This window comes from Gossypium raimondii, chromosome 5, assembly GCF_025698545.1.
Source record: "Gossypium raimondii isolate GPD5lz chromosome 5, ASM2569854v1, whole genome shotgun sequence".
NCBI classification, from domain to species: domain Eukaryota; kingdom Viridiplantae; phylum Streptophyta; class Magnoliopsida; order Malvales; family Malvaceae; genus Gossypium; species Gossypium raimondii.
Window position 1 is genome coordinate 7,487,956 of NC_068569.1, and position 51,408 is coordinate 7,539,363.

At 33.9% G+C, this 51,408-nt stretch overlaps 4 protein-coding genes and 1 pseudogene across 6 annotated transcripts; 1 reads left to right on the forward strand and 4 right to left on the reverse strand.

Moving 5' to 3' along the window:
• Window positions 1-262: 262 nt before the first annotated feature.
• Window positions 263-2,819, reverse strand: LOC105767839 (laccase-17). Its single transcript, XM_012587414.2, has 6 exons — window positions 2,622-2,819; window positions 2,386-2,537; window positions 2,028-2,272; window positions 1,812-1,940; window positions 746-1,717; window positions 263-652 (listed from the first exon to the last, which is right to left on the reverse strand). The coding sequence occupies exons 1-6, from the start codon at window positions 2,802-2,804 to the stop codon at window positions 522-524; spliced, it is 1,812 nt and encodes a 603-aa protein (XP_012442868.1). The 5' UTR covers window positions 2,805-2,819; the 3' UTR covers window positions 263-521.
• A 6,488-nt stretch (window positions 2,820-9,307) lies between these two features.
• Window positions 9,308-15,689, forward strand: LOC105767837 (kinesin-like protein KIN-5D). Its single transcript, XM_012587408.2, has 23 exons — window positions 9,308-9,510; window positions 9,931-10,151; window positions 10,238-10,367; window positions 10,476-10,631; window positions 10,746-11,222; window positions 11,348-11,445; window positions 11,532-11,688; window positions 11,870-11,939; window positions 12,042-12,118; window positions 12,222-12,275; window positions 12,354-12,434; window positions 12,528-12,639; window positions 12,892-12,978; window positions 13,063-13,238; window positions 13,322-13,483; window positions 13,566-13,673; window positions 13,760-13,918; window positions 14,004-14,087; window positions 14,176-14,381; window positions 14,496-14,597; window positions 14,831-14,940; window positions 15,026-15,177; window positions 15,268-15,689. The coding sequence occupies exons 2-23, from the start codon at window positions 9,979-9,981 to the stop codon at window positions 15,490-15,492; spliced, it is 3,156 nt and encodes a 1,051-aa protein (XP_012442862.1). The 5' UTR covers window positions 9,308-9,510; window positions 9,931-9,978; the 3' UTR covers window positions 15,493-15,689.
• Window positions 15,690-16,230: 541 nt separating this feature from the next.
• LOC105767835 (uncharacterized) lies at window positions 16,231-21,547 on the reverse strand. Of its 3 annotated transcripts, none has more exons than XM_012587407.2 (4): window positions 21,119-21,547; window positions 20,013-21,008; window positions 16,850-19,910; window positions 16,231-16,566 (listed from the first exon to the last, which is right to left on the reverse strand). In XM_012587407.2, the coding sequence occupies exons 2-4, from the start codon at window positions 20,899-20,901 to the stop codon at window positions 16,536-16,538; spliced, it is 3,981 nt and encodes a 1,326-aa protein (XP_012442861.1). In that variant the 5' UTR covers window positions 20,902-21,008; window positions 21,119-21,547; the 3' UTR covers window positions 16,231-16,535. The 3 variants fall into 3 exon arrangements, with proteins under 3 accessions (XP_012442861.1, XP_012442859.1, XP_052487467.1); XM_012587405.2 differs by having other exon boundaries at window positions 19,998-21,008; XM_052631507.1 differs by having other exon boundaries at window positions 16,850-21,008.
• A 1,460-nt stretch (window positions 21,548-23,007) lies between these two features.
• On the reverse strand, window positions 23,008-24,418 carry LOC128041346 (WUSCHEL-related homeobox 3-like; annotated as a pseudogene).
• A 1,218-nt stretch (window positions 24,419-25,636) lies between these two features.
• Window positions 25,637-27,324, reverse strand: LOC105767580 (WUSCHEL-related homeobox 3). Its single transcript, XM_012587147.2, is given in 4 exon segments — window positions 25,637-26,036; window positions 26,038-26,083; window positions 26,086-26,266; window positions 26,909-27,324. Coding segments are annotated over 4 exon segments (711 nt in total). The 5' UTR covers window positions 27,269-27,324; the 3' UTR covers window positions 25,637-25,912.
• Window positions 27,325-51,408: the final 24,084 nt, after the last annotated feature.

A 51,408-nucleotide genomic window follows, 5' to 3' on the forward strand; every position in this document is an offset into this window, starting at 1 on the left:
TTTAACGCAATCAATATGAGAGATAACTAGGAAACGTGTAACAATGTATTGGCAATTTCTATAATAAAGTGAATTTTTTTTATTAGACTAGATCATATATATTTATCAAGATTTATGAAAGATTATTATAGCTAACTAGCTGTGTTGGTATAATTCAGGTTGAGCTGATCAATCAGGGCAATGTTAATGTCATGAAAAATAAAAGCAATAAATATACTATGACGTAGTTGCAAATCGTATAGAGATGCTTCAGAGGCTAAAATTGAATGAACAAAAGGATGCCAATATATTATTGAGACCTCTTTTATTGACATTTGCAAATGTCGTTACAAAATAAATTCCTCACTTAGATCTTAACTCCACACGAAACAAGAAAACAACTTTGGACCACTGATAGGCCAATGTCAGAAGCCAAAAAGAAAGGGTCAATAAATCAAAATAGTTGGGAAAAGAACGGAAAAGAAAAAGATTTGAGGGGTATGTTTTTGGTCAAACTGGACCCGAGAAATGAGTCATATTGATCAACATTTAGGAAGATCTGCTGGTGGAGGCAGCAATTTCTGATTAGGAAGTTCACCATCCAAGACAATCCAAGCCATCCTCAAGCCCCAGCTGGTGTGCACTTCTAGATGGCAATGCATGAACCATACCCCTGCAAGCATGTGGTTCTTGTTGTCATTGGTCATTATCATCAAATCTAAGCAAGAATTTGGTGCATCTAATTTATGTTCAACATGTCACTTACCTGGATTGTCTGCTAGAAAACGAATGGCAACCCAACCTCCTGATGGCACACCAACAGTGTTCCTTTCAATAGGGTCAATCAGGTTGAACTTTGCAGGGTCCTTATTTGGATCAAAGTTACCAAAACCCCGACCGACAACGAAGAAATTGAAGCCATGTAGATGAAGAGGGTGGCTTTCCGCTCCAAGGATGCTCGTGTCCTGCATAACTAGCTCCACAGAAGTGTTAAAAGGAAGCACTACTACCTTTGTTCCGTTGCTTACCATAGTATTGTTAGGTGGTGTGCCTGTATAGTTAAATGGAATTATAGGACTGCTAGGAAAATCAGGGACGTAAACCCCGTTTGATTGGCCGAAGAAATGAGCCTGGAGTAGTGCTGTAGTTGGCATTGCAAATGATACGTTATTGACTGAAGCTGCAAACTTGGTTCCATTAGGTCCTTGGCAGGTTTGGTTATGCTGGCATGGGCTGGTTCCAAGACCAACTGTGAAGAAAAAATGCTTATCAACCTTTTGGGGCACGTTGGCAGGATATTCTGCACTGGCCAGGCTACGGAGTTTATTCACGAAATTTGTAGCAAAGGAAGTGTTATTTAAAGCAGGTAGATTTGGTTTAAACAAGGGGAGCATTTTAATTGAGAGGCTTGAATGAAGGCTATTGGGCAGTGACTCGTATTCTAAGATGCCGGCAACAGTCGAATTATCAAATGTTCCTTGGCCTGTCACATATGGTCTAGCAGTCATGAAGAATGTGGCATTTGGATATCTTGGTTTAGTCTTAAGGATCACATTTGTGGTTTGACCAGGGGCAATGAGAAGTGTTTCAGTCTCAAATGGTTTAACATAAATGGCATCAACATCTACAACAGTTAGTGTGTGATTTGCTATGCTGAAGAAGAGCTCATCGTTGAGTGCCGCATTGATTAAACGCAGAAGGTAAGTCTTGCCAGGTTTCACCTTAAGCTTGAATGTATCTATCAAAATTATTAGCCCCCGCGTAAATCCCATAGCTCTGTAATTTATGTGGGTGTATATTTAGTTTAACACAAAGTTTTAGCTATTTTGTACCTTTGGCAGAGCAGTTATAAAGTGGTCCAGGAAGACCGTTGATGGTATAAGCATCAGAGACATTCGGGCCTCCACCAGTCTGGAGTGCCTGGCTAATTACAGCCTCAGGGTCTGTATTGAACCACTCTCCTACAATTTATCATAAAGGGGTTTGATTTGAGTTCGCAAAAATAAATGTAGAATCTTAATTGATCAGTTCATTGATGATTTCATTACCGAAAATGATGGGAACTTCCTTGTACGGCTTAGCAAAAGGGTAAGGAACACCACGCTTGGGAAGAATGATAATGGGACCATAAAGAGTGGCTCTTAACCACGATATATGGGCGTGCCAGAAGAGAGTCCCTCTTTGGCCCACAATTGTGAAGTTGTAAACGTAGCTTTGACCAGTTTGTATGGGACATTGAGTCACATATGCTGGCCCATCTGCCCACCCACTTCGAAGCTGTCGAATGCCATGCCTGTTTAACACCACCACGACATGCAGTTTAGACCTTCCCTCATTAACCATACGAGATCATTTATTTAACTTGTAATATCTGCAGAATATCATTTTCAAAGTAAACTTCAATACCAGTGAATAGAAATATTGTTAGGCACATGGTTAACCACTTTTATTAGAAGCTGATCACCCTCCCTTGCTACAATGCGTGGCCCTGGAAATTGTCGATTCACTGAAACAATGCTCCTTGTACGGCACAAACGTGTCACATTATACAACTTGATCTACAAAATGGTCAAGGTTCACCAAATTTAGAAGTCCTAAGCAAACATATATCTGATTGATAATCATACCAAATTAAAACATACATCAAACTTGTAGTGCCTGGTGATCCCAAGGACGGGGTCAGCAAGTAGACAGAGTGTGAAAAATGAGAAGAAAACCAGAAATGGTGGTGATGAAATAAGAGGAACTGCCATTTCTTTTTCTTGGTCTGATTTCTCTTCCTTTTCGGGTGAACTTTGAACTACTCCTTGAGTATATGTATTCATTGAAGCATACAATAAAGTATATATATAATAAATGAAAAGGTTGTTTGGTGTGTACTTTTGTTGATTAGGTGATGGAAACTCTCTCTCTGTTTAAATTGAAAAAAAAAAAAAAAAAACCCCCGTAGCTTCAATGTAGACTTCAGTATGATCCGGAATCAGTTGTTAGAACAACTTTAGAGTGGTGTCAAAGATAAGTCAAATCTTTATATTTTAACAAAGAATTCTATACTACATGAATGTTCTGCTATTTCCCATAATGTACGTGATTTTGAGCAATTTTCTATGTTAGTAGTAAAAACCCACATTGTCTTCATGGGTGAAACTTGGAACCAATGAAGAAATTCTGTAACATTATTAGTAGCCCCAAACATGACACTGACATTTACCTACCATCTATCAGTAGTAAAAAGAGGCTAATCAAGGCAAACTTTTCAGAATGAAAAAAAGTGTGAATTTCAATATTTGGACAAACCGATTATGTCAATGTTGAGATTCGAATCTAAACTCGGGTCAAGTTTTGGATTCACCACAATGGGTTTTTAACCTGAAGAGTTTATACGGTTATAAATGATGGATTGAAAACCTAAATCGTGGATTGACATTATCCAGAAGCCTCAACCGTTATGCTTTGTGGCAAAGCAAATTTCAGAGTTTACATCAAGCAGTCATTTCAGAGTTAGATGCCATGCTATTCTTTTTCCATTTTAATTAAGAACAGGTCATGGAGGAATAAGGAGAGAACCCCCATTGAAGCAACTGTTGTACAAGCAAAAACAGACTTAAATCTACGGAAGTTAAGCTTCTGTTTAAAGGGATATATATATATAAACTGGACTGGAGATTAGCTTGATTAAAACATATGGAATATGATATCGTACTGTTATATTGTATCAATTACTGAATTGGACTTTTACATGCCAACCACTCTCTCTTTCTCCCCCCAAAAAAGCAAAGATCATGCAAGCTTTCAAGTATGTCTTTTACAGTTTTATGGCTTAAAAAGAAAGCAGTTGAAAGTCTTTTTCTTTTTCTCTCCAGCATTAATTGTTTATTAAGGATTATCATGGCATATTAGTATTTTTACGTAGAGACATTCATGTCAAACATTCTTGAGTATTATTGCCTAAAATTTTGCATTTATTTCATATTAGAAACTTGTCGTGCTCTTGCAGTTTAAAGCAGTCTCATATGAAAATTTTCTCCTCTTTAACAGAGGAGTAAGATCAGGAAGAAGGAAAAAAGAAGGATTATTAAGTATAAAAGAAGATTTCAAAGCTGCAACTTCCATATGGATTATTTTGAACAGATTTTTAAGCTTAGTTTGTCATGAAGTCTGTTGATGATTTTTGGGGTGATTGATGGTTGCCCGATGGAAAGAAGGGGCTTCCTCTGGCACGCTCCAGTCTCCTCTACTTAATTCTAACATGAAATTTGAAGGCTTGCAAACATAGGGTAATAGTCTGATGGGCCTATTGGATCTAGTTTCATATTGGACCTTAACACAGTCCAAAGAGGCAACATGTTTTTCTGCTTCTCATAAAGGACAAATATTTTCAAAATCTTTTTATTACCCTTATATTATGATATTGGTACGGCCCAATACAAACTTAAGTAAACTGTCATTGCCACGAGAGCCAGCCCTTTTGGGTAAATGGCCCATCAAGTCCACCCATAATGGAACATATCTGTATGAAGTGTCAGAGTATTGCAGTCAATAAAAAGTGGTGTGTTGTTGGAACTTGGCTTGCTCTGGTTTGAGCTTTGGATCCCTTTGGCTTACGAAACTTGATTGGCTCCTGCTCTTTTCGTCTTCCAGCTTCAGAGTTTTGTGTTTTTCACTTTTCAGACCAATGCTTGAGTCTCTTTTTTGGTGCTATTTTGATATGGCCAATCATTGTTATTAGCAAGCATACCGTGTTTGGCTGTTTGCATCCTCTTCTTCTGCAATCTCTCTCCCTTTGAGGGGAAAAAAAAAACAAATTCTGTTTTTACGTTAAAAAAAATGTTAGCATTTGCTTCTCATTGCGTCCTATTTGACTGATTTTTAGAATCAAGGGAACTGAAAAAACATGTGAAATTGTACCGCTGCGACTAAGTTTCATGGATACTGAACAAATGTGCTAGAAAATATTATTCTAAAATATAGTGATATAATTCTCTAAAGGTTTTTCTTTTATGTATGCATACAAATATAACACTAACATATGCTCAGGCATGTATTCTATAGAGGAAGCGGATGTGCTGATACTCTAATTAGGTTAAGAAATATTTTCATACTTCACTTTCCTTGGATGTTTTATTTTCTATCTACCCTAGTTTTAATGCATTTTAGTTGTGTTTGTAATTTTCCTCCTAACTTTTTGTTACCACTGTTGCGTGATGATGCCAGTGGTGAATGGTTGTGATTCGCATTGTCTCCTGAATTTTAATATTATGTTCCTATCCCTACCAAAATAGACATTAATATCATAGAAAAATTGTCTCGGCTTCGGAAATATCCATCGCCAGGGCCTAGTTCTCGACCACCACTACTCTCCAAAGCTAGCCAACAATCGACATCCTAGAATTGGAATTAGTTTACACAATATGTGTCTTATGATATCTCCATTTTCTCCTCCATTTACCAAACAAACAACTGATGTTCCGATGCACCAGCAACTTTCAACATGGGGCTGCCATCATTTACTTCGCTGGACTGTCTAAAAAGCTATGGACACTGATGATTTCTTATATCAATACTCATCGCTCACCATGGGGACCATTTCTCATTTCCCTTCCAAGCAATTACAATTACAAATTATGCTTAATCGAGATAAGTTGTAAACCCATAATAATAACACTATCACCTAACCTTACTCATCTTTTGTTTGACATTTTTCTCACTGTTTGGCCATGCTTTGTGAGGTAAGCAAACATGTTCCTTCCATGTTTATAATATTTCTTTTCTTTCACATAAATACTTTTATCATGTTAAACTAATGTTTTCGGAAAAATTGAGAAAAAAGAGAGTATAAATAGTATATTTATAAGCGCAGTTGGTTTGAGCTAATCTGACCCATGAAATCCAGCTTAATGGATCCAGTTCAACCATTTACACGTGCTGCCCAATTATGTAGCATAGGACCGTGAACTCTCAAGCCTCAGCTGAAAACTATGTATGTTACTTAATTACTACTTCGTGTTTACTTGGTAATGGTCCCACTTACTCAACTCTCTTACTGCTTAGAAATCTTCGCTCTGTCGCTTCAACGACAAGTACTTGGCCGACTCAAAGATTCCATTTCGAGAAACTACACATCAAATATTGTACACTAAAATCTGCATCGTAGTAGGGCTAAATATCTCGAATTGCAAACTTGTTATATATGCATTAACCTGCTGGGATAAGTTTTCTCATATTATTTCTACTTGGATTCCATTGGTATTTGGTTTGTCTTTCAGCTGCTTCCTCTTTAACCAATAAAAATCTCAAGGCACCCATCAAAACCCCAAACATGGGATTGCATCTCACCAAACTTACAGCTTTTATCAATTAAATTTATGTAAAATACTCGTATGAATTTGGATAATTTAAACAGCAGCAATCATCCATCAAATTACTTTTGCTAAAGGATAATATATTGTTCACGGTGGAAAATACTGGGTTTGAAATGCATATCTTAGAGAGAAATAAAGAGGGAAAAAGGTTGGTTAAGAAGAAGCAGTGAAGTAAAGCATAAGAAGCAAATAAATACATACAGAGAGCATGTTCCAAGTAACTAAACAGTTGTTCTACCTTACAGAATGACAGGTAACATCTATTGCATGCTGCTGCATTTCTCTACTTTTGAAGAGAAGAAGGGATAAATTAAGCTTTGCCATATTCCTTATACCCCATAGCCATGTGAGATACAGTTATCCTGTCCAAAGTTTGGAGCAGTTAAATGACAGATCGTAAGCTAATTATGGAGGCACCATCACAAGAAATCTTGTAACTTATTGAAACAAAATTTGTACTTAATTGTGTCGTTAGCGAGCTTTTAATATGTAAATGGACAATCCTCTGAAGATTAGGTGAAGGTAACTTACATGTTAATATGGAATTAATCCTTGCACGTGCATGGATCTGATTTCGATAAAGGAGTCAAAGAATTATGTTGTATTAGTTCGGATATAATATTACACATCACGCAAAAACGAACACGATATAATACACCAAAAATAATAATAATATATACCAAATGCCAAGTCTATAATGCCTTCAAGTTCACTGCAGCAAAGCAACTAGCTAATCAGCATTAGATCAGTGTTCTACTAACTCTATATTCTTTATTATTTATAATTTAAGATTTTCACTTCTAATTTTTATTTTACTTTTTATTACCGTGATAATTTCCACTTGAATATAATACAATGTGTGTGTATATATATATTCTTCTAATTAAGAAGGCATTAGAATTTATATTATTGAGTGGAGAAAGTATGTAGAAGGAAGCAATAGGCATGTGCCTCCTCACATCACTCTTTATCATGTGGGGGCGTCTTTGCCACCACATTCAAACCCCACTTTGCTTTCCTTTTTCCATTATTATCACCATTTTTTTTTTTCTTTTTAGTTTATCCCAAATTCCAAACCATTTTTCGAGATTTTCCCAAATCCCAAATTAGAACCTCCTGATTTAGCAAGAAAAATTATTCTCCTATTTAAATCTTGTAGGTTGCTAATTAATTAAGTTAATTATGCTTGTTTGAAGTTAAATAGTTTGCTAGAGACACTTAATTTGCATTCTAACCGTTGATCCTTTTAGGGTAAGTGTCTTAATCTTTTTAAATTGGTGTTTGGTTCACTTATTCTTTCAATTCTTAGATTTTTCCTTCATTTTCTCAAAAAAAGAAGCTAAGAACATGTTGCTAACTTGTTTAATACTACAAAACAAATACTTCGTCTAGGCAAAGGCAAGCAATCCTTGAAAAAAACACAAACAAAGAAATACGATTATGAGTAAAGTACATTCAAAAATTATTAGTAATATTACATTTTAATTATTTAGCTTTAAAATTTTATAAAATACTCATTGAACTATTTGAATTTTTTTATTTAAACTAATAAACTATTTGAAAGTTTTTATTTTAAGCTATTGGGTGGTTAAGTTTTCTTTTTTAAAGTCCGATTAGTCAGCTCAAAGTGACGATTCAACAATCGGTTTTCGATTGGTTTGATTTTGGTTCGCAATTTTATGACGTTTAAAGTTAGTTCATGAAAAAAACTAAACAATAAAAAATAAGAGAAATGAGGGTTTTCGATTGGTGCAGATAATAGCAATGACAATTTTACTTGACCAATAATTTAAATAAAATTTTTTAAATAATTTAATGATAATTTTATAATTTTTTAAAATTTAATGATGAAATAGATGTAATTTTTTTTTTCTTTTAATGGTTTAAAAACAAGCAAACAAACAAACCATCAATTTTAAACCAAAACGACTTTAATAAATAAATAATACACTCACCCTCCATGGCAGTTATTGATTGGTGCTTTCGTCTCATGCATGAAGAAGGCGTAACGAGTGAAATTTAGGTAAGAAATCTTATATTTCCTTTTGAAATGCTAACAAAAGTAGTTACCTAATTATCCCAAGAAAGGGAAACAACACAAACAAAAGGAAATAGTGATTTTATTTTATTCATAAAAACATAACCATCTTTTTTTCTATAAAACCTAAAGTTTTTCATATTCCTCCTTAAATAGGAAGAAAATTACAAGTGATTTATAATTACAAGTACATCTAAATAATTATTATAAAACATAATTTGATGATTGGAATATATTCAAATATTGGATCTAAATATGGTGAAACTTAAACTACAAAAAATATATATACAGAGAACCTATGATTTATTCATTTCTAAATTTCATTACCACAATAAATCGATGTTAAACATTTTCCCAAGTTGCTAAACTTTTAAGAGATTGTGATTTAAAATAAAATAATAAAAGTGGTTATAAATGGACATATTTCAATTTCAAAAGTTTTGGAAAAAAATAAAGCATATTAATTGATTTGGTTTTGGCATTTTCAACAAATGTTTCTTACATAGCCCACCATATTCACATGAAAAATTTTACTTATATTTTTTCAAAAATCAAAATTTCTTCCATTCAAAATAAAAAAGATTTAATACAAGACAAAATTAGGTATTAAAATTCAAAATTTGCCCCACTATAAAATCATGATTAATTAAACTGACAAAAAGCTTGTAATGGGTCCATCGGTTCTTAGCGGCTCCCAGGCCCCAATAGCAATCAATATCTTCAAAGCAAAACTTTAATTAATTGCATACTTAACTAACTTCCTCTCAGATTTAGAAAAGTGGTAATCTCGTAATATATGGAAAAGTGGGAGCCAATTTCCCGAAGCTCCGATTTCCGTTTTTCTTTTTTCGAAAATTTTCAAAATGCCTTTATTATTCCCTTTTCGCTTTTGTTTTTCCATTTATAACGGTCGGAAATTATCCTTTTAACGCCGTTAACCTCAACATTTCTCCGAACTTACCAGTCAAACCATACTAACGCCGTCAAAAAGCTCCAGGCTTGAGGCTCCCTCTCTTCATTCTCAAGCTCTTTCATGCTTATTTTAAAAAGACGAATAAAACAAATCTTTTTCTCTATCTAAATTCGTTGCCATTTGATTGTCCATTCAACTCGCCGGCATTTCTAAACATTGTAAGTGTTCACTGAAGAATTTTCGTCGCCGATTCTCCTGTTCTTTTTATGAAAGGAAAAAACTCCAAATCTGTTAGTTCCGATCCGAATCTATACATAAATTTCAATCACATTTTGTTGATTTTCCTTCTTCTTCTTTTTTAATCTGGATAAGGTAATTGTTTCTTCTTTCAATTCTAATGTAAAACATTAACATTTTTGTTGCTCTTTTTATTAATAATTTTTTTCTTTCTATATTTATCAAAGTGATGATCTTATATAGCTGAATAATTGATTCATCAGTGTCAACTCAATGAGTTTCAGCTTTTCTTCGATCACAGTGTACTGAAAGGTTTTCAGATTCATTAAAAGAAATGTAATAAATGCATTTATATCTTGAAGTAATACTACGTCATTTTCACTGAATCCGAGTTGGCTCAGTGTAGTTACAAAGTGCTTTGAATCGCACAATCGTTAAAGCTCTCAGCAATGGAATCTTCACAGCATCAAAGGAGAGGAGGAGGATTTGTGTCGCTATCTCCATCACAAACGCCACGTTCAAACGATAAACCGGTGCGAGATCTGCGATCGGGTGATTCCAATTCAAGCTCCAAACATGATAAGGATAAGGGCGTTAATGTTCAGGTCATTTTACGTTGCAGGTCAGTTTTTCCCCATGATTTTTAATTAGTTCTTTAATTTAAATAAAATTAATGATATCAATACAATTTTGATTTTTTTTCCATAGGCCGTTGAGTGCAGAAGAAACGAGAATACATACACCAGTGGTGATATCGTGTAATGAAAGTAGACGAGAAGTTTGTGCTGTACAGAATATTGCTAATAAGCAAATTGACAGGACCTTTCTTTTTGACAAGGTTCCATTTCTTCTTCTTTTTTTCTTTTTTTGTTTGTTTTATTTGAAAGGTAGAGAAGAATTTGATATCGAGTGACGATTTATAATGTTGGAGGATTGTTTCTTTTAGGTCTTTGGTCCATCGTCTCAGCAAAAGGAGTTATTTGAATTGGCTGTCTCTCCAATTGTGAACGAAGTTCTCGAGGGTTATAATTGCACTATCTTTGCATATGGTCAGACGGGAACTGGAAAGACGTACACAATGGAAGGAGGGGCAAGGAAAAAGGTTCACTTTTTGTGTTCTATTTTAATCCTAATTTTCCTAATTCATATATGAATTTCATTTTTTTTGGCTAGCTTTCAATTCTACAATTCTAAGTGAAACTTCTGATTTATGCAGAACGGGGAATTTCCAAGTGACGCTGGTGTTATTCCCAGAGCTGTTAAACAAATTTTTGATATATTAGAAGCTCAAAGTGCTGAATATAGTATGAAAGTTACATTTCTAGAGCTTTACAATGAGGAAATAACAGATCTTTTGGCACCAGAGGAAACTACAAAATTCGTTGATGATAAATCTAAGAAACCCATTGCCCTTATGGAAGATGGAAAAGGGGGAGTTTTTGTCAGAGGCTTGGAAGAAGAACTAGTAACTACTGCTAATGAAATTTACAAAATCTTGGAAAAAGGTTCTGCTAAACGGCGTACGGCTGAGACTCTACTTAACAAACAAAGTAGTCGATCTCATTCTATATTTTCTATTACAATCCACATAAAGGAGTGCACTCCAGAGGGGGAAGAGATGATTAAATGTGGAAAACTAAATCTTGTTGACCTTGCTGGTTCTGAGAATATTTCACGATCTGGGGCGCGAGAGGTATTGCAGCACCACCCTTATTGTATATAATTTTCTTTCTTTTCAGAGATTGTAATTTGATATTAACTGTGTTAGAATATTTAGAGCTTTCAAGTGTCGATCTCAAAAAAGTTTAACTCTTACAGGGCAGAGCAAGGGAAGCTGGAGAGATTAATAAAAGCTTGCTCACTCTTGGTCGTGTTATCAATGCTCTCGTTGAGCACTCAGGTCATGTTCCATATAGGTATGAATTATCAATAGGTAAAAATTTCTCATATGCAGTTGCACGTGTTTTAGATAAGATCTATAAAATAAATTTGCAAATGGCAGAGATAGCAAACTAACAAGACTGCTGAGGGATTCATTGGGAGGGAAAACCAAAACATGTATAATTGCCACAGTCTCACCATCCATCCATTGTCTGGAAGAAACACTCAGCACTCTAGATTATGCTCATCGTGCCAAGAATATCAAGAACAAACCAGAGGTCAGTGTCCTAGTCACCAGGATCACCTTTTGAGCTTTTTGTTCCTAAATTTTTTCGCATTATAAAGCTGAATTTGTCCCATTTCTCTTTTCTAGCAAGTTATTGATTTTAAAAAAAAAAGCAAGTTATTTTTTTTCCTACTGGTAACATGCTGAAATTAATTGAATTGTTATTATTACAGATTAACCAGAAGATGATGAAATCTGCTTTAATAAAAGATCTATATTCTGAAATTGATCGGCTAAGGCAAGGTAGTTGACTGCTCCTAAATTTTTTGTCAAGAATACTTAATTTCCCCATCCATTGGTTCTTATATGTGATGAATTTTTGCTGCCCTTTTTATGCTTAATCAGAGGTGTATGCTGCAAGAGAAAAAAATGGGATTTATATTCCACGAGATCGCTATCTCCATGACGAAGCAGAAAAGAAGGTTGGATTTCTGACAATACGATTGAGTGGTAGAATTGTTTGTCCCGATTTCATGGTGCATTAGATTTATTAGCATTACTAACAAATGTTAACTTTTACCTTAGGCTATGGCTGAAAAAATAGAGCGCATGGAACTTGTGTCAGAATCTAAGGAGAAGGTACATTTCATCAAAATCATTTCTTTTATTTCTGACTATGGTTTAGAGGTCAAAGCTTATTTCTCTACTTTTGTGCAGCAAATTACTGAGCTTCAGGAACTCTACAATTCACAGCAGATGTTGACTGCAGATTTAAGTGAGAAACTTGGAAAGACAGAGGTATTACAGTTTTGCATGATCAACTTACAAATGTCATACTAGCTCTTTTCTTCTCCCATATTGTGACAGAACTGAACTTGCCTACTTTTTCAGAAAAAACTGGAGGAAACTGAAAATGCGTTGTTTGATCTTGAAGATAAACATAGACAAGCAAATGCAACTATTAAAGAGAAGGAATTTTTAATATCTAATCTCCTTAAATCTGGTGAGTTGAAATATGACCTGCTTCTTTATTCTTGGGCACTTTATTTCTCTTTCATTTTCTTCACTCAATGGTTGTCTTTTCACAAGGTAAGGTCTTCATGAGATGTAAATGTGTTCTTTCTGATGATAAATATGTATATAATATCTTCACTCAATTGTCTTTCTCTAGTTTGAACTCATGCCAGCCTATGTGAAAGTTTCTGATACTAATATAAAGTTTCTGATACTAATATGCCAATTGCTAATTTTTCAGAGAAAGCACTTGTTGAGCGTGCTTTTGAACTCCGAGAAGAGCTTGAAAACGCTGCTTCAGACGTCTCAGATTTGTTTGCCAAGATCGGTTGGTATCTTTCAGAGCGCACATTGTTTTGGCATGGTTGTTCTATGAAGTAATGGTTTCTTTTCAAATTCTGTTTGTTTTCAGAAAGGAAGGATAAAATTGAGGATGGAAATAAAGCACTTATCCAGAAGTTCCAGTCCCAGTTGACCCAGCAGCTTGAAATTTTGCATAAGACGGTGGCAGCTTCTGTGACTCAACAAGAGCAGCAACTGAAAGACATGGAGGAAGATATGCAGTCCTTTGTATCAACAAAATCAGAGGTATGGTTCCAAACATCACCTTTGAACATATTCTATGACTTGATTGATAGTTCTCTAATGGCTTTACCTGTCTATAACTGAAGGCTATGGAAGAACTTCAAGGAAGGTTGGGGAAGTTGAAGAGCACATATGGTTCGGGAATCAAAGCTTTGGACAGTATAGCTTTAAAGCTTGATGGGAACTCCAAGTCAACTTTTGGTGATCTAAACTCTGAAGTTTCCAAGCACTCACATGACCTGGAAGACGTAATTAATCTTAAGATGGCTAGTTTTTAAGTGAACCTTCTTTTTGTACTTCTGCTTATTAAGTTATTTTCTAATGGTTCAGCTCTTCAAAGGAATTGCTTCCGAAGCTGATGCATTACTTAATGACCTTCAAAGTAGTCTTTACAAGCAAGAAGAGAAGCTAACTGCATTTGCACAACAGCAGCGTGAGGTTTGTAAATTATTGCTTCGTGTCTTAGCTAACCTGTAACTGAGAGCTGTTGAGTGTAGATTCACTTATTTCTATGCAATATACAGGCACATTCCAGGGCCGTAGATAATGCAAGGGCAATTTCTAAAATAGCAGTGAATTTCTTTGCGACTTTAGACATGCATGCATCCAAGCTGACCAAAATCGTGGAAGAAGCACAAGCCGTAAATGACAACAAGCTGTCGGAATTTGAAAAGCAGTTTGAGGTTGGTTATTGTTCTTAGTTCGATATTATATGCATTTTACTAAAGCCTGTTGCAGTTAAATTTAATACATTGTATTATATTGTAGGAATGTGCTGCTTATGAAGAGAAGCAGTTGCTACAAAAGGTTGCAGAGCTGCTAGCAGGTTCAAGTGCTAGGAAGAAAAAACTGGTACCGACTTATATATATCATAGGAGTGTGTTGTTGATAATTGATAACCGTTTTGGGGGAATAAGTTCCTTTTTTCTATCTGCTTTAGGTCCAAATGGCGGTCCATGATCTGCGGGAAAATGCATCGAGCAAAACCAGTGACCTACAGAAAGAAATGTCTACCATGCAAGAGTCCACTTCTGTTGTCAAAACAGAATGGAATGTTCACATGGAAAGCACAGGATCCCACTATGTTGAAGATACTTCTGCTGTAGAATGTGGAAAGAAAGACATGGAAGATGTTCTTCAAAACTGGTACCGGTTGTTTTTGTGATGATGACATATTAGATACATTTTTCCCTGGCATCAGATCTCAGCTTGTAATGTGTTTTTTTTTTTTACTGACCATTCTACGAAATTGCTGTGCAGTTTGAAGCAAGCAAAAATGAGTGCTCAGCAGTGGAGGAATGCTCAGGAATCCCTTCTTAGCCTAGAAAAGAGAAATGTCGATTCTGTGGATTCCATCGTTAGGTATGCTACCACCTCAAAAGTCAAAACTGTTATTGCAACTGTTTATTTTTCTTCAAAGCCCAGTATTTGACATCCATATCTCTGACATGTGTGCTGGGAAGGATCCTTTAACTATATAGGAAAACTTAGAAAGTAACATACCTCGTATCAGACTTAACTCATGTCTGAGTAACATAACCTCAAAATTTTCACATCTAGATCACTGATATTCTTCTTCCTTTTTATTCAACCAGTGGAGGGATGGAAGCCAATCGGATATTCCGTGATCAATTTTCTTCTGCTGTATCCACTGCTCTTGAAGACGTAGACACAGCAAACAACAGTTGCCTAACATCCATCGATCGTAACTATCTAGATTTGTCCAACACAAATGAAAATCAGATATTTCTAGGAATTTCCTTAAACTGATCAAACAAAAATCCTTGCAGATTCATTACAACTTGACCGTGATGCTTGTGGGAACTTGAATTCCATGATATCTCCTTGTTGTGACGATTTGAGAGGCCTGAAAAGTGGTCACTACGACAAGATTGTAGAAATTACAGAGAATGCTTCACAATGCCTCGAGGATGAATACATGGTAAAGACTCTAAAACCTCGTCCCCACTCGATTATGGTTAGAAAAATCAGACAATTCCTTACTAAAACGTTATTATCTTGTAAACCATAGGTGGACAAGCCGTCTTGTTCGACTCCAAGGAAGAGGTCATTCAACCTTGCAAGTGTTTCATCCATTGACGAACTCAGAACTCCTCCATTCGACGAGTTATTGAAGTTGTTTTGGGAAGCAAAATCTGCAAAACTAGCGAATGGAGATGTAAAACACATGCTGGCAGCATATGAAGCAGCCCAGGCCTTGAAAGACTCCAGAGTTCCACTCACTGCTATTAACTAAAAGTGAGAGATGGAAAGGAACAAACATATTTAAGAAAACAAAGGCTTAGTATAGTGTTAAGAACAAAAGGTGTGTACAGATTCAGAACCATTCCACTCTTTTTTTCTTTCTTGTATTTCATTAATTGTTTGTTTGCTTGTTGGATTCGGCAAATTATCACATATACATACTAAATCAGAGTTTCTTCTCTTCTTTTCTCTCTTTTGTCGTTTATCTGTGTTTTTCTGGACATGTATTCAAGCATGTATATGAGATATGAAAAAGTTTTTTAAAAAATGCCGTTAAAAAACTGAATATGCTCAATACTGATTCAGATAACATAGAAAATCTAGAAGAAACAAAACCAGGATTAAAGCTTTGTATGGTAGGCAGATAGAAATTCTATAGATACAAAATTGGATGATGAAAAAGGTTTCGGACATTCATCAATAACGTTAAAAATATAATATGATTTTAATATTTTATGATTATAATGTAATATTTTAGCATTATAATTTTTTATAAATTAAAAAGAAGAAGAAGAAGAAGAAGAAGACGAGGAGGATTGGAATCTGTCTTATTCTTTGTTTTTGTGAATTTTTTTTTTTTTTTTCAATTTTCTTACTTACTTTTCATCCACACACTTTCCTAGTCCATCAGATAATAAAACCCATGTGTCCTTCTTTTCAACAAAAAAGGGGAAGAAAAGGGAATTTCGGAGAAGCAGGAAAGTATATGTAAAAATAAGCACATAAAGCATGTAATAATTCTATCAAATTCTAGGGAATGCATAATATGGCATATTACAAGAACCAAATTAGCATGTTTTTATCAGCTCAGTGAATATAAGCTATATTTGAAATTACCAAAATAAGATATCAAAAAATATTTATGAAGTGCAAAAATCATGGAACATCCACCTGTATGTACTGAAGCACCGTTCTTTGGGCATATCTCAGAAGATCACTTTCTAATCTACACTTTGGACTAGAAATCACTATACATGTAAACCTTTCAACGTATGACACAAAAACCTTGAATGGGATCGGCAACCGCACCACCTTCTACCCTCTCGGTGGACTCTGACCTGCAAAACTGCCGGTGTTTCCCTTTGTCAAAAATTATACAAGTACAGGAAAAAAGACAGCACAGAAGAGAATCCCGTAACTATTATTAACAGGGTGCAGTGCAGCCCTCTAAAATGTCTACAAAATTCATAATCACAAATGTTCATATACTAAAAATAATAAAATATTCACAGAGGTGAAAATGGTGAGAACAGGAACATTGTTACCCTCTGAAGCATCATCTGGTTAAAGAGATTTATAAGTTCAAACAACTAACAAACAAAAAGTTTATGCACTTCATAAAAAACTACCTGAAATGTTGATCAAAATCTTCATTAGTGGAATTTTCTTGACATAGCAATTTGCTTTCTTGCATAGGATGACCATGTTGTTGGGTGTTACCTTGCTCAGACCCATGACTGGTGTCAGCATTATCCTCCACGTTTTGTCTATTATGGGAATCTGTCTCCATCTTTTTATCACAGCATGGAGGCTCGACATTAAGATCAGAGACCAAATCAAATCCTGATTGATCCCCAGTCCCATGAAAAGCCACAGTTACGGCTCCTTGATCAGGTTGCTCAGCAGTATCTTTTTTCTGCCTCTTCCATTTCTTAGTAGATGAAGTACCATCATCCTCAAAATCCTCTTCTTCTCTTTCTCTATGCAAATAAACCCACAATTTCCTCTCTCCATCAAACTGTACACAAGGATCACGTTCATAATGCAAACGGTCTAAGGCCCCACTAACAACCTGGTTAACTTGGGCATCAGAAACTTCTTCAACAATGTACTGAGAGTCTCTTATCAAAGTACAAACATCTGCACGGGTGCCGATACTTCCAGGCAATCTGGCAGCTGCATCTCTCACAATACAAAGAATTGTAACATGTGGTGGCCGGTCACGTTTCAGCATAAAATGATCTCGAGCCTTTGAAGTTGGTTTACCTCCACACCTTCGCAAGGGAGCAACTATAGATTTTTTGCCATCAGCAGCCGTGTAAGAGAAGGCCCTGTCAGGAATAGAATACCTAAGAAGCTCCTCCCTACGGAAATAAGCTCTCACTTCTTCAGAACTTGGACTAATGGTGCTAAGGCTCTTCTGAGCTCTTAGGTCTCTGAACCTTTCTTTCTCATCTAAATTGGCTTGCATCAATTCAAGCGGTGGTGCAGGAAGACTCCCTAATAGCTGGAGAGTCTCCTGACCATTTTTTAGCCAATTTGCAAATGAATCAACTAACTTGACAAGCATTTTCGGGGGCAGACCCCAGGCTTCGGGTGATGTTACCTCCTCAATAGTCTCATGATCATTTGAGCTATGCATAACAGGACCAACCCAAGACCAACCTTTTGTGGACTTCTCATAGGCAACAAGTGCCTTCCAGCCTTTCGCTCCCAAAGGTGCTGTTTTTGATGAGAAAATTTTCAGAACTCCCCGAACTAAATCTTGAAGCGGCTCTTGTGTCTCAAGGATACATGGATCCCCAGGATTCGCCGCCACCCGACTAACAATCTCATGAACAGTTAGAGAAAGCGCACTTGCTTGCACAGGATGGTCCAAATCATTGCTAACTGCATTTTCACAAGAAAGAACCCCATTCGCACCACCTTCCTGCTTTCCATTTTGCTCTTCTCTAGGCTTGCTAACCTCTAAGGAATCTTCTGGAAGTGGTGTAATCATTGCCAAGCGAACTGCAGAAAGAAGATGTATAATTGAGAACGAGAAACCAGCATGAACTGTGGGGGTGATCAAAGTAAATGGCTTTTTCTGTGGTTTGGTTTCTATCTCCACGTCTATGGTTCCTAATTCTGCACCATGTGGTTCAGAAGCTTCCATATCAGAAGTACCAATATCAGCCTCCAGTTTTCGTTTTCCCTTTTTCTTCAAGAAAAGGGAATCATCGATTTGCTGCTCAAGGTTAGACTGCAGGTTACCATCTTTGCCCCTTCTATCAACATGTGCCACATACTCCTTCCCCTTCCTCTTCTTTGTCCCTTTGTTGCACCCTCGTAATGAAGCTTCAGATTTTTCACAGCGATCATATGCTTCAATGCTCTGGCCTTTCTTCCTATTTCTACCCGGGTTATTTTCATCAGCTAACAAGAGTGTCACAGGTAAAGCATCCTCCTCATCAACAAGATAATCACGCAGATAATTTGTCTGAGACGTAGAATGATCATAGGCGAGTTCACCTTTCTGCCTTTTGTCAGTAGGGTAGACCCTAGATGAGGACTTGTGTAACCTGTTACCAGGTTCCCCTCGTAACTGGGCACTTTTACCCAACTTGTAAACTTGTTTCCTATCAACCTCGTCCATTACTCTAGAAGTAGAGTTAAGCAAGGGGCTTTTACTCATCTTGCCCTTCTGTTTTCCTTTAAAATAGTAGTTTTCTACTCCTGGCACATGCACATCTTCCCTAAAGCTCTTCTTGGAGAAGCGAGTGATTCCATCAACAGTCCATCCATCCTCCATAGAATTTTTCTTCAAAGATTTGGTCCTTTTAGAATCTACACCAGACTTCAATGAAGACAACTGAGAATCTTTTATGATACCAGTAGGGTATGCCAATTTGCTTCTCATTAGAGGATTGCTATCCTCGTCATTATCAAATTGCTCAGATGAGTCAGATTCTGTTTCTTCATTTCTAATAAATGCTCTATTGCCTTTGGAAACAGGGCCTCTCTTTTGCACATAGTTCCCTCTGATCTTCTCCTGCGAAGGTTTTATTCTACTGTCAGACTGCAAGAATCGATCATTCATCAGTGGTGAAGAAACTTTATAAGATTTAAAACTGACATCTGGAGAATCTCGTCCTGTTTTCCATTTCTTGCTCCTAACATTCCAATCATCAGATCTAACTGAAGAATCCACAGAGATATCTTCTCCATGGTTCTTATTTTGACAAAACATTTCAGCACATTCAGATAAGTCAACTCGACTCCCTTTCAATGGAAATGGAGGAGTTCGGCCCTTCGAAGATTTAATTTGTTTTCCAACAGCAAATTGCAGATGGTTTTCAGTATACTTGACCTTCTTGGGCAAATCATCAGATCTCCTGTTAGGTGGCTTTGAAGTATACATTTTTGCCTCTGACAATTTATTCATATTCCTGTTCCTACCATGGGCCTGCAAGTCATGCTTTGAAGACAAAGGCAAAGCCGCAGAACTATCACCAGCAAATTCTTCCAGTCTTTCATACTTTTTCCTTGCTCTCAATGAACCAGATTTTCCCATGATGCTATCACGCACAACATTTCGGTCTCTTTGAATACCTGCTCCAAACATTGGGTCTTCGGCATCATCATCTAACCTTATCCAATCCCTAGACCTGAGTACAGCCCCTGACTCATATTTCTGTCGAGGAAGAGTTCCTGGAAAACCATATGGCTCAGAGTTCATATTCAAACTAGGGCAAAAGCAGGTCCCATAATCTTTTGTAAAAGGAAAATTTGACCCACCTGTCTTAAGCATACCTTTTGGATTCTGCTTCCCATATTTTGCTGGTTCCAAAGCCATCAGCTGTCCTCGGGAAATGAATTCTAAATTCGGTTCAACCCCATAGCCCGAGTAGTGTGCCTTTTTCTGTGAAGCTTTCCTGTCCTTCACCTTTTTGCTCCACAATCCATCATCCAAATCCTCTCTTTTGGAGGATTCAGAATCCTCATCTTCTAATTTTTCATACACCAAACTCTTCTGACTTCTCATAATGTTCAAAACACGAAGCCGCTCCTCGATACCGTATCCCCTACACTTAAGCCAAGCATCCCTTATTTGACAAAGATTGGCAACCATATTATTCTGATGCTTCCTCAAATGATGGTAATGCTGTCGCTTCTGAAAGAAATTCAAACCCTCCCGATAAAGTGCGACCCTTGGCTCACATAAGCCTCCTTTCAACATATTAAACAACTTCTTTATAGGACTCCCAAAATGAAAATTATCACCCTTAAGAAGGTCATTCAAAGTCCGCATAAATGTATCCTGATCCATATCGGGCAAAAATTTAGTAAGGCTAAACCGCTCCTCATCACTTAAACACTCATTCCACACATCAAGAGACAAAATATCTTCCAATCCAGGAAGATCGTACAACTCCAAAGGAACAGAACAAGTCAAGTTCCCAACTTGGCAGAATTCAGCCCCCGTTTCTCCTAATTCCAATAAATCAAAGTCATCCGAACCTGCTCCTGAATCAGCATCATCAAATTCATCATCATCATCATCATCGCCATCACAATCAACAGCTGAGCTTTGACGTTGAAGCTCATCCTCATCACTCGACACAGTCGTCTCTCTACTACCATACGAGAACTCCGAATCAAACCGTGAAACTTTGAAGTTATTCTTCTCAATCGCCATCATAACATAAACCACCAAACGAACGAAAATTGTAATCCTCAATTCTACAAAACTTTAATTGAAATTTTTATTTTCCGCATTACGGAATAGAGCGCCAATTCATCGAAACCCTAACAGAAACAAATAAATAAAAGAAATTCACAAATATTGAAACTAAAAAACAGAATTGAAAACGAATACAATAAATAAGAATGAAACTAAATTGAAGAAGAAAAAAAACCTCGGTAGGAAGAATATCTGCTGCAAAAATTGAGAGAGTCAAGGAATTGGAGATTTGAAGGTTTGTTCTTTTATAATTTGAGAAAAATAAGGATGGGGGAAAACAGAGAATTTGGTCAAATCTGAGAAACCCTAAAGGGGGGTAAATAAAAATAGAAAGAGATGGGGCAAGGGAAGGGAGGATGAAGAAGACGGTGGTGACGTGGAAGGATGGGAGACGTCGGATGGGGATTAGAGAGGAAATGACGAAAAAGGGCAGAAGGGGCGGGGAGGTAGAGGAAGAAAGAAAGAAAGAAAGTGAGTGGAAAGGAAAGGAAAGAGGGTGTGACTCGACTGTAATCATCAACTCAGTGAGTTGAGATGAGTTCGTGCCAAAGGAAGACAGAAGATAGTGCCCCATGATTTAGGAGGTTTCCGGCCGTTGGATCTGCCCCTCCCCCCCACCCCCGCGCCCTCTTCATCTTTTTGCGCTACTATCCTCTTCGACGTCGTATTAATGCTTCTAATCCAATAAAAGTAATTGAGTAATTTTATTAGGAAAATACTGAATGAGTAATAGATTGAAAAATCAAGCAATAATAATTATTAATATCACCATTGTTGGAACAGAAAAATAATCAGTTAATATCCATTAAATAATAGTAGGTGGCTTTTTCTTTATGTTACTGAATATTGAAAAATATACTTTCAATCAAAAAATGAGGTTAAAAATTCTCATAATTACAAATGCAGCTTTAAATGTTAAACGACACTGCTGTTGAAACTTGAAATTTATAAATCTTGGCGTGAGATTTTAATGCATTGTAGGCGAGGGGTTGCTTTTTTCTTCTTTTCTTTCATGAATGCATGCAGTGTTGCTTGCTTGCTTGCCTCTTATATAGTAATAAAATTATATCGGCTGAAGTTATTTCCTGTTGTCCCTAAAAGTGGAAATATTCCATTAACTGTTTTGCTCTTTTCAAGCTTTATTGAATTGCCTCCATTTCTCTCTCTCTTCTTTTTCTTACGTCCAAATGACTAGTTATTCTTTTACGTGTTTTGGATAATAATAATATATATCTTTTCTGATTAAAATATATATTATATCTTTTAGGTTTAACATGAATTATATTTGTAAAAGTATAAAAACATTTTTTCTTATCAAACTCAGTTAAACTTAATAGGTTGAATTATTATTTTACCTGATCTTAACGTATACAATATATAGCCTATTTTGGTCTGGATACATATATAGTTTATTAAAGCTGTAAAATAATGTAGATTGTTTCAACTCCAAAAATATAATAATAATAATAATAATAATAATAATAATGTAGATTGAATGCTCAGAACAAGTGAAGAAGAAAATTTTCTGTGTTTGAAAAGTTCAAAAAAAGAAAGAGTTTTAAAATTAAATATTCACTGTATTGACTTGTCTGAAAGATCCAAGTCCACATTTTAAAAAAAGCTGCTTTCCATGTGATTAGATGTCCATCAAGCACTGATATTGTGCTTTCATCTCATGCATGCCAGTTTTAAGATCTACATTAGATAAGGTGAAAGAGAATGAGAGAAACAAACACCTTTTTCTAGAATTGTGATAATGATTTGGAATTGGAACTGGAAAATGGGCAAAATACTCACTGCTGATTATTATCAATAAGTAATAGAACTAGTATTATATAGCAGTAAGAAAGGAGCAGTACTAGATGTAACATTACTCCCCAGACAATTCAGATCCTTTTCGTGCTAAGAGCCTAAAATTACATTACAACACATGCAAAGAAACCCAATAAAACTAAAACTAAAACTAACAAAATTAGACCCAAATTTCTTTTTTTTCTTTTTTTTTAGAAAAAGCTAAATCCTAGTTACAAGTTGCAACCAAGGTAGCAGAGGGTTTTTATTTATTTATTTATTTTCGGGAGGGTGGGGTTAAGGGAGGCTTACGGGTACTTTAGCTGGAGTGATGTTACAAGAAACTGAAGAAAGAGAATTGGAAGAGTTGCTGTTGTTGTTGTTGATGTTGTTGCACTCCTCCTTGAGATTTGAAGCAGTGACTGGGAAAAGTTCAAGGGTTTTAAGGGGCGGCCTGGAGATCATGGAGTAGCATGGTAATGACGATAAAGGTAGTCCCACATCAACCATCATCAACCAATCGCTGCCATACATTCTCATTATGGCCTTGTTCTTGTCCACGTTTTCTGGGATATCAATATTCCACGTATAGTTCGTCACTTGCTTTCCTCCTTCATCATGAATCCCTGCCTGCAACAAAAATAAAAGCTGAAAACTCAGCCGTTTTGGCCATACCAAATATTAATAAGCACCGGAGAAGAGAGTCAAGAAACAAAGGGGACCAGACCAGTTATATTTATTGAAATAAGAGTTCATTTTAAAATATATATATACATAAATTGGTCATTCAAAACAAGTACATGCGTGTATATATATATAATATAGAACCTCGTGTGGAGATATATCTGAACTTTGGATATTAATATTTCTGCCTGTTAAATGAACCCTAAGTTTAATCTTTTAAAGTTTAATTGCAAGATCTTTCTTCAGTTACTAATTTCATATCTTCCTGCATGAAACAGTATAGTTCTCATTAGTTTCATTTTATAGTAGTAAAATACATTTTAAAAACTTAGTATTGTCGGAGATTCGCTTATCGTATAAAATGAAAGGACGACCAAACTAATAAGACAATATTCTTCATGGACAATTCTGAAGATGAAAAGCAGCTATATACGACAGTTAACTATTCCAAAATTTGAAAGATGGTTTTCATAGGAAAAATGTACTATTGCTTTGTTCGATCTCCTAATTTAACCAATATTGGAAACAAAATAAAATATTAAAATAAATATTCTATTTTTTCATGTTATTCTCCTTTTTTACCTGAAGAAAAGATTGGCGGAGGCAGGGTTATAACAAGAAAGATGTTGAAAAGCAGGAGAGGCGGGAGAGTCTAAGTAGTGAAGAAAATGGGGGTTATGTTGAAGTTGATGATAAAGCTGCTGTTGTTGTTGAAGTTGCTTGGTAAGTTTCTTTCGAAGCCTCAGTCTTTCTCTTGCCTTATGGTTTTGAAACCAATAAAAAACATTCTTGCCTTCAATCTTGCCATACAAAGAGAGCTGAGAAGTGATTTGTTGGATTTGGTTGGCATTTGGGGTTCTAATCCCACTCCTATACATCTCTTCTAACATCATAAGTTGTTGGGTTGTTGGACACCACCTAGAAGATCCTGCTGGAGCCATTATAGAGAGACAAAACAAGAACCTATCCTCCCAAATCTGTCTTTTCTTTTCCCCTCTATTAGAGAGTTTTGTGGTTTGAGAAAAAGGGTTCTCAAAAAACATGTATAAATAGACAAAGATGCAAAGAGAAGGGAGTGACAAGCAGTGCACACACAATATTAGAGAATTAAAGTAAGACAGACAGTAAGGATCCATGGAGAGAGAGGGAGAGAAGGAGACAGGAAAAGAAAGAGCGGTTAATAGAGTGGCAAAAGTACAAGCGCAGGATGTCATGCTGATGTTTCCCTGCTAGGGGCATTCAAGTGTTGGTTGGTTTTCAATATAATGCACAGCTGAGCTTAAACACTAAGAAAATCTTAAAATAGTGTAATTAAATGCAGAATTTATAAATAAATTTTGATAAATTTATTTAAACATTAATTATAATATTTTATGGTTTTTTAATTATTAATGATGCATTATATTAACTCTAAATCAAATATTATTTTAACTAAATTAGATCACGAATGTATCATCGTATTTATTGTTATGGTCAAAATAATAAACAAAACAAAAACCATAAAATAGCATTTACAATGCGAGAGAAACTTCAATGATTATGCCGATATACTATTATTCATAATGATGAAGTAGGCACACCTTAGCGTTGCAAAACTTTTAATGATTTTGGTCGGAGACAACACAATACCATCAAATAAACTTCAATATAGATCCACTGAATTAAGCAACTGCCTTTGCTTACATGAGCTACTTCGACCCACCATAATTGCAGCCTGCAAGTGCTGCGGCTATTGCCTACATATTTTGTAGCATTCTTTTCTTTATAATAACCCATTCTAAAATTTTCGAATTCAAGTTTAATATTATAATTATGAAATTCGTTTCAATGGCCATAGTTGATATTGTTGGAAGAAAAGTTGTTCACACGTGCAAAAAGTTGCTAAATTTAGAGGTTTTGATAGAGGAAACTGGGTAGAATTTTTGCAAAGTAAGTACCACGTAGATTTATTGGTTTTCTTTTCTTATCTCAGTGATGAGAGGATATTTATAGGGAAGAGAAATTGGGCGTGGGTTTTGTCTGAAAGATCCAAGTCCACATTTTAAAAAAGCTGCTTTCCATGTGATTAGATGTCCATCAAGCACTGATATTGTGCTTTCATCTCATGCATGCCAGTTTTAAGATCTACATTAGATAAGGTGAAAGAGAATGAGAGAAACAAACACCTTTTTCTAGAATTGTGATAATGATTTGGAATTGGAACTGGAAAATGGGCAAAATACTCACTGCTGATTATTATCAATAAGTAATAGAACTAGTATTATATAGCAGTAAGAAAGGAGCAGTACTAGATGTAACATTACTCCCCAGACAATTCAGATCCTTTTCGTGCTAAGAGCCTAAAAATTACATTACAACACATGCAAAGAAACCCAATAAAACTAAAACTAAAACTAACAAAATTAGACCCAAATTTCTTTTTTTTCTTTTTTTTTAGAAAAAGCTAAATCCTAGTTACAAGTTGCAACCAAGGTAGCAGAGGGTTTTTATTTATTTATTTATTTTCGGGAGGGTGGGGTTAAGGGAGGCTTACGGGTACTTTAGCTGGAGTGATGTTACAAGAAACTGAAGAAAGAGAATTGGAAGAGTTGCTGTTGTTGTTGTTGATGTTGTTGCACCTCCTTGAGATTTGAAGCAGTGACTGGGAAAAGTTCAAGGGTTTTAAGGGCGGCCTGGAGATCATGGAGTAGCATGGTAATGACGATAAAGGTAGTCCCACATCAACCATCATCAACCAATCGCTGCCATACATTCTCATTATGGCCTTGTTCTTGTCCACGTTTTCTGGGATATCAATATTCCACGTATAGTTCGTCACTTGCTTTCCTCCTTCATCATGAATCCCTGCCTGCAACAAAAATAAAAGCTGAAAACTCAGCCGTTTTGGCCATACCAAATATTAATAAGCACCGGAGAAGAGAGTCAAGAAACAAAGGGGACCAGACCAGTTATATTTATTGAAATAAGAGTTCATTTTAAAATATATATATACATAAATTGGTCATTCAAAACAAGTACATGCGTGTATATATATATAATATAGAACCTCGTGTGGAGATATATCTGAACTTTGGATATTAATATTTCTGCCTGTTAAATGAACCCTAAGTTTAATCTTTTAAAGTTTAATTGCAAGATCTTTCTTCAGTTACTAATTTCATATCTTCCTGCATGAAACAGTATAGTTCTCATTAGTTTCATTTTATAGTAGTAAAATACATTTTAAAAACTTAGTATTGTCGGAGATTCGCTTATCGTATAAAATGAAAGGACGACCAAACTAATAAGACAATATTCTTCATGGACAATTCTGAAGATGAAAAGCAGCTATATACGACAGTTAACTATTCCAAAAATTTGAAAGATGGTTTTCATAGGAAAAAATGTACTATTGCTTTGTTCGATCTCCTAATTTAACCAATATTGGAAACAAAATAAAATATTAAAATAAATATTCTATTTTTTTCATGTTATTCTCCTTTTTTTTTACCTGAAGAAAAAGATTGGCGGAGGCAGGGTTATAACAAGAAAGATGTTGAAAAGCAGGAGAGGCGGGAGAGTCTAAGTAGTGAAGAAAATGGGGGTTATGTTGAAGTTGATGATAAAGCTGCTGTTGTTGTTGAAGTTGCTTGGTAAGTTTCTTTCGAAGCCTCAGTCTTTCTCTTGCCTTATGGTTTTGAAACCAATAAAAAACATTCTTGCCTTCAATCTTGCCATACAAAGAGAGCTGAGAAGTGATTTGTTGGATTTGGTTGGCATTTGGGGTTCTAATCCCACTCCTATACATCTCTTCTAACATCATAAGTTGTTGGGTTGTTGGACACCACCTAGAAGATCCTGCTGGAGCCATTATAGAGACAAAACAAGAACCTATCCTCCCAAATCTGTCTTTTCTTTTCCCCTCTATTAGAGAGTTTTGTGGTTTGAGAAAAAGGGTTCTCAAAAAACATGTATAAATAGACAAAGATGCAAAGAGAAGGGAGTGACAAGCAGTGCACACACAATATTAGAGAATTAAAGTAAGACAGACAGTAAGGATCCATGGAGAGAGAGGGAGAGAAGGAGACAGGAAAAGAAAGAGCGGTTAATAGAGTGGCAAAAGTACAAGCGCAGGATGTCATGCTGATGTTTCCCTGCTAGGGGCATTCAAGTGTTGGTTGGTTTTCAATATAATGCACAGCTGAGCTTAAACACTAAGAAAATCTTAAAAATAGTGTAATTAAATGCAGAATTTATAAATAAATTTTGATAAATTTATTTAAACATTAATTATAATATTTTATGGTTTTTTTAATTATTAATGATGCATTATATTAACTCTAAATCAAATATTATTTTTAACTAAATTAGATCACGAATGTATCATCGTATTTATTGTTATGGTCAAAATAATAAACAAAAACAAAAAACCATAAAATAGCATTTACAATGCGAGAGAAACTTCAATGATTATGCCGATATACTATTATTCATAATGATGAAGTAGGCACACCTTAGCGTTGCAAAACTTTTAATGATTTTGGTCGGAGACAACACAATACCATCAAATAAACTTCAATATAGATCCACTGAATTAAGCAACTGCCTTTGCTTACATGAGCTACTTCGACCCACCATAATTGCAGCCTGCAAGTGCTGCGGCTATTGCCTACATATTTTGTAGCATTCTTTTCTTTATAATAACCCATTCTAAAATTTTCGAATTCAAGTTTAATATTATAATTATGAAATTCGTTTCAATGGCCATAGTTGATATTGTTGGAAGAAAAGTTGTTCACACGTGCAAAAAGTTGCTAAATTTAGAGGTTTTGATAGAGGAAACTGGGTAGAATTTTTGCAAAGTAAGTACCACGTAGATTTATTGGTTTTTCTTTTTCTTATCTCAGTGATGAGAGGATATTTATAGGGGAAGAGAAATTGGGCGTGGGTTTTGTACCTAATGCGTAGGTGTCATAATAGGATGACAGCTATTAAAATCAACGTGAAAGGATTGGATGAGGTATTTTTATAATTGTGATGAATAGATAAATGTTATAAGAGATTATTCATATTATTCTCTAAATTGTAGGTCTACTAGCTTAGATGAAACTATGAATGAAATTATGATGAGGTTGTGCATCAACCAACTATTCTAGCAAAGAGGTCTAAGAAAGTAACAGAACTTAAATCTCTGATATAAAAGGTTCATCTAAGCTACGACATTGAAATAGGTATAGATATAAATATTGATAGACATTACTTAGTATATAAAGAAAGCAAAAAAAAAGACCAAAATTGATTTTATTTTCTAACAATTTTAAAAACTTTCTCAAGGCACTGATGCATCTAAAAATATTAAACCATGTTGACAGATATATATATATATATATATATATATAAAAGCCCTTTGGCCTTTTCCCAACCGTCCATTCTAGTAATAATAAAACAAAAATAAATTCTAGCATTGAAATACATATATAAAGTATACTAGGAGTAGCAACTTATACACGGCTGCAATGAATATAGTGTTCACTTTGATTAATTATGTCCATAGAGCTTCCTTCGTACCTAGATTAGGGACATCATAGTTAATACACGTACTCTTTGATTTATTTATATTTATTCTTCTATTTCAATATGTGGGCTATCCATATAAAAACATGTCTTACAAGTAGGGTATCCCTTATTAAAATTGACGTCATCAGAATTTTAAACAATATTATACTGTACATTTAGCAGAAAAAACACAAAAAGATATAGTATATTTGAATTGCTTGATTATGGCCCACATATTAGTGAAAATTATTAGGTAAAAAATTATATAAAAATCAAATGAGAATTTAATTAATGATAATAATATTTTATTACAAAAGGATCATAGTTTCATCGTTTGTAATTCTCCCAAATCTGTTAGATATGGTTTAGCAATAGCATTTTGAGGCAGACTGTCAATTTTTCCACCCCTCTCACCTCACTGGAATTTAATTTACTCCATTATTAAAACATGGAGAACTAAGGTATCTAATATGTCTAAATCAGACTGCTCCAAGAAAATATATGTCTGAATCAGCAGCAACAATTAGAAATAAAGGAAAAGCCTCTTCAAGTTTTCGCCTATCTTATCATCATCATCATCATCATTTTTCTCTTGATCGACTACTAGGGTGACATAAAAACCTTTTTTTGTCATAATCAATATAATTTTTTTTTGGATTTACATGTATTATATTTATACATTTTTATGTTAAGAATATATAATTTATATATAATATATTTAATATATTTGTATCTATATATAATATATAATATATTTTTATCAAAATAATATAAATTTATTAAGAAACTAAAATTAGACTATAAATATATATTGATAAATTAAAAATTAGACTATAAATAAAAACTTGTAACTAATATCTATTCCTTAATAGACTTGCAAGATGCGAATGATTAATCAATGAGTTTATTCTAGTGAATATTTTGGAAAAAAACTAAATATATATATGTATTAAGAATATTTAAAAATATTCTAAAACAATAATATCAAAACATGCTGGTAAAAATATATACGAATAAAAAAACGATGCATCCAACAATATAATACTAACGACCTTAATAATAATATCTATATCTGTAAAAAGAAATCACTATAATCTAAAATTCTAAATGAAGTCCAAATTAAAACGATTGTTTGGTTGTCATGTGAAAGCATGGCTACATTAAACGAAATCGAAGCCTAATTAAATGGAAAAGGCAGAAAAGAAAAGACGACGTGGTCTCTGTCATTACTCATTCGTTCATTCTTTAATTTTATGGTTAGTAGTGGAGCTTAGCAGAGACTGGGTTCATGGTATATTTTTAATTTAAAATTTTATAATTTATAAAATTTTAAATTAATAACGATAAAATTACACTTTAATCTTTTAAAATGATATAAATTTGATTTAACCATTTCAAAATTAGAAAGATATAAACTATTAAAATGATAAAATTTCATTTTTATTATCATAAAAATATACAATTTAAATTCGAAAAAAAAAATTTCTAATTCCGAACAGATGCTTTCAGTGCTTAATTATTTGGTCGGACCAATAGTAACTCTCACAATCAAATTTGACCATCTTACCATTAAAGGCCTATTTCCAACTTTATTTACGAAAATAGGCCAATTTTTTCATTATTTATCGGAAACGGCCGATTTTAGCAAAAGGCGTCCACGTAGGAGCTTTTTGGAGGAAATTTCAGCAAAACACGTCCTTGGAGGAGCGATTTTGCCATGTCAGCACAAAACGAGCCCACATGGACGCGTTTTGCTGACGTGGCAAAATCGCTCCCCCAGTGACGCCTTTTAACCCGTGTTTTTTTCCCCAACGGCTATTTGATTTTTGACCGATGGGGGGTTCAACGGTAAAAAAAAAAAAAAAAAAAACTCTATAAAACCCCCTCCTATTTTTTTCACACATTATTTCTTCAAATTTCTCAAAGCTCACTCTAATTTTGGCAAAAAAGCTCTCTTTAATATTTTTTTTCCTGAATTAGTATTTTTTATAATTTCAAAAATATTTGATCGTGTTAGCAATGGCCTAGGAATTAATTCGTCTCGATCATAAACATATCTCCGTCGAACAAATGAGAATGGTAAGGGTTAATTTTAATTTTTCAATATTATTTAATATTTTTTCATTTATGTAATTTTAATTCATTTTTATTTTATATTTTTTTATAACAGTTTGTAGATCGGGTGTTCCAATGCTATATTCGTAATATGTCTGGTCCTCCATCACCGTTGATAGAGAATTACTTGCGGGAAGCGAGTTTTTGGCATGTGGCCACTATAGGCCGGGGGTGCAAGTTGAACCCGAAACTCATCAGCACGTTGATAGAGAGGTGGAGACTCGAGACACACACATTTCATCTTTCATGCGGAGAGTGTATCATCATTTTGGAGGACGTGCAATTACAATTGGGATTGCCGGTGGATAGGTCTGCACTCACCGGGTCCGTTCAATCTGCTGATTGGGGAGCCGTATGTTACGATCTTTTAGGTGTGATTCTGGATAATATTTACGGAGGTTAGATCGAGATGGGCTGGTTATGAGACACATTCCCGGAGCCAGGGAATGATTCGACTGAAGTAGAAAGAATACGATATGCTCGGGCATACATTCTTGAGATGATTTGAGGTTATCTGATGTCAGACTTGTCACCAAACCTCGTACATCTGAGGTGGCTGCTAAAACTCGTTGATTTTAGAGCAACTGGAGAACTTAGTTGGGGCCTGCCGTGTTGGCAACATTGTACCGGGAGATGTGTAAGGCGGCGCCACCAACTAAAGCCAAAATCGGAGGTTGCCTATCACTACTACAATCATGAGCTCAGTTTCGCTTTCCATTTTTACGTCATCGAGTAGACCACCCATATGCATTCCCACTCATAACAAGGTAAAATTTATATTAGGTTTTACAAGTATTACATAGATTTAAAATATAATTGTATGCTAAAATTTTATTTAATTAAGTGGAACCATTCAGCGAGTTATGTTGAAATACCTACCACTTTTGAAGATATACGATTTCTATTAGACCAACGGTTGGAAGCGCAAGTAAGTATTAAATAAAATATATACATAAAATAGTCGTTTCATATTTAGTATTTAGTATTATGTATATAACTAATATTTTTATCATGTTCATATATTTTTAATGGACACCAGACGAGGATCCAAAAATTTGAGCAGTAATTCTGGATAAATTCTTTCAAAATCCGAACATTTGGCATGTGAATGTCTCATTGGTCAACTATACTACCGTGGAGATGCACCAGACGGATAGATTGTTACGGTAATTTAGATTTCAACAATCGGTTTTCGTAGCACCTAAGCTGCTCGATAATGAGCACAAAATTGACTTACAATAATCGAATACGAATTGACCAGTATTCTGATTAGAATACTCGAAATGTGAGAAAATCGGTATAATCATATACCTACTCGGGAATCGATCATCGTCGTGCGTGCCAGATTACATGCCATGGCTTAGGATCCATGGCAAGCCATATTAACTGTTGGAAGAGCAGAAGCTTCGGCAAATTCGTGTCGAAATGGAATGACAGGGCTCTTTAAATCTAATGAGAAGGGATGACGGCACGAGCCCATCAACAAAGCCCACACAATCACTGCGTCTAACGCCTCAACCGACGACACCCACATCACAGCCTCTTAAGATTATGCCAGGTGCGTATCCTAGCCCTTATATGTATCATAACCCTTATATGTTTCCTTTTCTTAGTCCTATGCTAGGTAGGATTGCATGGCCCGGTGCATCTCCTTTCCAGATAACTCTGACTGAACCGACGATATATAGGCTGCCGTCGCAGGAGGGATCGCACAAGGCGCCATCGGGGAGCTATTTTTATTACCAATCCCCACCACCTTATGGGATTCAAACATCTCCGTCGTGTGTGATGCAAACACCTCTGTATTCTTTATTCTATCAATGTGTGTCATCCTCCCAACACTCACAACCACAACCCTCGTCAGAGCAACCACAAACCTTGCCGGAAGCTGAACCAATGAGGAATCCAGCGCGTAACCGTCGACGACCTCCATGTGGCACTAATTCCAACTAGCACCAACATTGATTTTTTAAAATATATTTGTACAAACTATTTTTATATTGTTTCATTTAATAAAATAAAAGTTATTTTAAATATTTTAATAGTAATTTATTTTTATATTTTTAAAATATTTGTACAAACTATTTTTATATTGTTTCATTTAATAAAATAAAATTTATTTTTAATATTTTGATAGTAATTTATTTTTATATTTTTAATAAAATAGAAGTTCTTTTGAATAAGGCAATATTTTTAATATTTTTTTTAATTTTTAATAAAATAGAAATAACGCAACATAGTTTTTTTATAGCAACTATCAACTATTTTAATTTGGACATGATCGAATTGTATGACCTGGGTTCCTACACTATCCGCACAACTTTAGTTGGTTCGTTATTTCCCGAATATCCATATTGTTACGTATTCTACTCGAGCAAGGTCAACCTTTTGGTTTGCGACGCAATTCTCTATCTAGTAACAACTTAAACGGAGAAAACAATACAGACTGCCACTTACGTTCATATAGGACCGATGGAAATACGTATTTCCACACATTTTACATGTATTTATTTTGTACACTTCGTCGACATATCTCATGGGATCCAAACGGAGATTCTGACAAGCTGCAACCGCATGAGCGCATGGATAACGAAGTGCGTCAAACGTCCCACAGTCGCAAGTCTTATTTCTCAAGTGTACACGATATTACCCGCCTGTAATACCTTGGTTTGGTCTATCAAACTCCGTCACAGGAAACCATAAGTTGTCGCGATCGTAACACACTGTGTGTGTAACAGCCTGATTTTGGGGCTAGATGGAACAGTGATTTCGGGACCACAAATTCGACAAGAAAAAAATTTATTTTAAAATTATGACATGGGTTGCATTATGATAGGTATGTTGCATGAAAATACTGATATGGTAAAATAAGAAAATATAGTGATAAAATGGGTAATTGAGTTATGTCAACATTGGAAAGTATATTTATGACATATTAATCCAAGAAAGGATTAAATTGCAAAAGTGAGAAAAGTTTTGTTGCCCAAGAGTAAATACTCAAAACTTGAGGGGTTAAAGTGTAAATATGAAAAAGTTGAAGGACCAATAGTGTAAATATTTTAAGGAAGAATAATCTAGAAACTAAGAAAAATGGATGGATTAGGACCAAATTGAAAAAGGTGAAGAAGTTTGAGGGGCTAAATCACAATTTTACCAAATTAAGTGATGACTCAAGGACGGAATTTTAAAAGATCATAAAGGGCAAAATGGTCAATTAGAAGAGAGAGAAATCTAGAAGATAATGATGATGTTGGAGATATTTTAGATTAATAAATAAATAAATATTAGTTTATTAATATTTTAATTTGATTTTTTTAATGATATTATTTTATTGTTATTAATTTATTTAGTATATATATATATGTGGAAAGAAGGATGAAAAGTATCCATCCATTCTCACCATTTTTGCATGCATTAACGTGAGAAGAAGAGGGGAAGAAAGAAAGCTTTGCTTTCTTTACAATTTGGTCCTTTCACCAAAAATCCACCATTTTCACTTAGAAATCAAAAGAATTTCCATATCCATCAAGAGAGAAAGATGGCAAGGAGACTATGGGGAGCTAGAATATCAAGTTAGATTCAAGAAATAGAAGCTGGAGGAGGGAGAAAATCAAGTTAAATATTGAAATCAATGGCATAAGGTAAGAACATCAAGATTTTTATATACTTTTGAGTTTGATATTATTGAAAAAGTAGGAAATTAATGTTAAGGTAAAGTTTCATTATATAAGGTTCTATATTCTTGTTATGTTAGTAAAGGGAAATAAGAGAAAGTGATGAATATATTGAAGAGAAAGGAAAGGAAAGTGTTATAAATTTAGTTATCAACATTTTACACTAAAATAGTTTTGAAACAGCAGCAGTAGTCTGACTTTGAAAATCTACCAAAAATCATATGAATTGAATTAGAGGATGAAAAAATATGAAATTAAATCTTATTGAGTCTAGTTTCTCATAAAAGAAACGGTGTAAGCAATGGAATTGTAAATTATGAGATATAATAGGTTTTGTGAGATAAGGTCAGAATGATTTCGGGTTCCCTGTCTGACTTTGGAAAATAAAAAAATTGGAGAAAATAATTAGTGGCTTAAATTTATATGTTTAAATCCTTACTGAGTCTATTTTAATATAAATAAACGGTAACATCATCCGAATCCCGCATACGATGAGATAATTAATTTTAGTGAAGAAGGGTCGAAACTGTCAGACAACAGAACAGGGATGACTTTAAAGAATAAACTGTACTTATTGGCTAAACTAAAATTCTTAAAATTTTATGGTAAGAAGATATGTGAGTCTAGTTTCATATAAAATTAACGGATCTCAATTTGGAGTTCTGTAGCTCAAGATATAAATAATTTAGTGACTATGACTCAAGTGGACAGCTTTGAACGAATATAAATAAATGTGAAATTATAGATAATGTTACATATAAGCATGTTATATATATTAAGGATGTGGAATGGAGAGGAGGAGGAGGAAAATAAGTGTATGGATATTCTGCTAGCATGGGTTTGCATTATAAATGGTTAATTTGCATGATTTGGGCTCTGGGACTGAATTGAATAAAAGTAAAACTTTAGGGGTAATTTTGGAAAAATGTCAAAAATGACCAAATTGCATGAAATGAGTTATTTTATTAGATGAAAAATTAATTTTAGATCAAGATCGGGTAGAAAATCGAGAAAAATGGAAAATTACTAAAATGCCCTTGTATCTTGGTATTTCGCATATCACCGGTAAGTTTGTATGAACTATATTCTGTATAATTTTAATTAAAGTGAATGTTATTTTATGATGAATATTATATGGATATGTGTTTTAATATTGAAATTGAATTATTATTGGTAATATGTACAATTATTAGATGCAAGTGAGATGATTATCTGAAGCTTGATTGTGGTTGGTAGGAAATGTTACATTATTTATGTTGTGAAGAATTATAAAAGCATGTTAATAATTTGAAAGTTTAACAATTTATGGAATTTTTATAGTTATTAGATGTTTTGAAATGATTATCGGAAGCTTGTTGGAGATATATCACATTATCCACTGGTTCTATCGGTAATTTTGGATGACTTGATTCTGGTTATTATGGCGTGTATAAGTTAATTTGGTTAACGTTAGCTCATTAATGTTTTGATTTTGATTGGTTATAAATATGAACGTTAGGTAAAAATGAAATGTCTGAAAATTAATTAGTAAACTCCGGTAATGCCTCGTACCCTATTCCAGTGTCGAAAATGGGTAAGAGGTGTTACAGTGTGCATGGGTTAGCCCGTGCCTTCGTCTTGTTAATTTCTTGTAATACTTTTGCAACATACATGGCTTCCCTGCATTTGGCCTTTATAACTCGCTACTCGCTTTGGAAATAGTGCCGCTAAATGAAAATATGTCTCTCGCACAACCGATGTTATTGGCAAATGATGCGTTCCATTTAGAACAAAATTTATGCATTCAACTAGATTTGATGTCATATAGCCATATCATAGGCCACCGTCGTATGCTTGTATCCACTGTTCGACAGGTATGTTACAGAGGTAGTCTGCGCATTGTTCGTTAACTGAACACAAAATCGCCCACATCTCATGAAAATGATCTTTATTGATCTCGTACCCTACCAATATAAATTGATAGCAAAAATTACATACCACACTTCCATTCAGAATAAATTGAATATTACAAGCGAAATTATATTAATAGAGATTAAATACTCATGTCGGTCACTTGTTGTCGTTCAGTGGTAGACCGATATTGCCCGTAGTAGTTGGACGCAACGTTCCTTAGACAATACCGATGGTGTGTGAAATCATATAGGCTTCCCTGTCTCTCAATTATGGCTAGTATTTCAGTGCCCCAATTCGATATAACGCATATATCAGGTTGAGGGTAGACATTCTCCTTAACTTAAAAAGAAAGAAATCCAATCATCACCTAACTCCCCCGGTGTTATTGCAAATGCAATTGAAAGGATTCTCCCACCGCCATCTTTCGCCACAACTGGCAATAGTCGATAGATATATCTACCATACATAAAGGTACCGTCAATTTGTACCAATGGCTTGCAGTATACAAATGCGTCACGACATTGCTTAAAGCTCCAGAACAGACATTTGAACACTTGGCATCCACAGAGTAATCGATTGTTGTAATACGCAGGTATCATTTCAAGGTCTGTTATGTAACCTATGACGTACCTCTCCAGCACTTGATACCACTGCCACACTTCATTATATGAAGCGTCCCACCCACTATACATTTTTTCCAACGTCTTCTGCTTAACTATCCAAGTCTTACGGTAAGAACGCATGTACCTCAATTGGCTAAGAATATTGACAATTAAGACCTACACTGAAGTACTGAGATATGCCTTCACCGTTAGTAGTATTAAGCTAGCTAACACATTTGAATCCATATTAGGATGATTTTCTGAAACACCTGTCAATGAAGTACGTTAAATAATGCAACATTACATAATAACAGTATTATTCAAAAACCCTAAACACTTAGTGATACTATACCAGTAACACATGTATGTGGACCTTTCTACTTTTTTATCTCCCACAAGCTTGTCTTTTTCCTAACCGAAGTCATGATTTTCCATGAACATGTACCGTCTTGAACTACACACTTGGCCTCAAACTTCTCGAATTTGGATTTAACCACGTTGTAGTTAACCCCGTTCATGATATTATGTTCTTTCAATGCACCAAGAAAATTATCTTTACTGGAAAACTCTTTACCAACTTTCAATTTACCCGAATCCAATGATACGATCATGCCTTCTGTGTGGTAGATCTGAAAACTCCAACGTATCATCTGCCGATAGATCGACATTATGCGTGTAGGTTAGAGGCGAGTACGCCCTAAATCGCGGATATTCATCATCATCTGTACCCCCTTCAACATCTTCAGGTTCGGTTAGAATAGGCTTCAGTTCAGAAAATAATACAACTTTTGCATCATCAGGGTCGGGCTCTCGAGGTGGATCCATATTGGACTCGTTATCCAACCCACGATCATCTGCAACGTACGAGGTCCCATTGCCAGTGGACATCGTAAGGAGTACATCATCCTTTCTTGTGGGCGTTTCATAACGTCCCCAATCAAATGTGAATTGCCAACCATTAGAAGTTGATGTCATTTCCTAATATGTATTTCCAGCATCGAACATCGACCCACCGAGGTGCATGTCTCATCCACTAACCGAGTGTCATGCAGGGGTTGTATATTATATACTACTACTAAACACGAGAGCTTCGGTGTTCTGCCTCCCACTAACGGAGTGTCGGGTAGGAGTCATGTATTCCTCTCGAACAGCAGTAGATGTTGAAGTCACAAACGCTTCATTTGGTGATAAAATTAGTACATATAACTCAAGATAGGGTGATCCACTATCGCCTCAAATGAGTCATATGTCACGGGATCAATCGAAGCACAAAATTGATACTTAATTGACGAAACTCTCATTGGCGTCGTTCCGAAGATTTTACGCCTAATTCTTTTATGAAGCTCTGTCAAATCTATGGTCTGGTTAAAAACAAGTCGTGCTATGTTCTTCGATAAAAAAAACGTCATTCTAGGTGTCACGGACCTCACCATCATAGTAAATAACAACACCAATACGTTCACTCATCTTCAATTTCTATTCTACTTAGTCTCCTTAATTTTTCTTGCTATAACTTATGCAACTTGAGAATGAAATTTGGCTCATTTATGGTATAAGGCCAAACAGGAAATACTGTAGAAAAATAGCATCCACGTGAGAGTTTTTTTCATCAATTTTACTGACAGTCCATCCTGCTTGAAGCATTTTTGACACTATTTATTCAGAACCGTCTTCTCAAAATTATTATTTCAGGAACTACTGTAAAAAAAAGAGCGTCCACGTGGTAGCTTTTTCCAGTAATTTTGCTGACAGTGCATCCTGCTTGAAGTGTTTTTTACATTATCTTTTCAAAACCGTCTTCTCAAAATTATTCTTTTCATAAACTACTGTAGAAAAAAAAACAAAAGTTTTTATATTGTCAATAAAATTTTTCCTAAACCCTAAACACAAAATTATTTAAAAAAACTAACCCATAATTTAATTAATTTTCTTAAAAATCCTAATCCCTAATTTAATTAATTTATTTAAAATCTCAAAAACCTAATTTAATTAATTTTTTAAAAAAATCTTAAACCTACCAAAAACCTTAAATTATTTTAACAAAACCATAAAAACCCTAAACCAAAAAAACCCTAGGGACTAAACATGCAAAAAGCCCTAACCCTAGAAAAACATGGGTAAAACGCGTCCCTGGGAGAGCGATTTAGCCACGTCAGCAAAGCACGTCCACGTGAGCGCGTTTTGTGCTGACATGGCAAAATCGCTCCCCCAAGGACGCGTTTTTCTGAAATTTTCCCCAAAAACGCTTCTACATGGACGCATTTTGTTAAAATCGGTCCTTTTCGGTAAATAATAAAAAATTGACCTATTTCCGTAAATAAAACTAAAAATGAAATGGTGATCAAATTTAGTACTAAAAAACCCAGACAGGCAGCCCACCAAGGTCTTGTCATTTGTTTGATTTTTGCTGGTGGCTTTCCTCAACTTGAGCAAATTAGTTTTAGAGTATAGGAAACATAAGCGGTGGAGAAACCCATAAATGCAATGCATGCAGTCCAAGTCCAAGGCAGGCAGTGTCTTTTTGCTTTCTGGATCACATGGCCTTTATCTATCTCTGCTAACATTCCAATTCAATCTCAGCCGTTCATTAACCGTCATTGGTTCGCTTACTATTTCAAGTTCCAAACGTCCTTCTGAAGAAAACATCAGTTGTTCGACTCTTCGAGTCCGGTTTTTCATAAAAAAAAAATTTTTCTTCTAAAAATGCCCAATGCATGATAATTGATAGGAACTGTCCTATTGCTTTAATTATATATGTTACATCTCTATATCTGAACAATTGCGACAACCAATTCAAGCGGAAAAGACAAATAGGTCCAACAAGTTGCAAAATTGGCAAACAAGTAAATTCTAGGATTTTTTTCCGATACCGTAATTCTTGGATTTAATAATTGGAAGGGACTAATATTATAGGATACTAGAATCCGATGATGTAATTCATAAATAATTTTAAAATTAAACTTCATCTAATATAATAAACTAAACAAATTATGAATATGTAAAAATCTATGAATAAAATGTTATACACATTATTTTGTATTCTGCACATGAAAAATAATGCAAATACAACATGACATACAATATCAATAAAATTCTAATCAATGTCATTTGATGAAATAGTTTGTTTCTAAGCTTAATAAATTCAAATTTTTGAATATTAAATTTGAATTATCGAGTGTATCTGGTTGGGTGAAAAATTAGAAGGATGAAAGAAGGAAATAAATATTGAGTGTGCTTGATAGCAATGATAACAAGAGAGAAGTGTATGTTAGTTCAAAATGATACATTTTTCAAATGTTTAATAAATTTTCAACTCTACTCAAAAGTGGCGGAAAAGAAATTTATTTTTATTTCAAATTTTCATATTTCCTATTAAAATACTTTCCATCTTTTTACCAATCTTGGTAAGGAGGATGAAAAGAATAATAATAATTTTTTCAACCATTATTTAGTAGAGTTGAAAATGAATTGAAAAAAATAAAGCATTTGAAAAATGCATAATTTTGAACTAATATCTCATTTTCTCCCATCTTCTCATTCTAATTTGGAAGAAAAGATTTTTATGCATTAGGATGGAAAATTAATCATCTCACTTATTTTATTTCCTCTCACTTTTCTTCCCTACGAAACACACTCAATATTTATCTTCTTTCCACTTTTTAATTCTCTCATTCCATCTCTTCACTTTTTGCATCCAACCAAACACACCTTAAATCTTTCTATCATGATTCATGAATATTAAACTCGAATAATAAAAGAATAACACAAACTCAATATATAATTTTAGAATTAATTAAACCACCAGTCAAATTATAACTAATGAACTTATATTCAAGAAAATCATGATGAACTAATACATTATATTTAAAAATTATTTTATTCTAAATATTATACTAATATATCCAAAATACCTATAAGAATTACGCATGTCAAAATATTCTACTAATTCACCATTAATTGAGACTCCTAACTAAAGTAAAACGTCTTTTAGAATAATTGTACAGTAAATTAAACGTGCACATCTTTGGTCTCCATCGCCCTAACAACACACATAATAATAACATATTCAAGACGAAACGTGTAATTTTAGCAATATACTCAAATTCGATAACTCTCAACAGGTGCTACATCGAGAGATCTCTATCGTTTCATCTGGTTAATATTTCATTAAATAAAATTAATTATTACTCATCACAATAGAAAAATTATTACCATATCTAAACATCTCGAAGAAATGTACTCTAACATATCTTAGACACGTAGATGATGACAACAATAATGTCAAATTTTCAAACATACATAAATATAACCAAAAAATTCCACGCCAACATGTATTCAAATAAAATACAATAACATTATTAATAAGTCCAACATTTAATTTAAAAATAAGAATAACATTAATGACGCAATATAAACTGCACAAAATATAAAATATAAACAAAATATAACAATTCCTAAAAAAAGTTAAACTAGAAAGTTTAATAAAATTACTTACTGAATGAAGTCAACCAAGAGCTTCACAAATTTAGGATGTTTTGAAATAACTTGAAAATTATTAATTTTATAAATGGTTCCATCATTTTATATTTACATATTACATGCTCAAGAAAATGTATTTAATATAAAAATAAAATGATATATATATTTTTAAATATGTATAATTAAGTTGTATAATTTTAATATTTATTTTTTTATACATAATCGAAACATTATAGACGAAAAAAAAATAGTCTGAAAAGCGGAGGGCAAATACGTGCAATCATGACGGAGCATTAATTTTTTTTATTACATATGATGGCGAACTTAGATTGCTTTCGTCATGCCTGGAATCTGGACAGATATTGATTAGATGTCCCAGTAGTTGTATCCCCTATTGTATTCAGCACATTAAGATTGCCCGCTCTCCTTCATTATGGTCGTTTTTCTTTTCATTTTCAATTTACCCATCAGCGTGTTAGACTCTAAACTTATTGGCTACCTTTTTTGCTTTTACTCCTATTTTTATTGCCCTAACCCTTTATTTTCAACAATATACAAATATAAATCATTATTAGGTTAAGAAATTTCTGAATCATCTTGCCACCTCTATTATACTATATATAATCCCGAAAGGGTTGTTTTATCAATAATAATATTGTAGCAGCAAAATATTTATATAATATATGTCGGAATAACAAAATTTTGACGCTCCTAAGTGCAATATCCAAACTTAAGGTTTCATTCTGCTGAAAAATATAGGGTCTTGGTTTCTGCAGTTATTTGATAGTGAATTCTAAGGTCCAATAAATTTTGGCGACTTATTTCTTTGCTTAAATTAGACTGCTTTGAAATAACAATAAAACTTGGGAGTGAAATAAAATTATGATTAGCTGATCAATTTTTTTTTATTAATTTTTGGATTGGGGTCAAATTCGTGGCAAGATAACTTTGTTTTAAGTTAAGATTGAAGCATGGTGATAAATCATTGTGTTAGGATTTGTGAGAGCAAAAATTCTCAACGTCAACAAAAATATTTTTATCAGACACAAAACTCTCATCACCTAAAAATCCAAATCACACCCATTCATTCAACCATCCTAAAATATATGTTTGTATGTACAAGATTGAGAGAGGATGGAAAATTGCTAGCAAGACTTTGATTAAAAGGGTAAACTTAAGCTTTGAGATTCTAAGTTTTAGATTTGAGTCTTACTTAATAAAAATTGTGTTAAATTAATTATTAAAATAATTATTTGGTTTAGTATTTGTGATTTATTTTTATGATAATTATTGATATGATTGTAAGTTATAACTTCAAAAAGTGGTGTAAGATATTAATACTTAATTGACAACTTCTTTATTATAAGAAAATATTATAATTTACTGAAGTATTTTAATAAATATGATTTTTACATTAATATATATAATTTTCAGTATCAAGTGTTGGGTGTAGTGGTAAGACATATTACACTGAAATTTAAATATTAGATACAGTATTATTAAGAAGAATAAATATAAATTGTAAAATAAATATGGAAAAGTAAAAATGTATATATAGTAAGTTATTACAGCTGTAAGGTAGACAGGGGACGTTATAAGAATTGAATGAAAGGAAACTGTCTCGAAAAACATTAATTCAAACATGTCATTTCCTTTTCACATCAAAATAATGGAAAAAAAAAGCATTTGAAAATATTCTAAAAAGGAAAAAGTTCTAAATGTTGGAATGATGATTAAAACTGGATATCAGTTTTAACAATGATGACATGAAACTTAAGCGTATATATATTTTTCTGATTTTATCAAAATGGGTAATTGGAACAATGATTAAATCAGCAAAAATGGGTAGTGGATAATCATCATCTCCCGCAGCCCGAGATTCCAAAACGGCAGACGAATAACTGTCAACTTACTAACCCCTTTTCGGAAAGTTTAATCGCCCTCTTCATCATCTCCAATCATGCCACCGCACCCCCCTTTCGATACTTTTCCAAATAATCTTCATTAAGAAAAAAAAAAGCACTTGAGTTCATACTCCTATTTAAAATAGTACGTAAAATAATAGTTTCATACAATTCTTTTTTCTTCAATTTGTGCTTTTAACCATCAAGTCTTGTAGATATTCAACCGGACAAAACCTTAGTCAATATTTTATATATTTGTGTAATGGATATAAATTAGATTATATCACCTCACTAAAACTAAAGTTATTTGCTCATATGTTGTACATTCACACACGTTATATATATATATATATATATATGCTTTTATACATTTCAATGGCATAAATTTTATCTATTTTCTTTTGTTATTTTTAAAGTTTGTTTTGTTGCTTGTAGTTGCCTCTCTTCATAATATCGATCTTATTATTTGAATCCAAGTTTTCTTACTGAGAGTAAAATGTATTTTATATTGCATCAAATACTTGTGATATGCTTGGCTACAAATGTAATAACATGGAGAAAAAACTTATTAGTTAATACATATGTGTTAAAATAGTATAAATAAAGAAAAATAGTACAAACTTAAACTTCAAATCGGAAGGATGAGTAAAACCCTTGTAAAAAATATACCTATCCAAAATAAGCAAAAAAAATCCTTCTTTTTGCCGTAAACAAATCATGTGAGTGATTAAAAATTACAAATTGTAATTAATTTATTACTAACTCATGCATTAAAACATGTAAAAAATACTCCTACTAAACGTAACATTATTGCTTAAATTCTTTCTATTTATTTATATATTTCTTTACCTCAGAAAAGACTGTCGTTCGAATGCAATGGAAGGATTAAAGATGTCAATTAACCTTAACCACGCCTAACTAAACAACAGTGAAACCGAATAAGCTAAATGAAATGAATTTACATTTAAATTATTATCATCCCATTTAATTTTTAACTTCACAAATCAAACTAAGGGTTAATATTTAGTACCCTATATTATACCTATTTTTATTCTACAGACAACTTTAAAAATTACAATGTGTTTTTTTAAATATTTATTGAGGTGGAATTTCATTGTATTGAGGTTTTAAAATTCTAAAATGAATTTACTTGTTTAGGTAAAATATATTAGAGAATTTCATAGCTTGTGAGTAATTTCAAGAGGAATTTTAATAGCTTAAATTCCACCTAAATAGGTGCTTATTTAAAATTCCTCATAATTTTATTTGTTTTATATAATATAAAAACTTAAACTTCAAAATTATTTTATTTAAATATAATATATATTTAAAATTATTTCATTAAAATTATTACATATTGAATATCTTTTATATTGTTTATTTTAATATAATTATTCTTCTTTTATAATTAATTTTTTAATTTGTAAACTTTTTAACCTAATTTTTTCTACATCAATTATTTACTCAAATAAAGTAATTACAAATCCTAGTTTTAAATTGATGAATTCTAAAATGTTAGAATTTTAAAATTTTAAAAATTTTAAAATTCTTCGTCCAAATACACTTTATGAGACACTTGTTAAAATTTTAACTCTATTTGTTGAGTTTAAAATTCTAATAGTAAAAATTATTCATAAAATTAAATTAATATTTTATTTATTTATTTTTTATAACATCAATTAAAGACAGGTCTCACTTAAAAAAAACTTGAGTAAATAATTAATAATTAAATTTAATCAATTTAAGTATATTTCTTCGATAAACTGACATACGGCTGGCCGACTTTAGCCATTTATGCGTGGAACATCATTACAGAAAGAAAGCAAAATAAAAGGAAAGGGCTAGTAGACCTCAACATAACAATATAGATATTTTTACCTAACTAACCTAAAAAATATACATATATATACAAGAATGACATAACTTTAAAAACAATTACGGGAATAATCTAAAATGAACAGTGGAGTGCAGTTTTGACACTCAAGTCAATCATTCCCCCATCATTGCCTGCTGATTGTTGGGGGGTTTAATAAATTTATTATTTTCGGTATTTTTTGGTGTGGGCACTATGGTGCCTGACACCCATGTTAGTAAAAAAAAATTATCTCGTGATTTTAGCGGCCGACAACAGGAAAAAATAACCTTTTTCTATATATTTTTATGCCAACATTGTGGTGGTCAGCATCCATGGTAGTATTTTTTTTTTGTCGTGTTTCTAGTGGTCGGCACCAATAGGCTATATATACCAACTGTGGATGCACTTTGGGTTCTGATAAAACGGGAAGTGAGAAAAAAATTATGAATGTCGTGCTGAAGAGAAAAAAAAATTAGGGGAGTGTACCATCAATTGGAGATTTCTATTTTGTATTGGAAGTCATGCGTTAATGGAGTTAAATTTTATATTGTCACAAGCCGGTCCGTTAACAAGAATTATTGTGCCGGTGCATCGAGATATGAAGGTGAGGGCAAATGTGTTGTCGTCAATCCAATTAGTCGAGGATGTTTCGTATGGGGGGAACATTGACTCAATAGAACGGAAAGTTACGAAAGCTCCTTCGGAAGTGTTAGTGGCGCAAGAGTTCGATATGAAGCCTGCAGATTCAACTGTGGGGCCGACACCTTTGGGAATGGTGGGTTGTGCATTGGGCTTCAAGAAAAAGGGAGTGATGCAAAAACAGTCGGGACGAGTAAATGCTGCGAGTAAGGTACATTGCGAACACTTTGATAGTGTTTTGAATTCTGACTTGTTGGCTTGGCAAGGTCGTAGTGGCCCTTTCAAAGTTCATGAGCAATGAGGGCAAGAGACTGCGGGAAATACGAAGCCAAGATGTGAGAATCAAGATGATTCAAGAGAGAACAAGTCAAAGTTGAGGCAAGTTAGAGCGGAGACTTCTTGCCAACAAGATGTACCAACGAGTGCAACGGTTCAAGTCAAGACGCGACGGAAGCCGAGGCAAAGGTTCCAAAGGAAGGGACAACCTGATTGCAAGGCAAGTCAGGAAGACGCCAAGGCTACAAGAGGGTTCAAAGGCGAATCAAGTCAGTGCCATTCGGAAGTCGCAACGAGGGCGTTGCGAGAATGGGTGGGGGAGAATGTCACGGGCCAAAGTGCAAAGCCCATGTCTGTTGCACAAGATGTAACACCCCTTACCCGTATCCAACACCGGAATAGGGTACGAGGCATTACCAAAACACATACACTTGTAAACGTATTTAACCGAGTTATAAAATTTCATCAAAATTAAAACTTTCAAAATAATTAACATGTTTCTATAACTTTTCACAATATATCCTCAAAATATTATAATCATAATAATTAGGGCCTGCGAGACCCGATACATACTCATGCAATTTAATGCTTCATTTCCATTTCATTCAATTCGCAATTTCTCATGCTCATAATTTAAATCATATCACTAGAAATTTCCATTTAATTCACGTACAATTCAATGACATCAAATTCAAAACTAATACGTATTTACCATTTAACTCAATGTTTATTGATTATACCATTCAATAACACATTTATGAAATTCTCAATTTAGCAATGAAAATATCACTTTAGTTTGAATAACAACATCGTCCTGATATAAATACACTACCACTTATCCATTTACTTTAATTCTTTTGGGCCCATTTGTCACTTACCATCCTTAATCAAATTAGGGAACGGTCACGGAAAATTGAGTACTTCACTTTCACTTTGCCATAGTATAACTATGGTCTTACGTATGATCACTTATCACTTGTCCCTGATCAGATAAGTGTAGCCACCTATCACTTTGTTTCTTGAGTGTAGCCACTTATCACTTTGTTTCTTGATCAGATAAGTGTAGCCACTTATCACTTTGTCTCTTGATCAGATAAGTGTAGCTAAAGCTATCACTTATCACTTTGTCTCTTGATCAGATAAGTATAGCCGAAGCCATCACTTATCACTTTTCACTTGTCACTTGATCAGATAAGTGTAGCCGAAGCTATCACTTATCACTTTCCACTTGTCACTTGATCAGATAAGTGTAGCTAAAGCTACCACTTATCACTTTGTCACTTGATCAGAAGTACTCAAATCCGCGTTCAGCTCAATTTGATCATTTATTCATATATCAGGCTTACCAACATGTGTTAATTCATAAACCATTCATGGTATTATTTCATGCCAAATCATATACTGAATATACCATACACACATACTATGAAACTTTATTTTCACACATGAGCTTAAACCATGACCAATAATGCACAAAAATAAGCATCATTCATATTTCATCGTTTATGAGTTATAATCAAACATATGACCATTTATACACGAATCATTCATATATTTCCCAATTTTCCTCCTCCTCCTCTCCATTCCACATCCTTAATGTGTATAACACACTTAAACAACATTAACCATAATTTCAATATTCACTAACATGTATATTCAAAGTTGTTTATCCGAGTCAGAGTCACTAAATTATTTTTATCCGGAGCTACAGAGCTCCAAATTAAGATCCGTTAATTTTGCCTGAAACTAGACTCACATATCTTCATACCATAAAATTTTCATAATTTTTGGTTTAGCAAAATAGTACAGTTTATTCTTTAAAGTTTCCCCTGTTTCGCTGTCTGATAGTTCCGACCACTCTTCACTAAAAATTAATTATCTCATTGTACAGAATTCGGATGATGTTTTAGCTTGTTTCTTCTAAAAATAGACTCATTAAGGATTCTAACCATATAAACTATAACTCATAATCATTTTTTTACAATTTTTAATGATTTTCCAAAGTCAGAACAGGGGAACCCGAATTCATTCTGACATTGTCTCACAAAATCTATTATATCTCATGATTTACAATTCCATTGCTTACATCATTTCTTTTATAAGAAACTAGACTCAATAAGATTTAGTTTCATATTTTATTCATCCTCTAATTCAATCTCTACAATTTTGGTGATTTTTCAAAGTTACACTACTGCTGCTGTCCAAAACTGCTTTAGTGCAAAATGTTGATTTCCATTTTGCCCCAAATTTCACAGTTTATACAATTCGGTCCTTTCTCAATTAACCCTCAATTAATCTAATTTTCTCAATTAGTACTTTACTAGACATTATAAGTTGTTACACAACTGTTGAAATTCAGAATTTCCACATATAACTCTATCTTCAAACTCTTTTACTATTAGGTCCCAAACATTCACTTTCTATTCAATTCTTTCAATAAAATCAGCATATGAACAATTTAAAGCTCTAATTTCATGCTAAATCATCATATACTTCCAGCACATATTCATATCAACTTTCAACTTCTTTCATAAAATCAAAACTAATGAATTTAACAAGTGGGCCTAGTTGTAAAAGTCATAAAAATACAAAAATTTCAAGAAATAGTCAAGAATTGAACTTACTTGTAATAAAAATATGAAGAACCAGCTTGAAGAAGCCCTTCCATGGTGTTTTAGCTGATGAGAATTCAGAAAATGAAGAGAAATCTAGATAATTCCACTTGGGTCCTAACTTTATTAAGCAAATTTTGCAATTTTCCAATTTTGCCCTTAATTCTCCTTACTTTCTTGCTGATTTCATGCCTCTGTTGTCCAGCCCAAATAGACCTTGGGTCTATTTGCTTTTAAGCCCTCTTCCTTTTATCATTTAAGCTATTTAATCATTTCCCAAAATTTTGCATTTGTTACAATTTAGTCCTTTTGTTCAATTAATTATCGAACTTTAAAATTTCTTAACGAAACTTTAATACTAACTTTTAACACTCCATAAATATTTATAAAATATTTATGGCTCAGTTTAAAATCCCGAGGTCTTGATACCTCATTTCGATTCTAATTATTTTAATATTTATTTCTAGTGCACTATTCACTATTTCAAAAATTTTCCTAACTTCATATTTAACTTATACTTACTAAATTAATAATATTTTCTACCCATTTGTCGAATTTAGTGATCTCGAATCACCGTTCCGACACCTCTGAAAATTCAAGCCATTACATTTTTTTTTTCGTCGGATTTGTGGTCCCGAAACCACTGTTCCGACTAAGCCTAAAATCGGGCTATTACACAAGATGCGCCCCATGGAGGTCTATCGATTAGATGGGGAACATTTAGCCTACGAGAGCTGGCCCGATTCAAAGAACTATTGGAGAAGCCTATTAGATTGAAGCCTGGTTGGCCCAATAATGAAGACATGACAACTTAGGCTAATATGGTAACTAATCTTAGAAGATAGAGGAATCATATATTGTAAATATTAGATTAGATTTGATATGGCATATCTTGTAAATCCCTAAAATAAAGGGATATGGTTAATCTCGTCCGTCGATGTAAATGTATCTTGACCGTCGCTTTTGGGGGAGCTCAACTATAAATAGAGAGCCTCCCCCTCATTTGTACTCATTCCATTGTATGTTGAATTCTTAAGAGTAATAGAATTCTGAGAGTATTTACTCAAACACCTTGTGTGCATTCTTTTCTGTGGCTTTCTATTGTTCTTTGATTTAGCTTCTTTTGGCATAAATCGCTTCTGCTCTTCAATTTGGTGCCTTGGAGGAGTTCTTAAGGAATCATCACTTGAGTTAAGGCTGACTTAAGCGAGTTTGGACGAACGGATCGCCTAAGGCAGCACGGATCGCAAGAGAAAACTCTAGCCCGTGACAATTTACTATACTCCATGACCACAAGTCCATTAGCCGAGAGTCCCTGTTGAACCGATAAGTCTTCCAACGTTATCGTGCACTCCCTACATGAAATATGGAATACGTGGGTCTTTGGGCGTCATCATTCCACAATGGCAGATATTAAATACTGCCTTAAGTAAAAAATCTCAATGAATGTCACTGTACCAAACCCGGCGGCATTCAAGTGTGGTATAATCCTATGGTCGGGAAAATATCTTGGAGCATGGAGTCAAGGCCTCAAGACTCAGGACCCAATACCTGTCCTGTACATATATCAAATTTCATAATTAATGAATAATTATTTTTTAAAGATACTAACTTCAAAAACATTTAAAAAAAATTATATTGTTTTATTTAAAATTGACTTGGACCACATTTATTGGCTCATTTATCATAAGTGTTGTGTGGTTGATAGCTCGAATAAGAGAACTCATTCTGATCGATTTCTGTATAAATATCAATTAAATTATCAATCATCATACAAAATAACAACAAATAATTGAACAAATCATTCAAATGAACAACATGCTAAATTACCTTAAAACTTCAATTTTAATACACGGAAAAAAATGCAAAAAAAAAAAAATCTGGTAAGTGGTTGGCCGATCGGTGGTAGTTGATGGTGGATGGGTGGGGGACCATTGGCGCACGTGCGTGCGCACACACATATATAGTGGGGAAGAAAGAAAAAGAAAATGAGAAAGAAAGGGAAAAAAAGAAGTTGGATGAACAGTTTCGGGCCATTAGGTCAAATTAGCGTCAGGTGGCATTATTTAATATGGTTTTTCAATTAATAGATTTGTTTAGCATTATTTAATACGATTTTTCCGCTACTTGAATATTTGTTTAGTATTATAGTTCGTATTTATAAAAAATAACAACATTTTGTATATTATTAGTTTTTCAACCATTTTTATATTTTTAAAACATTATATCACAACTTCTTTTATTATTCTCAATTTTATATCGGTTCTGCTACTGGTAAAATTTACGAACTTATAAACAATATTTTTTATAACTTAAAAACAACACCATCCGTTTTTATCATACTAACATTTACATTAAAATTTACGCAAAATTTTATTTACCTCTACTATTGTCATTGTTTTACAA

Coding starts and splice junctions, on each gene's coding strand:
- LOC105767839 (XM_012587414.2), bottom strand. CDS start 2,804: ATGAATACATATACTCAAGGAGTAGTTCAAAGTTCACCCGAAAAGGAA. Junction 2,273..2,385: donor AACAATATTTCTATTCACTG/GTATTGAAGTTT, acceptor GGTGTTAAACAG/GCATGGCATTCGACAGCTTC. Junction 1,941..2,027: donor GGAAGTTCCCATCATTTTCG/GTAATGAAATCA, acceptor GATAAATTGTAG/GAGAGTGGTTCAATACAGAC.
- LOC105767835 (XM_052631507.1), bottom strand. CDS start 20,901: ATGATGGCGATTGAGAAGAATAACTTCAAAGTTTCACGGTTTGATTCG. Junction 16,567..16,849: donor GATTTTGATCAACATTTCAG/GTAGTTTTTTAT, acceptor AAACACCGGCAG/TTTTGCAGGTCAGAGTCCAC.
- LOC105767837 (XM_012587408.2), top strand. CDS start 9,979: ATGGAATCTTCACAGCATCAAAGGAGAGGAGGAGGATTTGTGTCGCTA. Junction 11,689..11,869: donor ATATCAAGAACAAACCAGAG/GTCAGTGTCCTA, acceptor TTATTATTACAG/ATTAACCAGAAGATGATGAA. Junction 13,919..14,003: donor AATTTGAAAAGCAGTTTGAG/GTTGGTTATTGT, acceptor ATTATATTGTAG/GAATGTGCTGCTTATGAAGA.